The sequence below is a fragment of the Stegostoma tigrinum genome, chromosome 26, assembly GCF_030684315.1.
Source record: "Stegostoma tigrinum isolate sSteTig4 chromosome 26, sSteTig4.hap1, whole genome shotgun sequence".
Taxonomy (NCBI): Eukaryota; Metazoa; Chordata; class Chondrichthyes; order Orectolobiformes; family Stegostomatidae; genus Stegostoma; species Stegostoma tigrinum.
In genome coordinates, this window is record NC_081379.1 from 42,413,205 (window position 1) to 42,485,293 (window position 72,089).

Consider the following 72,089-nt stretch of genomic DNA (forward strand, 5'->3'; position numbering starts at 1 on the left):
CATCTGCAGTTCCCATTATCTCTAGAATTATTGCGAAATGTGCGAAGGTTAGCGCAGAACTATTAAAGGACCAACTGACAAGCTGCTTGGATGGTAGGAAAACGGCAGGAAAAATTCAATGCAAACTGTTTATGACTTATGCTAACTTAGATGAAGCGACTGAATGTATCATAGATAATGGGAACTGCAGATGCTGGAGAATCTGAGATAACAAAGCGTGGAGCTGGATGAACATGGCAGGCCAAGCAGCATCATAGGAGCACAAAAGCTGACGTTTCGGGCCTAGACCCTTCCAACTTTGCAGATGATTTAAGAATGAAAGCAAGCTGTAAAGACGTTATAAAGACACTGCAGAGTGATGTAGACAGATTAAATAAGTGGACAAAAAGATTGGTGGGTGGAATTAACATGAGAAACAATGAGCTTATCTACTTGGTAGGGGAAATAGAAAATGAAAATATTATTTTAATGGAGCAAGACAGCAGAATGCTGCAGAGTAGGGGGATTTGTGTGTCCTTGTGCATAAATCACAAAATGTTAGCATGCAAGTATTATGGAGGCAAAAGGAATGTTAGCTTTCGTTGCTGAAGAGATGAAATATAAAAATAAGACCATCTTTCTACATCTGAACAGGATATTGGTGAGGATTGTTAAAAGTTCTTACTGTCTTTCTTAGAGGGGGATGTACCTGCTTTAAATGCGGTGCGGAGAAGGTTCACTCAGGTGAATCTTGAGATGAAGGTGTTATCTTGTGAGTAAAGGTTTGAGCAGCATGGGACTATCCACATTTGAGTTCTGCAAAATGAGACGTCATTGAAACTTATAAGATTCTGAAGCACTGCGACAGGATAAATGCTGAGTGGATGCTTTCTCCTTGTAGGGTCATCCAAAACTAATGGCACGGTTTAAATGATAGTTGCGGAATATCTAATTTAAGAAAGGGGCAAAGTCTTCTTTCAGAGAGTTGTTAGTCTGTGGAATTCTCTTCCCCAGCTAGCAGTGGTGACTGGGCCATTGAATATATTCAAATTGAGTTGGACAGACTTTTGATTGATCGGAATGTCAAGGATTATTGGGGGAGCAAGCAAGCAAATGGCATTGAGACAACCGTCAGATTATCCCTGATCTTATTGAATGATGGAACAAATAGCTTACTCGTACTGCTATTTCTTATAATCATATGATCATAAAAGTGAAATGATTCATATTCATAGAAAGAGCATGGAGAAACAATATAAGACAAAATCCACAAATCTAAAGACAATGCAGGAGAAGAGGAACATGGATGCATATGTCCATACATTGACTAAGATGGCAGGACAGGCTGACACAACACAGTGTGGAGCGAGAGGAACACGTCAAGGCCAGGCAGGATCAGCGGAGCAGGAAAGTTGACCTTTTGAGTCGGGATCAATCTCCAGGCTGAGAGCCTGGTTATTAAAGCATACTGTAACCTTTGCTTTATTAATCGGGTCATAGAGTACAACAGCGATAGGTTATGTTAAACTTGAGTAGAAGCTTGTTTCAGTTTTGTATTTTAGGAAAGATCTGAAGGCATTAAGAAAACAGAGAGGATCCATGGGAATAATTTCAAGGATGAGAAACATCAGATATGTGGGTAGATTGAAGACATTAGGAATGTGTTCCATGGAGAGAAGGCTGAGAAGAGATTTGGTGGAAGTAATGTAGACACTCATGTAAAAGTTGAGTTTTAGAGACAAAATCTTTCAGCAAAATTTAATGAATTGACTTATGCCCAAGTGACACTGACAAGGTGTTGAAATTACTCTGTGACAGGGGCACACATGCCCTGATTGTCACCATTTGGAGCGGCCTCTGTCACTTCCAGAGATCCTGTCTCGCTCACTGATTCCTTACAGCCTCTATTGCTCACAACTTCCCTGCCTGTGTCACTTACTCACTCCTCCTTTTGCTTGCAGTCCCCCTCTCGGTGCCTGTCTCCTGCAAGGAGTTCTGAAGAAGGGTCACTGGATCTGAAGTATTAACTCTGATTTCTCTCCACAGATGCTCCCAGCCCTGCTGAGTTTCACCAGCAATTTCTGTTTCTGATTCTGCGTTCTGTCTCTGATTAATTCATATTCTGCTTTTCTATTCTTCTTGCTAAAGTCAATCGTCTCATATTTTTGCACGCTATGCGCCGCCTTCCGAATCTTTTCTGGCTCACATAACCTGTCCGCATTTGCTTGCAGAATTGTTGACTCCATCTCACACCTTGCTTTTCTGTGCACCTTTTTGTTCTGAGAAAATTTACCAATACTACACACAACCCCCTGAACCAAGTCACCAATGTAGATCGGAAATATCTGAGAATTGATATCAGTGATCTTGTCATCTTGAAAATTACTCATTCACCCTGACTCTCCATTCCCAGTTAATTAGCCAAGCCTCTATGTTACTCTTAATGTCATCAGCTCTTATACAATGTAGTAAACTGTTACATGGCACTTTATTGAATGCACTTTGGAAATTGATACATGTTACAACTACTGTTTTATCTTTGTCCACTGGCTTGTTAAATCCTCAGAGAACTTTAATACACTGATAGTACCCCTTGTTGCTACAGATACTGGGCTTTGATAGGTTTCCTTGTTCATCTTGTTGACTTTCAACATTGAGTCTTGTGGTTTCAGACACTAGATACATAGGAAGGATGTTACTAAACTGGAAAGGGAGCGGAAACAATTTACGAGGATGTCCCTGAGACTGGAAGGTGTGAGTTACAAAGAGAGGCTGGACAGGCTGGGAATTACTTCCTTGTAGGGAGCTGAGGGATGTCCTTGTAGAGGTTTATAAAGTCATGAGGGGTATAGAAAAGGTGAATAGCAAAGGTCTTTTCCCCGGGATAGGGGAGTCAAAAACTAGACAACACAGGTTTAAGGTGAGAAGGGAAAGATTTAAAAGGGACTTGAGGGTCATCTTCTTGACACAAAGGATGGAGTGTGTATTGAATGAGCTGCCAGAGGAAGTGATAGAGAATTATAACACTTAAAAAGCAGTTGGACAGGTACATGGATAGAAAAGGTTTAGAGGGATATGGGCCAAATACGAGCAAGTGGGCCCAGTTCAGTTTAGGAAACCTCTTCAGAATGGACAAGTAGGGCCGAAGGGCCATTTTTAAGTGGCGTATGACTCTATTTGTCATAAAAGAGTAATGTTGGCACTGTTTGATTGCATAACAAATTTTCTTAATGTTCTGCAATTCTTGATCAATGACGGCTTTTTCATTTTCATTTCCCACTGCTGGATGAAAAGTGAATTCACCTGAAGTTTCCTTTCATTATATTGATAAATTGGAGGAGCTATTTTTCTGTATTGCAAAGGGACTATTAAGAGGAAATTTGGCAGAAGTATTCAAAGCCATGAGAGACGTTGACAAGAGTTGGTAATGATCAGTCCATATATGTATCTTTAATGTTGTACTTTTGCAATAGAGAGACATGGGAACTTTAGGATTATGTGTGAGTAAAACATTACATGTAAAAGAAATTGGCTGACAATTGGGACATTTGATAGATTACATTGGGAGCATACGTTTGTATATGCTTTCCTTTCCATGACACTCTGCACATTTAGTATAACTGATATTCCACTTAAACACATGAAACCAAATTGTTCAGTGAATGTAAACAGGGACAGTATTTGAACTGGAGTTAATTCTCAATTTAAAAACAAGATTTAACTTCAATGCTAGTGAGTTTTGAGAAGAACTTCAATGCTGTTGTGGCACACTGGTAAAAGAAGAAGGGTCTCGGCCTGAAATGCCAGCTTTCCTGCTCCTCTGATGCTGCTTGGCCCGCTGTGTTCATCCAGCTCTACACTTTGTTATCTCTGCACCATTGATGTGTTCAATTAGAATTTCCTGAGAATTCTTCCAGGGAATGGGCTGAAGATCCAATTGAAGCTTTTCATCTGGGCTTTCTACACATCTTTCCTGTGGCAATTCTCCCCTATTATCTATGGACAGATGGTGGAAAAGCAAATTGGGCAGGATGTTCATTTTCACCTGTGTAGTCATGCTGCCGTGGACCAATTTCACATTTCGAAAGCAAAATACTGTGACTGTCGTAAATCTAAAAGATAAACAGAAGCTGCACTAAATAGTCAGTAGCTGGGGCAATGTCTTTTTGGGGAGGGATTTGTTGGTCCTGACTCTGTTTCAGAAAGCAGTAAAGAGGAAACAGATCCAGCTTCCTATAGGGTGTTGTATAAAAGGGAAAAATATCAATGTCACGAAATGTTCTTCAAATTTGTTAATATGGCATTTTTAAGAGTCACCAAAGTAAGATATTTTATGCCAGTCTACTCATTTAGTTAGTTAAAATCTGTTTAAATTTTAAAGCCACATTTATGTGACATCATTTCTAACATTCCTTATACATCTGCCCTTTCCTTGTTTTGCAGTGAAATGTTTTCATTTGAAAGACCTACTGTGATGTGAGCCAGTGCTCTTTGTTGGATGTGTTACAAGTGGAGGCAAAACTGACAAGTGGAGAGGGCTCACAGCAAAGAGTGTAGCTCCACCACATTGTGCTAAATCAACATGATTACAATTACACATTACAGTTGGCGAGAAAAGAAAATATGACATTTTGCTGGCTGCACCGAACACCAGTAATGCCGATATACGTTTTACGTGTGTAGAATCACCTTGAAGAAGCTAGTGGTGAGTCACCATTTCTTGGAGATAAAAGTAGTAACAGAAGCAGCTTAATGGAAACTCCCCTCTGATATACAATACTGAACATTGCAATTTCACTTTCATCATATCCTTTGATACGGGCATGAGAAAGGAAGCATGCGTGTTAGTATCCTGTGTAAGCAGTAAACCACTTTGCTTTATCAGCAAGCTGCACTTATTGCACTAAGGATTGTTCTTTTACATCAGTGGAGATGTTGGTCAGATGTTTTCCACTCATGTTTTATGTATGGCTTGACTGCATAACTGTTAATGGACCAATTATTTTATTCGCCCTCAAAAATTAGAGAGAGGCAGCATGGTGGCTCAGTGGTTAGCACTGCTGCCTCACAGTGCCAGGGATCCGAGTTCGATTCCACCCTTCGGTGACTGTCTGTGGAGTTTGCACGTTCTGCCCATGTCTGTGTGGGTTTCCTCTGGTAATCTGGTTTCCTCCTACAGTCCAAAGATATACATGTTAGGTGAATTGTCTGTCCCAAATTGCCATGTAGTGCCCAGGGGTGTGTAGGTTAGGTGGGTTAGCCATGGGAAGTGTGGGTTTATGGGGATAGGGTAGGAGTGGGTTGCTGTTTGGAGGGTTAGCATGGACTTGATGGGCGAAATGACTTGCTTCCACGCTATAGGGATTCTATTCCCTGAGCAAATGTAGTATGTCAAAGTTTGCGGATGATATTAAGATGAGTAGTACAGCAAGTGTGCAGCGGACACTGAAGTCTGCAGAGGGGTATAGATAGATTAAGTGATTGGGCAATGGTCTGGCAGATGGGGTACAATGTTGGTAAGAGTAACAGCAAATGGACTACTACTTAAATGATGAAAAATTGCAGCATGCTGCTGTGAAGAGGGACAGGGTATCCTTGTGCATGATTAACAAAAAGTTGGTTTGCAGGTGCAACAGGTAATTAAGAAGGCAAATGAATATTGTCCTTCATAGCTAGAGGAATGCAGTTTAAAAACAGGGAGTTGCTGTTTGAACATGTACAGGGTGCTGGTGAGGCTACACCTGGGGTGCTGCATACAGTTTTGGCCTCCTTACTTGAGAAAGGATGTACTGGCATGGGAAGGGGTGCAGAGGAAGTTCTTTAGGTTGATTCTGGAGTTGAGATGGTTGGCTTATGAGGGGAGATTGAGTGGACTGGGACTATACTCATTGGAATTTACAAGAATATGGGGGTGCATGTCATAGAAACATATTAAATTATGAAAGGAATAGACAAGATAGAAGCAGGGAGATTGTTTCCACTGGTGGGTGAATCTAGAATTGCGGGGGGGGGGGGGGGCGCGGGTGCAAAGTTTCAAAATTAAAGGGAGCAGAGTTAGGACTGAGTTGGGGAGGAACTCCTTCACCCAAAGGGTTGTGAATCTGTGGAATTCCCTGCCCAGTGAAGCAGTTGAGGTTTCCTCACTGAATGTTTTTAAGTCAAAGATAGAATTTTGAACAGTAAAGGAATTAAGAGTCATGGTGTGCTAGTGGGTAAGTGGAGCTGAGTCCACAAAAAGATTAGCCATGATTTTATTGAATGGTGGAGCAGGCTCGAGGGGCCAAATGGCCTACTGCTGCTGCTATGTCTTATGTTCTTATGCCCAGGACAGCTTACTACATTCTATTATCTTACAAACATGAAGAATGCCGGAGAAGCTCAGCAGATTAATGTTACAGGCCCAGTACGACTCTTCTTCAGAACTTCAGTCATATATTAACTCCATTAACTCCAAACATTAACTGTATTTCTCTCTTCACAGATGTCATCAGACCTGCTGAGTTTCTCCAGCTTTTTTTTTATTTGTTTCAGATTTCCACATCAGCTGAAATTTGCCCTTCTTTGATTGTGGTCTTGGATTTTTTCCCAATTTATAATGAAATCTTGATATTGGCCCTGTCCTGAGGTGACTGTGTTCTGGAGAATTCAGGTTTACATTTGTTACAGGAAATCAGAAGAATCATATAACTTCTTTGTTCTTTTGAGGTTAGCTTTTGACATATTTTAATAGAGTTTGATAATTAATGGTCATTACTCTCATTAAAGAATAATATTTCACAAATGTATATTAATCCAGTCATTGGCTTACTATTTGAGAGCATTAGTATGTTGCAATATGTTTCTGAGATTGAGCAACTACCCTCCCAAAAATATTCAAAAATACTATCACTTCTTCTACTCCTCTCAATATAATTCTTCTTATTCTTGATCTGTTTGTACTCCTCAAATGCATCATTTTACACTTCTCTGGATTGAATGTCATTTGTCAGTTTTTCACCCACTCAAACTAAATAATTGATAATATTCAGTCAAAAGCTGATCACACAATTATTTTTTGTGTTATCTGAAAACTTCCCAATTATGGCTTTCACATTTAAGTTCAGATCATTAATATGTCCAACACAGCAAGAGACAAAACACCAAGTCCTGTGGAACACCCGTCAAAACTGCTTCTGATTTGCAACAACGTTTATTGACCATTATCCTTGTTTTTCTGTCACTGAGCCTGTTTAAATCCAACTTGCCTGTCGCATTCCACTGTATCCCCTGGGCTTTTACCTTTTTGACCAGCCTGCCATGTGTGACTGTCCAATGCTTCCCTAAAATCTCTGTAAATAACATCCAATGCACTGCCCTCAACAATCGTCCTTGTACCTTTCTCAAAAAATTCAATTATGTTGGTGAGACATGACCTTCCTTTAACAAATCTGTGCCAACAATCCCTCACATGTCTATGCCTTTCTAAGATAACAAAGTGTGAAGCTGGATGAACACAGCAGGCCCAGCAGCATCTCAGGACCACAAAAGCTGACGTTTCGGGCCTAGACCCTTCATCAGAGAGCTCTCTGCACAATACTGCACAAATGTTTAAATTGCATTCTTTGACTTTCGAATTCTCAAATCTTCCTGATGAAATCACAGCTTACTTACTGAATCCCAGCCCTTTTAAATCTTTCATTTTTCCTGACATTTTTTGTTCTGCTAGACTTTTTCACTACATTCCTTCCCTTTGCAGCTTTCCTGATTCTGCAGCCCAGGTCTGAATTTCTCTTGTGAACCTTTCACAGTTCCTAATGATTTTTACACAAATATTCATTGGTAATGGGCATCACTGGCCAGGCCTGTATTTATTGGCCCTCCCCAATTGTTTGGGGAGCAGTTAAGAGTCAACCACATTGTTGTGGGTCTGGAGTGACGTGTAGGCCAGGCCAGGTAATCCTTCCCAAAATGAACCAGATGAGTTTTATGAGCAAACATCAGTGGATTCATGGTCATCATTAGAGTTTTAAATCCAGACTTTATTTTTAATTGAATTCACATTCTGCGATTGGCGAAGGTGGGACTTGAACCCAGATCTCAGAACATTAGCTGGATCTCTAGATTAACTGTCCAGCAATAGTATCACTGAGGCTGTCACTTCTCCTTGAAGGCTCTGCATTGTGGAGCCTAAAGCTGATGGTAGTGATACTCAGTGTGAGAGATGAGAACTCTCTTTTACGTTACCTTCCTGGTATCAGTGCCATTTTCCCTGAAGTTATTTTCTTTCCCCTTCGGAGTTCCTTCCTCAACACCCTGGCTCATTCCTCTACCACCCAACCAGCTCATCTTTGTTTCCACAGCATCTATCTACGCAAGTACAGACAGTGTATCACTTCTCTTTTTACATTCTCACTGTCCGAGGCCCAAACATTCCTTTATCGTGAAGTAGCGACTTACATTTACTTCTTGCTATTTGGTACACTGTATTCGCTGCTCACAAGATCCTACATGGTTTGGCTGACTGCTTTGCTGAACACTTCCTTTCCATCCGCAAGCACAACATAAGCTTACCATTTTAATTCATCAGCTTGCTCTCACACTCATCGCTGTGTCCTCAGCCTGCAGCAGTGTTCAAGTGTAAGTTTGGAGAACAACACTTCATCTTCATATTAGGATCTTACGGCCTTCTGGATTCAACACTGAACACAACAATTTCTAAGCGTGAAATCTATCCTCCGTTTCAATTATTTTTTGCCAAATCCCAGATTGTAGTGTTTTTTCACTATCATAGAGAACTGTATATTATTCTGCTGTTAATGTCCAGTCTTTGTTCCTCTACTATACCCTTTACCATCCTCTTTTCCTTTGATTCTATGACATCTTTTTTTTCACTATTTATTCATATCATGTGGGCATCATTGACTTGGCCAGCATTTATTGCCTATCCCTAATTGCCCTGGAACAGAATGATTTGCCTGACCATTCAGAGGACAGTTGAAAGCCCATCACATTGCTTGTCACATGTAGGCCAGGCCAGGTCAGGACTGCAGATTTTCCTCCTGATAGATATTGGTGAACCCGATGTTATTTCACCTTAGGGATAGATGATGGCCTAGTGGTATTATCTCTGGACTGTTAATCTAGAGACTCCTATAATGTTCTGGGGACCTGCGTTCGAATCCTGCCATGGCAGATGGTGAAATTTGAACTCAATAAAGATCTAGAATCTAATGATGACCATGAATCAATTGTCAGGAAAAACCCACCTGGTTCACTAACGCCATTCTTACCTGGTCTGGCCTACATCTGACTCCAGACTCACAGCAATGTTGTTGACCCTTAGCAATTAGGGATGGGCAATAAATGTTGCCTAGCCAGCGACACTATCGTCAACATGAATGAATAGCAAAAATTGACAGCTGACTGTTTTGACTTACAGGTTTATTGAATTCAAACTTCACTATCTGCCATAGTGGGAATTTAAAAATTTGATTTGATTGATTTGATTTGATCTATTATTGTCACATGTACCTAAGTACAGTGAAAACTTTGGTTTAGCGTGCACAACAGGCAGATCGTAACATACAACGTACATTGGGGTAGTACAGCAGAGTGAAAAGTATTATGTTACAGATGCAGAGAAGGTGCACAAACATTGAAATCAGCAATAAATTTGAAATTTGAGAGTCCCTTCAGAAGTCTCCTAACAGCGGGAAAAAAACTGCTCTTGGCACACGCATTTAAACTTTTGCCCAATGGAAGAGATTATAACCAGCCGTCTGAAGTATGGATGGAATCAACGGATGGAAAGTTACCTGGTGTGATGGACTGGCTGTATTGACAACTCTTTGTTGTTCTTACCCTCCTGGGCAGAGCAGTTGCCATACCAAGCCATGATTCACGCAGATAGAATGCTTTCTATGGTTCACCTATAAAGATTTGAACCCATGTCCGCAGAAAATTAACCTGGAGCTTCTGAAATACTACTCCACCGGCATAATTTTAATTCCTTTTTGCTCTGCCTCTGCATCCCTCGATTTGATTTTAAATGCATTACATTTCTACCTCCCTCCAGTTTCTGAAGAAAAGTTATAAACAGATTTAAACATTAACTATGTCTCCTTCACAAATATTGCCAGACCACCTGAGTTTTTCCAGTGCTTTCTGTTTATAATTTGGATTTCAAGCATTGCAGTAACATTTTTTTAAATTTTGGATCGTGGTGGTGTTGCCCTGGTAGCTTCTTGTTGTACTTGGACCTTCCACTAGGTGGTAGTGTACAGTTACAGTGACTTGTATAATTACTGACTGATCTTTAAATTTAGAAAATTAGGGGTTGAATATTTCTGGGACAGCTTGGATGAAACGTGACATGAATCAGAAGTGAGTTTAGCTTTTTGTAGTGCAGTTCAGGGAAAACCCACAGTCACCTCAGTAAAAGAAAAAAAATGTTTGTGAGGTTTATTTGCAATGAAAGTGTTTAAACTTGGTTAAAGTGTGCTTATTGCATACAATAAAATTAATGTTTGAGGCAGCTAAGAGTGCAAATACTCAAATGACATGTGTGATCTTCAGATTGTATCTCTGTAGTGTCTGATTTGCACTCTTTTGTATTGTACCTTTAGATAACTTACAAATAAAGCATATTTTGGAGAGAAAAATAATGTACACTTTAGAAAGACAAGAATAAGAAAACCTTCTAACTGATTAAAGATTTAGCAGCATAATATATCCTGATCAGTGGTGTGACCCTTTGATTTTTACTTATAAATCTGAGTCTGATATTACCTCTCTCACTAACACCTGTAGGAGAGAGACTCTGAAAGCCTGTGCTTTCAAATAAACCTACTGGGCTATAACCTGGTCTTGTGTGATTTCTGACCTTGTCCACCCCAGTCCAACAGTGGCACCTCCACATCAAGAAAATCCCAGTTTCAGGTTACACAGGAAAAATGTGTAGCTTATAAAAATTCACTTTTAAAAAATTTCAAAAACATACCTCATTCATTAAAATATCTTTGTGGGTATACACCTTGTCACAAGTGCAGATCGATTCTGTATGGTTGCATATCAAATAAACAAAACAAAAACATTAGACTTTGACTTTATCCAACTCTCTTATATATATAGTACCAATATTTACATAAATTTGAGACACTGGGAGAGTCCAATAACTGAAAAGGCCCCCATTTACCATTAGCAGGAAGACCTTGATCCTTCCCCATGGCTGCTCAAAAGGGGTTGACCTCAACTGAGTGTTGCAGAGTGGGCAGTTGAGCTGTTTAATTTCTTTTTGTCAGTAGAGACAAGGATGAGCGTGGTGCATTGCAACCATTTTTTCCTCATACCAGTCCGTGTGACTGGCAATGCCCTGAATAATTTTTCCGTTATTTTAAAATGTGGAGTAATTGTTAGGAGTTAGCAAATACGCAATTGAAGAATTAAGCTCACTTGAGGTGATTCATCAGCTGTATTTACTGAGTTTCTTCAAGGTGGAGTTGTTGGTAAACAGGATGGTGAAGAAGGCATTTGAAATGCTTGCCTTCATTGTTCAGTGAATTGTGTATAGAAGTTGGGAAGTTGCAGCTGTACAGAACATTGGTTAGGTCACATTTGGAATATTGCATTCAATTCTAGCCTCCCTGCTAGAGGAAAGATGGCATGAAACTTGAAAGAGTTCAGAAAAGATTTACAACATTGTTGCCAGGTATGGAGGGTTTGAGCTATAGGGAGAGGCTGAACCGGGGCTACTGAGGCTATTTTCCCTGGAATTTCGGAGGCTGAGGGGTGACTTCATAAAATCATGCAGGGCACGGATATGATGAATAGCCAAGATATTTTCGCCAGGTTAGGGAAGTCCCAAACTAGAAGACAAGGATTTAAGGTGAGAGGGGAAAGATTTAAAAGGGGCCTAAGGGGCAACTTTTTCACACAAAGGGCAGTGGGTGAATGGAATGAGCTTCCAGAGGAGGTTGTGGAGGCTGGTACAATTACAAGGCATCTGGATGAGTACATAAATAGGAAGGGTTTTGAGGGATATGGGCCAAATGCATAGATGAGTTGGATTGAAGGGTCTGTGACCATGCTGTACAGCTCCATGACTCTATCACGCATATTAATAAAGAGGTTTATGGGTGCCATTAACAGGTGTAAAGTGAACTTTGTGTTTGCAGGATTCGTGAGAATTTGATGAAGAGCGGCATACACATACATCTTGATTTTGTTGTTAGACAAGATAGTGCATGGGGAAATCTGTTCGAAACATCCAGTGTTATGAATTGTTCTGAGATTTGAAGAGGAATGAATGAAATTAATCAAATAACAAAGAAACCTGTCTCACCACAGACTGTCCACCATCAACAAGGCACAAGTCAGAATTGTGATAGAATGCTCCCCATTTGGCTGATTGAGCACAGGGCCAATAACGCACAAGAAGTTGATACCATCCACGACAAACACCCCACTTAATTGTCAACACATCCACTAGCATTTAAACTTTTCACCACGGTGCATTAGCTGCATGTGCCATCTACAAGATTCACTACAGCAGCTCGTCATGTTTCCTTCAACAGCACTTTCCAGACCCACAGCCTCTACCACTTTGAAGGACAAGCACAGGGAGTAGGGAGCACCAGCAGCATGTTCCCCTCCCCACCATCCCTCACTATACCTTGGCCAAAATTCCAGAATGTCCTGTCAATTTGGATCTAAACCAGTCAGTGAGACAGAAACCAACACTGCTTTCTTTCTAGATAGAGTTTAATAATAATTCATTTTCAACAGTAATAGAAGCAACTCCTTCTGCACATCAGCCTCATCTGTTTACCCTGTATAGCTACAGTTATGGATCAGGCCAAAACCCCTCAAAATGTGTTAAGAAGATAGCCTAGACCCTCACTATTTCTTATTTTAAAGATTAGTGTAAGTTGTTGCAATCCAGATGCAATTTGATTGGTCAATGTTTGATTTTACACTACAGTTAAAATACAGGCAAAATAAAAGTTAAAGAAAAAAATGACTTAAATGTACATCCGATAAACGGTTCCTTGGCAAAGGCAAATTGAGCAAAGTAGATTGTCTCACATGCAATTTTAGTAGCAGGAAGAGATCCCTAGCTTTTAGCTGTATCAGAGCGAGGAATAACATCAACTTGAAGGCCACAGCAACTGCAGAAAACTAAAACTAAAAATCCTGGTTCTGCGGGTGCTCGATCCTACCCATTCAGCCTGCCTCTATTGTTTCAACTTTTTAAAAAACCCAAGGTCTCACAAGCTGTTTACTTTATTGGCTTTGAGCTGACTGCTTGGGACCTCTGTTTTAACCTTTCCTCATTAAGAAAGGGCAAAATACATCTATTAAAGCCATGGTATAATCACAGCTCTCTGTTATAAAAAATGAACCATCAATATAGAAAGATGACTTCATTTTCAAAAACCTTTAGACCTACACTGTTGGTACACTATAATACATATACATTACATTGACCCTAAGCTTGCAAATGTTCACTATTGAGGTCCATTTCAGTCCAATTTTCCTGCCACTGAGCACTGCCATTTTCATTCATCAAAGTCGTGATAACACATCAGCAATTACATTCTCCCATCCTGCCACATGTATGATTTTGAAATGAATAGCTGCAATAATAAACTCCACATAAATGGTCCATATAAAATTTTATCCTTAGATTTTTCCAAAAACTTTAATGAGTTATGATCAGTATATACAATTGTCTCAGACACAGTAGTGGCAATAGAAATGTTAACATGTTGCAACACCAACACTAAACTCAAGGTCACTTCCTAATTATGGAATATTTCTATTGATAATTATTCAATTTTCTGGAAAAGTACGCAAGTTGGTATGAATTTCTGATAAGTTCCAGGAATCATAGTACTTCCCTCTTTGTTGATGGTATGGGAAACTCCCCAATAACCTTTGTTTTTTACATCCCATGGAGCCATTTGCCTTTATCCAATGACATGGTCCAGGAACATGAATTGGTCTTTTGTGAATTCACTCCTAGTGGGTTTATCACCAAGCCTACCTCCTGAAGTTGATCAAAGATTCTAATCGATGCCTCAAATGTTCCTTCCAAATTTGACAAAAGAGCAGGAGATTGTTGATGTACACTACATAATTGAGTAATCCCAAAATGACTTTATTGGTTAACCTTTGAAGTGTGGGTGGCGCATTTTTCATTTCAAATAGCATGACTTTAAACTGGTACAGTCCATTCAGTGTCACGAAAGCCAAAATTTCCTTTGCTGTTTTGGATAAAGGTACCTGATGGTACAGAGTTTCTGTTATAATGCAATAGATGTGTTCCTGTGAAACAATGAGTTACAGCAAATTATGCTATAGAAACAATGAGACCTGTGGGAAAAGATAGGTTAGGGACATACCAACAAAAAAAACTCAAAATAACTCAAAAATCACTCCAAAGCTTAACACAAAGGATAGCATGGTTTTAAAAACTTTTAATCCACATGTTGTAATGAAATAACAGCAAATTTATCATCTTAGCTTGAAAAATGGTCAAGATGATTTGATGGAAGAGGACATTTTGAGGTTGCTCTGTTGTTAATGCAGGGGCTGAGAGTTATTTTCATCATCATCATCACCTTCAGGTGTAGTTTTGTTTGCTAGGTTAGGGTGAACGCTTCATCCAAACCGCACACAAGCAGTTCTGACTGACATCACCCAGGCCTCCACGATAATGTCAATTGCTTTCTTGATGTTAAAGTTCTTCCAAAATTGAAGAACACTGTCCTTATCCCCTTCAGTGGCTGCAATCAGCACCTTAAATGTGAGCCTTAAATAATAAGCTTCAAAAGCTGCTATTACACCCTGGTCCGTTGGTTGAGGGAGAGCGGTTGTGTTTGGGGGTAGAAATAGCACTTCAAAGTTTTCAGAAATCTCACCTTGTAGCCTGAGGATGGCTTGGCACATTATCCAGAATGAGGAGAATCTTGAAATCCACATTTTTTTCCTGCAATAGTTTCTAAAACCTTCCAAAACATCAACAATGAGGTTAGAAAAGATTTGCCCTGTCATCCAACCTCTTTTGCTTGACCTAAAGTTGGTGTCTAGAGTAGACTTCAGGCAACCTTACAAGGCTCACGGGTTGGCAGAGTGGTACACCATCAAAGGGTTAAACTTTAAGTCTCCGCTGGCATTAGTGCCCAGCAACACAGTCATACAATCCTTTGCCACCTTAAAGCCTGGAGCATGTGTTTCATTCATAGAAATGCAGTTTTTGGCTGGCAGGTGTAAACCTGTCTCATGCAAATTGAAAATTTGATCTAAGTTGTAGCCATTTTTGTCCATTTTTTTTTTACTATGGTAGGAAATGCCATCACATACTCCTTGCCTGCAGTAGCAGTTTCATTACATAACTCTACTCTATGAAATGCACAGTGGTTCTTAAAACCAGCAAACCAGCCACTGCTAGCTCAAAAGACAGGCACATCTGCAGAACTTTTGCTTGCTTAGCTAGAAAGTGCCAGATCTCTTTAAAGAATTTACTTGCATGGGTAAGGTTTACTCATGAATACCAGGAGGATTAGGTAAAGGAATGAAGCCTTTAAGAGATATGGGAGCAAGTGAGTCTTTGATGGTGAGAGATGAGGAGATAATGTAATTCAGAAGGAGAATTGACAGAAAAAAGAGATACTATGTGGAATGCATGGTGAGAATAGCAGTATTCCATTATATACATTTTAAAAAAGTGAGGTTGGAGAGTCTGGTGAAACGTGTTGAAGTGGTGGTGGGAGTAACAGAGAAATTTTCAGTTCCAGGAATATGGATTATCTTTGGTAAGAATATAGCTGGAGTGATGCCTACTGTGGTTAAAAAGCCAATGGAAAATCAGGCAACTAGGGTTTTACAGGAAGTATATCCTGGGATTTTTCCTGACTGTATGGCAGCAAAGTCACAAAACCATAGATAGACACTGGAGGAGAAATTGAAGAAATTAAAGAAGGCGAAGTTCAGTAATCAGAAACTATGCTTCATGAAATGGTTGACAAAAAAAAACAACAGGTTGCAAAGTAGACATTTTCAGTTCAGAGAAATTATCTGAATTACAACAGATAGATGAAAAATTAAAACAATTATATCAAAAAGCATACACAGAAGAATCTAGGTGTATCCCAGAATGTTACTATTTTAAAACTGAAGTCTTGATGAAGAACAGGAGACCATCATATACTCAGGCAGGAGACAAATGGTCAGAAATCATTTGGGAGTAAGGAAAACACAAGCCAAAATACAAAAACATTTTCATCGGCCTGGACTGTGTAAGGATGTAGTTGACTTTTGCTGGACATTTCATACGTGTCGGGTTATTGGAAAATCTCAGGCGGTGATAAAACTAACACACTTGATAACCATTCGTGCATTTCAGGATCCTTCTACAAGAGTATTAAATGATTGTGCAGAATCCTTAAAACTAGAAGTCGGAGTAAATATCTGTTGACCAGAATGGATGCATCTACTAAATTTCCAGAGGTCATTCCATTATAAATATCACAACTAAAAGGTGTGTAGAACAATTACTCAATCTTTTTTTTTACTAGACACAGTCTGCCCACAGAAATACAATTGGATCAAGCATCAAATTTTACATCAAAATTATTCAAGGATTTTATGAATATCTTAGGCATAAAACAATTCAAATCTATTGAACATCATCCAGAATTGCAGGGAACATTAGAACAGTGACATTAAACTTCAAAGACCAAGCTGAGGACACATAGACAAAACTACCCAGAAGATTGGCATAAAAGAATTCCATTTGTACTTTTTCAAATTAAAGATGAACCTAATTAATCAACTGAGTTCAGTCCATTTTAATTAGTTTTTGGGCATGAGATGAAAGGACCTCAGAAATGAATTAAGGAGAAATTGGTGACCCAGAGTTCAGAGACCACATGTTTGGGCTATGTGTCAAATCTTAGGGAAAGATTAAGTAGAGCAGGTGAGTTGACAAAACAGCATTTGAAAGTAGTACAGCATGTGATAAAATTGAAAGCAGACAGCAATTTTTAAAAAAAATTTATCATTGGTGATAAGGTAGTGATATTACTACTGGCTATATGTGAACCTATAAAGGCAAAGTTTGGTGGGCCTTATCAAATCAAAAGGATATTGAGTGAGGTGAATTATTTGATAAGAACGCCAGATGGAAAGATGTATCACAGAGTGTGGCATTCTGAAATATTCAAAACGTATTTTGCTAGGAGTGGAAAGCGAAAGGAGAGTGGATCACTGGTTACAACACAGTGAAGAACCAAATTCAGAGGATTTTGCATTGGACATTCCTAAAATTAAATTGTTCAATGAGGGTGTTCTTAAAAATTAGAACAAATTATTGTTGCCTTCTAGAAGAAAATTGAAATGACCTGAAAGAGTTATTACAATCACTTTGGATGATATGTAGGAATAAACTGGGAAGTACTAATCTGATTATGCATGATGTAGGCATAGGAAAGGCTGCTCCAATTAAGCAACATCTTTACAGACTTAAAGATAGTAGGAACTGCAAATGCTGGAGAATCTGAGATAACAAGGTGTGGAGCTGGATGAACACAGCAGGCCAAGCAGCATCAGAGGAGCAGGAAGGCTGATGTTTTGGTCAGAAGTGGGGGAGGGAAAGGGGGTTCTGAAATAAATAGGGAGAGAGGGGGAGGCAGATGGAAGATGGGTAGAGAAGAAGATAGGTGGAGATGAGGCAAACGGGTCAAAGAGGCGGGATAGAGCCAGTAAAGGTTAGTGTAGGAGAGATAATGGGAACTGCAGATGCTGGAAAATCCAAGATAATAAAGTGTGAAGCTGGATGAACACAGCAGGCCAAGCAGCATCTCAGGAGCACAAAAGCTGATGTTTCGGGCCTAGACCCTTCATCAGAGCTGTTAGTGTAGGTAGGGATTTAGGGAGGGGCTAGGCCAGTCCAGGGAGGATGGACAGCTCAAGGGGACAGGATGAACCTGGTAGGTTGGAGATGGGGGTGGAGCTTGAGGTGAGAGGAGCAGCTAGGTGGGAGGAAGGACAGGTTAATGAGGCAGGTGCGAGCTGAACTAGATTTGGAATGCGGTAGGGGGAGGGGAGATTTTGAAGCTGGTGAAGTCCACATTGATACAATTGGGCTGCAGGGTTCCCAAGCGAAATATGAATTACTGCTCCTGCAACCTTCGGGTGGCATCATTGTGGCACTGCAGGCCCAGGATGGACATGTTGTCTAAGGAATGGGAGGGGGAGTTGAAATGGTTCGCCATTGGGAGGTGCAGTTGTTTAACGTGAACTGAGCGTAGGTGTTCTGCAAAGTGGTCCCAAGCCTCTGCTTGATTTCCCTGATGCACAGGAGGCTACAACGGGAACAGCGGTGCAGGTAAACATCTGCTTGATGTGGAAAGTCTTCTTGGGGCCTGGGATGGGGGTGAGGGAGGAGGTGTAGGGGCAAGTGTAGCACTTCCTGCAGTTGCAGGGGAAAGTGCCAGGTGTGGTGGGGCTGGAGGAGAGTGTGGAGAGGATAAGAGAGTCGCAGAGAGAGTGGTCCCTCCGGGAAGCAGAGAAGGGTGGGGAGGTAAAAATGTCTTTGGTGGTGGGGTCAGATTGTGTCGGAGGATCATGCGTTGAATCCCGAGGTTGGCGAGGTGGTACGTGAAGATGAGAGGGATTCTGTTTTGGTTGTTATTGCAATGAGGGGGTGTGAGGGATGAGTTGTGGGAGACATGGTCGAGGGCATTCTTGACCACTGAGGGAGGAATTTGCGGTCTTGAAAAACAAGAACATCTGAAATGTACGGGAATGGAATGCCTCATCCTAGGAGCAGATGTGGTGGATAGTCTAGATATTCTAGACACCTCCTCCCACCCACCTTCCTGCAAGAATGCCATCCCCTATTCCCAATTCCTTTGCCTCCACTGCATTTGCTCCCAGGATGAGGCATTCCACTCCCGAACAACTCAGATGTCCTCTTTTTTCAAGGACTGCAACCAAATGTGGTTGTTGGATATCTATCATCTCAGCTCCAGTCTATCACTACAGGAATTCCTCAGGGTAGTGTTTTGGCCTCTAGAAACTTCATCAGTAACCTTCTTTCCATCACAGGCTGGAAATTGGAACAATTGAAAAATTGTTCAGCACTGCTCATGACTGCCTATAACTGAAGCAGTCCAAGTCTACATGTGGTAAGACTTTGGGCAATATCTAGACTTAAGTGGCAAGTAACATTTGCACCATAGACATGCCAGGCAATGACCAATTTTTAACTAGAGAAAATCTAACCACTGCCCCTTCACATTTGATGGCATGGATATTGCTAAACCTTCTACTGTCATCAACCTAGTTTTTACTAGTGAATCATAAAGTGAATTGGACCAACCATATAAATGCTTTGGCTCCAGGAGCTGGATGGAGTAACTGAGTGCTGCAAGTAACTCCATTCTTTTACCCCCGATGCCTGTCTGCCATCGACAAGGCAGGACTGTGATGGACTACATTTACTTGTATTACAGCCCCAACAAAAATCAAGAAACATCTCGGACAAAGCAGCCAGCTAGATTGGCAGCCCAAACGCCACCTTCAAATTTCATCCCCTTCACCACTGATGCACATGGTAGCTCCTTTGACAGCACTTTTCAAACATACAAGCTCTACCACCTGGAAGGACAGGGGCAGCAGATACATAGGAAAACCAGTACCTGCCAGTTTGATTCCAAGACATGCACCATTTTGATGATATCGCCATTCCTTCACTGTCATTGTGTCAAAATACTGGAAATCCTTTCCTAGCAGCACTATGGGTTTACCTATATTCGAAGGATTGGAGCAGTGGAAAAAAAGTAGCTCGCTACCACCTTCTCCAGGGCAATAGGGATGGACAATAAATACTGGTCTAGCCAGTGACACATCCTATGAATGACTCAAAAAAATTTCAGATTAGAAATCCATCAATTTCAGCACCCTGAAAAAAATTATACTCAAAATCTACACCGAATATCTTATTTCCTAATTGAGATTGTCAAGGACACATTTTTTTCAATGCACTCATAAGATGTGTCCCAAACATAGACATTCAAAGATTGAATGATGAGTGAAAGATATAGTATTTCTTGGTTGGGTCTGTCTTGCTGCAACCTTCCTCTATTCAAATATGAGCAGACCCAGTAATGCTGCACTTCTATCATAAAGAGAAACTCCAAAGCACTTTCATGGCACATGTCGATGGCGTTTAATGGGAGGATTCTGTGGAATTTGAACAACTTGCTACAGGTAAGATCAAAAAGAAATTTAAAATGTGGAGTCGTGGTTTCAGAGTCTTTAATAATATAGGCCTTAGAAATTAAACAAAAAAAATGAATCTTGAATCAACAATCATATATCTAGAAAATGTTAGTCATTTCCTAATAGTTCAGGCTTGGATGTAACAAACTATTTGGGCTATGATTTTCATTCCTATCAACTCTGCACAGGTGGGAGAAAACAATTTTCAACCCTTGGGCAGTTCCAAGGAGGTTTATAAGATTAATTCCAGAGTTGAAAGGCTTGTCTTGTGAGGACAGTCTGAGCCGTTTAGGTTAGGCCTATATTCTTTAGTTTTTATGGGCATGAGCGATCAAATAATGATATGTAAAATGTTAAAAGGGTTTGACAAATTAGAAGTTTCCCCTGGTGAAGCACTTTGGAACAGAGGTCATAGTTTTAGGTTAAAGGGTAAGAAGATTTAAAACAGAGATGAGCAGGAGTAACTTCTGTCAAAGAATCGTGAATCTGCGAAATTCACTGCCCGAGCGCCTGGTGGATGCGGGATAGCGAGTAAGTTCAAGAAGGAAACAGATAGACAGATGTGTAATTAATAAGGATTGGAAGTGTTATGGGGAGCGGTCACGAAGGTGGATTTGAGGTCGAGGCGAGATCAGCCAAGATCGTATTAAATGACGGAGCAGGTCCTTGGGATTGAATTGCCCACTCCTGCTCCTAGTTCTATATCAATAGAAGAAAGGGACTCTTATGGTGCAGTGACAGTGTTCTTACCTCTGGGCTAGGAGGCCCAAATTCCAGGCGTGTGTGATAGCATCCCCGCCACAGGCTGGCTTGGGTTTTGTTTTTAATAACAAGAACCCAGGGCTAAACGTGAACAGCAAAGAGGTGGGAGGAGACGGTGTTTTTAGTTGTTTCCGCAGACTGAAGTCGCCGGTGCTATTTGCGGCGGCGACAGCTTGCCTGAGATCTCTGAGATGCTGTGAACTTTTTAACCCACGCGCAGCTGGCTACGCTCAGATTCCGCACGCCCTGCATCGGCGCCCAGCCCCGCTACCACGATGAGGAGGAGGGACCTAGTGCCTCTGCTGTCCCCAGTGAGCCTTCATACCATCGTCGTCCGGTAGCGCCTTGTTAACATGAACCTCCTGGCATTGTTAGGGATATGTATGTTCAATTACTACCCAGGTTGGGCTCTCGGGGCTGCTGAAGGGGTTCGGGTTGAACAGACTCCAAGAACTCTCCTGGTGACTGAAGGAGGGACGGCGATCCTGACCTGTTACTATTTCCCTGAAGGAATTGAGGACTATGCAATCAATTGGTTTAATCAACCAGACAACCGAAGTCATCAGGACGAAGCAATTGTTTATTTGGACAGGCTCAAGGCAAATGATTCAATCCGACTGGTCCATACATTAGATCGGGAACGAAATATATCCCAGTTATCAATTAGCGAGCTTCAGCTCGCAGACAGCGGCACGTATTATTGTGAATTGCTGCCTTTGAGTCAACCGTCTCTGAAAGAGTTGCGGGGGAATGGAAGCAGGTTGACAGTGACGGGTAAGTCCCATTGTTTGAAAGTGTAACAGCGTTAGCAGCATCGCACCCAATCACTGTCTCCATGGCCACGCGTCTATTTGCGCTGTGAGCCAGCGATGAGGGGATACTGTAAGTCACACACCCTCACGCACAGCGAGCGAATCGTCGGTATTGCTGCGATTTTTGTTGGGAAGTTGTAAACGGCAGGGAATTTCAGCAAATCGCCAATTCCTGACGGCACTTGTCACTCGGGCAAAGTGACGGTGGGAACTCGGTAGCGTTTGAAGCTTTGGTCCAAGCATGAGGCACGGCCATTGGGGGGAGGATTAAACCGGGAGTAGATGTCGGCAACATGCAACTGGTTTCAGTGCATCAGTGTGCCCAAACCAGAAAACGATTTCACTCCGGCGCAGTCAGTAACTGGCACCGGGGTGCGGTTAGCGTGTTAGCGGCATTTGAAGCGAAGATTATTTCCTGATCATAATTACGGCGCAGTTCAATATATCCAGGTCGAATTGTAAATAGTCAGAGAACCGGGTTTCTCAGCTATCATTCTGTCTTCCCCCATGAATTCACAACGAGGATTTGCACCATCTCCCGCTGCCCATTTGAGAACATAAAGACCGATGGTTGTGAATTGCATTCAATGCTCGGCGTGTGTTATTGAACGTTTATAATCGACATTAACATATCAGTATGCGTCAGGTGATGTCCTGACCTGCGAATATTGAAACATTCACTTGCAAATATATAGCGGGCAGCAAGCAGATGTGTAATTAATCCCGAAATCTGTTGCCTTTCCCCGAATGTTAGGTTTTACACGCGGGGTGGGGTTGGGGGGGGGGGCTGGTGACGACGCTCGCTGCTAGCTGCCGCATCTTCTTTTTGACACATGGGGGAAAGAAAATCGGAAAATAAAACCGAACACGATGAAAATTCTGACTAAATCATTCCGCAGAAATCCTGACTGTCTCCTTGATTTCCAGCGCTAGGGACGAACAGTCTGCAGAAGTCTCACGTTTTTAGATAAAAACAACATAACGCCCAATCAGGATGATCAATGGTAAAGTCTCTGGGAATTCATCCAGCGGCTGTGTTCGACGCAATTTTATCTTTTTTTTTCTTGTTTTTAATTTGAAATGAAAGAACACGTTTCCCAAAGCAAGCCAAAGGGGACCTTTTTCACTGCTGCGCTTAACAAATATAATTAAGGGTTGTTACTTGAGGGGAACGCACGAAACATAAATATACGTCCTGGGGTCAGCTCACAGACGGGCGGTACAATGACAATAATTACTTTTGTTTGGTTTTAATTAAAATCATTTTAGTTAAATTGTCCGGCACAGATTTTCACTTTACTTTTATGTAACTCTCTTTTAAGAACGCGATCAATACAAAAATCCGTTCCTTTACCAATTGCTGTGCATACCGCTGATTTTATGCGTTATCTTCCTCGCTGTAGTATTCAACAAGAAAATGAAACGTGAGTACTATACTTTATTTGGAAATGTTAGATGCTTATCACTTACTTTTCTCATTAATACAAAATATTGCCACGATTTAATATTCCAATGTGGCAGGTTAATATTGTGGTATGGCGTTACAAGCGCTTGTCCGAAAACAGAGGCAGTGTCGTTTCTCTGGTACGTCAAGTGGGATAGAATCATTAAAAAAAATACACTCGAAGGGTATTGAGAAAGCTCTGTTTATATACGGTAGCTAGAATGTAGCAGCGTTTGTGATTGTCGCACAGTTTTTAAAACATTAATCTCCAGGGAAAATGTTTTGTAACGTATGAAGGTCACATCTTCTACAAATCTTGAGATAATTTCAAATTTCTTACTAGACTGCCACCAAAATCGTTTTCCAATCAAGTTTCATCTTATCAATTCGTTGCCATATCCACTATTCAACTGTAGAGTTGAAGAGGTCTACTGCACGGAAACGGGCCCACCAGTATTCGAGACTGCCCCGGTCAAAAATAACAACCAAACAATTCCAATTCCATTTTCCAGTACTTGGCTCATGACCTTGTATATTTTAGCTAATGGTATTCTCCTGTCTACAAAAACGCATCATTATGAATAACATTGGTGAATAACATGAGGTGTCCTCATTCTAATGTAACAGTTCCCCATATCCTCAGTCGATGTTCGTCGCCTCTCTACAGCCGAATCCTTTCGTTTTGCTTTCTGGGAATTGTTTGGCTACTGTGCGGTATACACTGTACTTGTGTCTCGACTCACAATAGAAACCACTTTACATTAATTTTGTATTTGTCCATCGGCTGTTTAGATTTGGTTCGTTTTCTGAATTAAAAGCTGCTGCGCTCTCCAAAACTCACCACCCTGAGACAAGCCAAGCGTTCTCAACCGTCAGTCTAGCACAGAAAGGTATAGTGCACCGTCTGGCCACAACAGTACTGTAGATAGGCTTACTACAGATTCCTTTCCCTGATGATTAAATATCTCTGGATGTAACCTAATGCTCTTTGTCAGTCTGTTCAGTGCTGGAATACAATTCACGCTCAAGCACTTTTTACATTGAGTGTACCTGAATGCCCTTTAGTGTGATGCTTCCTCGTTTCATGCCTTTGCAATCGGGATATTTTAATCATGTTTAAAACCAAAGCTTGTATCTCCTGGGGCTGTACCTATCACGCTCCAGAATTCTCGCTAGGAGCAAATTGCTGTAGATGCTGGAATCGATACTGAAAACAACAAATGCTGGAATCCACAGCGGGTCAGGCAGCATCTGTGGCGAGAGAGAGCAGGCTAACGTTTCGAGACTCGAAGGCTCTTCATCAGAGCTTTGTTGATGAAGAGATACCTAGACTTGTAAAATTAGCTTGCTCTCCGCACGGGTGCTGCCCAACCCGATGTGATTTCCAGCATTTTTTGTTTCAGTCCAAAATTGTCGCTGATAAGATCAGGCCCAATAGTGAGCTACACTTCCCTGTTTTCAATTCCAGATTACATTCTTTTGACTTTGATAGTTCCACTAGTGCTAACGGTGAGAAATCTCAATTCACTTCATACACAAGTTATGTACATTACTGCGGCTCGGCAGTGTAAGGCGTTTCAACGTTGATTGCAGTGTAGAAGATTCAATGCTATTATTGCTTTGTCTCTGACGGGCCCTGTTGGGAATCTTGTTTAACATTTTGCATCGATAAGCCACTCTTTTCATAGGCTACAGAGTACTGTCGCTGGTCCAACTAGATTTATACCGCTACCAAAAAAAAGCTGACAGTCTGTTCAGTGGTTTTTCTTATAACTGGTTTGTTTCAACTTTTTTTCATGTTAATGTATCATAAATTGCATGGATGCACATACTACCAAAAGACAAATCTAATGTCATCCAGCGTGTGATGTCCTTCAATGAGCTGATGGACCCCAGCAGCTAATTTGCAGTTGAGTTAGGTTGTTGCGATTCAGATCTTAAAGCAAATATCGCTCCCCGATTCTAGAATAAAACGTGCTTCTGCGCTTTCGGTGTTTAAAAGAGTTTATTTTCGATTACGTTGACACTGGTAAATTCTCACGTTGCAGGCCGGTACAGATCTTGGCGGAATAAATGTAATTCAGTTTCAGGCTGTGCATAACACACGGGATTGGCTTCTAACTACGTTTGGTTGTTTGTCTCTCCAGAGAAGGAAGAAGCTGAACACAGCTCCCCGCCGACCGGGACTATCCCAGAGGTAATGCACCCGTCACAGGTTGTGTTTAGTGCAATTAGATCATGTCCCGGCACAATGTACACGTTAGGGTTTATTATGTTGTACAAGTGAAGTCTGCACGATGCATGAAAACGTTTTTGCTAACATTCTGAAATAATCGCCGATCATTTGTTCCATTCTCCGATATTTAACTTGTTTTTGGAGTTTGATTTGAAAGTTGATACATTTACTGTCAAAATCATCTTCAGATTCGATTCCCTACATCTTTTGACTGAAGATTTATCACCGACAAGCATTACCAAGGAGGAAGGTGTTAAATAGTGCTTAAGAATGAGAGAAAATGAGCAGTTTTGTCCGCCTTGTCTAAGAAAACACATTGTTTTGTAGCAGGTAGTACCTAGGAGATTCATGAGGATGGTCCCAGGTATGGAGAGATTGTCTTATGAGAAAGGTTGAAAAGGTTGGGCCTCTGCTCATTGAGGTTTAGAAGAATGAGAGGTGATCTCATTGAAACATTTGGGATTCTTAAGTAACTTGACAAAGTAAACGTCGAGAGAACGTTTCCCTTTACTGGAGAATCTAGGACTAGAGAGCATAGCCTCAGAGTGACGCGGCGCAATTTAAAACTGCGATGAAGAGAAATTTCTCCTCCCAGAAAGCCGTGGGAGCTGAATTCGCATTTTTAGGGCCGAGATAGATTCTTGATCAATCGAGGAATCGAGGCTTCTGGGGAAAGGGCAGGAAAGTGGACGTGAGGAGTTTTGGATCAGGTTTGACCCTGATGATTGGCGGAGCAGGCTCGAGGGGCCGAACAGCCTACTTATTTTCCTGCTGTGGTCTTATGGTCTGAAACAAATTGCTAGACGAGATAAAAACGGTAAATAGGGCGTTTGACCACATTTAGGATGAAAGCGATGGCTTTTGGCTTCAGAGATAGCTTATGGTCCTTTTCAGAACATCGAGACTTCGTGAAGCGCTTCATGCCCAGGTCGGCGGGAGCATGCTGGCACGGTCAGGTGGTCCCTGTCTTTGGGTAAAGAAACGTGTTGCCATTTGGAAAATAAATGGCTCTAAAAAGCTGAAGATTATTTCGGGAAGGGAAATTAGAGAGCTCTGAGGCAATGATGTCCCGCAGAGGCTCTGTGGATAGCCAGGCTCTAACCTCGTGTGGAGACCCGCTGACGGACAGTCCAGGACACTGGGCAGCAGAGAGAGTGAGCCTGTGGGTGGAGAGTCGGCCGTTGGGAAGATAGAGGTCAGGAAGCCTCGCGCGAGTTTTGACGCTGTCATTTGAATGAAATAGAAACAGAAAATAAAATTGCAGAAAATAAGAGGTGAGTCAGCAAGAGAAAGCGACGGAAATGAGGGCAGAACTTTATGTCTGAAACGGGCAGCGTAACGTTATTGTTGCTGAACTCGTAATCCATGGGCCCGGACCCAGTCTGGAGACGTGGCTTCACATTCAAACTCAAAATAGAAAAATGGAACTTAAAGGGTATCTCAGTGATGGCGACCATAATAACTATCATCTATAGTTGTCAAATGGGATCTGGTTGACGGAGGGAAATCTGCCGCCTTTATCCATTCTCGCGTACATGTGACTCCAGCAAAGTATTATTAGCACTTGAATGTCTTCTGAAACGGCCCAGCACGCCACTGTGTAATATTTAGGTCTCAACAACAAATGCTAGTCTTGCTAGCGAATTCCACATCCCCAGACAGGTTATGACCTGAGATGTGGAATTCGCTGGTAAGACTCGCATTTGTTGCTCGGTTATGATCTGACACACAAAAAAACAATAGTTATGCAATTTATTTAACTCGCTATTATTTCCATTGTACTATATTTAATTGTAAAATGTTTTCGGCAGTGTGGGCTGAACCCACGTGCCATTATGACTTAAATAACATATCTGCAAAGTTTTTGTGTTTACTGTGTGAAATAACATTACAAAATTCACTTCAGAGACACATCACCAAGAGGTCCGTACGAAAATAACCATTAATACAGCTGGTTCTCTCTAGGACACTTCAAGGCCAGGTACATCAATATATGCAACCTTGTTTTCTGCAAGAAGTGGAGAAGACCCGCAGGACCTGGAGGTCGGTAATTCTGATCTCCTTGTGGAAAGGAAAGCGACCAATGTCTCAACAGGTTTAAACAACGATCGTAGATTTCGAATTAAATAGAGAATGCTGCCACAATGCAGTTATTCAAAGGGTTTTAGAAAATAATACAACGACCAAGATGCGGCAATTAAAAGTAATGAAATATTTATCCAGTGAGCCTACTGAGAGGCATCTTTCGAATTAACATCGTGCGAATGAGCTTAGCGCGGTCAGTGTGAAGGATGAGTTGTTGCAATTTATCCACACTGATATAATCTCGAAAAGTATCTGGTTCTTTGCTCAAGTTATTCATGTAGCAAAATACGGAAATTTAATGCGTTGTCCTACACTCACAGGTGGAGTATTCAACGGTGAACAGACGCAAACCAGAAAGCAAGACAGAAAGCGGACTCGAAGAGCAAATGGTTTACACCCCGCTGCAGTTTAAACAGAGTGAAGCTCAGATGCGGTAGAGTGCAGCTTACAGTCCTTGAAAATGTTCTGACCAAACGTTAATGTTGGAAGAAAGCTACAGATCTAAAATCAGGAAACGCTGACAGCGTTCGGTAGATTACGCAGCTTTCGGGAAGAGAAGAACCTCGTGTGGCAGCATCATTCTTCCTGTCATTTGGGATATTTTCTAATCACCCTGTTGTCTCAGGTTCTCCAGCATCTGCTGTTCCTTACTATCTCTGAAACTATTTGCTCCTGCTGTGTTTTAGTCATTCTGCAAACTGATCTTGTAATCAGATGTTTCATGAATCAGATGTATGATGGAAGATGCCGATTCGGACGTATAGTGAGGAAGGAAATAATGGCGGAGGCACTTGTTTAAACTCATCTGACATAGGTGCTCATGTGCAGTTATAAACGTGAAAGATGCTGTCAGTGGTCCCATGTTGCTGCAGGACAAGCAGTAAAGTATTGAGGTTCACTGGAAAGCATTCCATTAGAAATCATTGAAATAATGACAGTTTACTGTTATTCTCTCAGTCCCGACTGAGGCTACCGTGAAGGACTCTTTTCAACCTCTCTCCTTGCCTGAGGCTTGTTGACACTCATGTTAAACCATCACTAATCGTCCCTCGACAGTAAGAGTGCAGCTCTATAGACTGGTAGCACTGTAGCTACCTTACCCTACTTTTCTCACTAGTAGAACTGGTAGTGTAGTAAAATATCAAATTTTTTTTTTGAATTAAGTGTAAGTGGATTTTAACAGCACAGTAGCTTGATAATTATCTAAAAAGAAAAGCCCACCGAAGCTGCAAAAGCAAGTTTATATATTTTGAATGCCAAACTTCTCCATTTTGTCATGGATCTCCAAATCTTTTTTTTAAAAAATACTTTTAACAGTTTGTGTGTACTAATTAGATTTTACCAAAGTCCCATGTATCTATCCCGATCATTTGTGTTCGTGTAAGAGCCTGCAAAAAATAAAAGTTAACGTATTTTCAAAGTCTTTAATTTCTGATTTGCTGTCTGTTGGAATGCTTCAATTTGATTAGCTGTTTAGCCTGTTTGGTGAGACCACTGCTGGAAACTTGAGAAGCCTTTAACTTGGCGCTAGATTGAAATCAATGGCAGGAAATGAAAATAAAAACAGAAATTATTCATTTCCACACTCCCCAACTCCCCCACCAAAAAGGCTTTTCCTTTCATCGTCAGTGAGAAACAGCGATTCTTCATAAACTAAACAGATTAATGCTGGATAATAATCTCGCGAAGAGTTTGAAGGCTTCTTTGTTACAGTTCAACCACATGAACACGTAAATTATATAAATTAGCCACCACTTTATCCTTCAGGAGACAAAATTGCTAAGAGCCGGTGAGAAAGCAAGACAGCTATAGACACCTGAGAATAGAATTAGTCCCCACTATGGTGTAATACTTGTAGGGATAAGCCTCCAATGAATACTTTAGGTCTTAAAGCAGAAATGAGATGATCAGAATGGGCTCTTTAGGTGAAAGGCTGGTTATGGCAATGTTTAACACAACACTCTACTTCGGTTAAGGAAATGCAAACTACAATGGCAGTGATGGTGTGGGAGCTCGTGAACCAGCAAATTGTCACTTTAAATACCTGTTGGCGCTTAATGAAGAGACTGTTCGACACTTTATGCCCAGCCTTTTAGGATTTCCTTTGCTAAGAGCAGCTCGCAGTTTGAACGTAAACGTGGGGATGAAAATACATTGGAGAATAGCGATTTCACTCTAGATCGTGGCTGCTGGAGTTGTGCAGAGAATCTATGAAACACCTCTGTAAACTTCCCGAGACAGTTTGTCAAAAAAGTCAGCCACTTTGCTCCGGAAAGCGTCTGAAGACTTTAAATTATACCCGAAAGTGCTGGGATGCTTCACCATGTAGGGGCCGCCACGGCAGAAAGCGTGATAACTGCAACACTTTTGCCTGGAAGAGGACAGGAAGCAAGGCAGAACAGCACCAGCCCCTGCAGGAGGGTTAGGCGGAACCCCTGCTCCCTGCGGATGGATTGCATTCCTCATGGTCTCCCCCTTTGGATTTGGTGTACTTTTGTTTTATTTCAAACGTACATTTTAGTCATATAGTATCTTTGCATACAGAGTAGTCGCCAAAACAGTTCTGTTCTGCACAGTAGCATCTGAAGAAATAAACAAACATTAGAGTTTGACTCTACGTAGCAAACAAACCAAAAGCATTTCTTACTTATACAAGACACAGAGGAGACCTGTACAGGCCACCCCTCAGTCCCAGAGCCATCCTGGAATATAGTACTGGCCAAAATAGCCCACACTTTCGGTGGGAGTATTTGCGAGAAACTCCGCAATACTTAGGACGTCCTAGTGTTTGAGTGCAAAACCTACAGAGGTCTGTTCAACACCACCAGGCAATTTCTAGTTATGATAATCGATAATTAGGACCTAATCTGTGCATTAAACTCAGATTTGCATGCACGTTGCAAACCCGTTTTCCCATCCTTAGAATGTCTCCTCCTGACTGCGAGTTACCGTACGAGCGAAAACATTCAAATCAAAACGCAGAGTTAGTGAGCCGCAGATGCTTACTGAGCGAAAAAAACTCGTGAGGTTAAATCAGTTTATGACGAATCGCCAACCCCGAGTTACACTGCTGTAACTCCAAACGCCTTCGTTTTATGCAATTGTTCACGCCGGGATTGCTACCTCCTCTTCGCTAGCTCTCAGAGGTTTCATATTCATCCCACATTTAGTTTCCCAAGTAACACGGCCCATTTTGGCCCACTTCCATTGCAAGAAGAACAGTCTGTAATAAAAATTAAACCTGCGAGAAAAGAAAGCTATTGTTCATTTTCTCACTAACCACGCTGTATAGTTGCGTGCAAACAGCGGCATGAGTCTGCGTAAATCACCCACATATATTCTCAAATGTAAAAGGAAACCAATAAAATTGCCCACGCTGTCTGTCAAAAACACCTACAGGTGGTTTCTCTGTCTACGTTGTAACAGCAACACTGACCACTGCTCACCACTAAATGTTCATACTGTACGAGGGGATTGAGCTGCTTTATGAAACGGGACCATCGAGATCTTTGTGAACACATGCATTCTAGATTTGAAATATATCCACCCAAGCACCATTCAAACAGACAAGGAAACGACAGTTTAAAAGTCTTTACTCCATAACTAATACAGGAAGGCTCCTATATTTGAAAGAATTGTGCCACTGGATAAAAAATTCGATTAGTTTATATTCAGACACAGGATGCACACAGCATTCATTTTCCCTCCCTAATTGCCCCAAAGAAGGTGGCAGTGAGCTGCCCAAAGCTGCCCCAAAGGATGAGCTGATTTCTTCAACCGTTAACAGGGGTAGCGACGCCTGAAGTGCAGTTAGTAAGGGAATTCCAGGATTTTAACCCGGTCTTGGAGAAGGAAAGTGGCTCCAGTTCCCTAGACGGTATGTAGCTTGTAGGGGAATACAAAGCTGCTGGTTTTCTCACGTGTGCGCTTCCTTTGCCCTCTGAGGTCTGCTGTCTGCACCCGAATTACATCTATTCATTGGTATGGACAAGAGTTCAAGCTTTGGCGATGATTAAGCGGAATCTTGACCCTGTCAGCCCAGAATTTCAACAGGTCTTCCCAATTCCCCCTGCATTACCTCATGTGTAAAAAGTCATTCAATCCATGTACCGTGGGAGACCATCGGGGAAAATTACAGACGAATTTTGCATTGGAAACATGGATATGAGAAAGAAAGATAGTAAGTGCCAAAACCGAAGGGCATCAAATATTGAATGCTATCACTGTCACACTCTCAGTACATATTACTATCTGGTTATGGTACAGTTGCATTCTACTGATTTCATACCCTGAAGTGACCATTTAAAGTGTGAAGTGATTCATTTTGGAAAGTCGAATTTGAATGGAGAATACAGGGTTAATGGCAGGATTCTCGATAGTGTGGAGGAACAGAGGGATCTTGAGGTCCACACCCATAGATCCCTCAAAGTTGCTATCCAAGTTGATCAGGTTGTTAAGAAGGCATATGGTGTGTTGGCTTTCATTGGCAGGGGTATTGAGGTTAAGAGCCGTGAGTTTATGCTGCAGCTCTATAAAACTCTGGTTAGACCATACATGGAATATGGTGTTCAGTTCTGGTCACCTCGTTATAAGAAAGATGTGAAAGTTCTAGAGAAGGTGCAGAGGAGATTTACCAGGATGCTGCCTGGACTGAAGGGCAGGTCAGATGAGGAAAGGTTGACTGAGCTAGGGCTTTTTTCATTGGAGCAAAGAAGGATGAGAGGTGACTAGATAGAGGTGTACAAGACGATGAGGAGCAGATAGAATGGATAGTCAAAGACTTTTCCCAGGGAGGAAATGACTATTACGAGGGGGCATAATTTTAAGGTGATCGGAGGAAGGTATTGGGCGATGTCAGAGATAGGTTCTTCACACAGAGAGTGGTGGGTGTGTGGAATGTTCTGCAGCAGTGGTAGTGGGGTCAGATACTTTAGAATCTTTTAAGTGATTCTTGGATTGGCACTTGTATCAGGTTCGTTTTTGGAGACCCTCACGGACTTGCTGCAATAACAAGACACTGGCCTGTTTAGAAAAACACAAATCCTTTTATTACAGAGCAAGTTCAAGCTGTGGAGAATCATTGTACTTAACCCGGCACAGAGTGCAGAGTCTTGTAAGTAATTCTCCCCGAGCAGTGGACAGTCCCCGCTTTTTATACTTTACAAAAGACATGATACATAAAACGATTTCACAATTTACAATGACATGATACATGAAACAATTACTACAACAGACAAAAACAGGATACCAAACAATTACTACATCAACAACATAAAAGACCAGCATATAGTATCAATTGCTAGTGAAGTAGCTGCTAATGGCATGAGGCGATTTCGAGTTGTTGTCCGGGACAGATTATGATTTCAAATTGCCAGTGTGTCTTGCTAGGACAAAGTCAGTGCCCTGGCCCCTTTGCCAGCGACTGAAGTTACATGCTTTAGAGGTTTCACACCTTTACAAATTTTCCCCACCTAACCCTATTTGAAACAGTTTGATTCTAATTTTAATTCAGTCAGGAAGCTTAAGACAGTGTCTGCATACCGATGGGTGAGAAGATAAGGAGTTACAAAAGCTTTACACTGAATTCCTAGCTGGGCAGGAAGCTTCAGGGCAGTGCCTGCATACCGATGTGTCGGTAGATAAAAGACTTTACTTCTAAAAATTAAAGTCTCTGCATAGGAATCAAATGCAGATAAAAGACTTTAATTTTTAGAAGTATAGAAATCAATGGGACGTTATCACATTAACATCTCACTTGGAGGATAGCAAAGTGTAGGGTATGCAGGGTAGATTGATCTTAGTAGAATAATAGGTCGGCACAACATCGTGGGCCAAAGGGCCTGTACTGTGCTGTACTGTTCTATGTTCTATGTTTGACAATGCTATTGGTAAAGTTACTTGTAATATGTTGATAAACAAGAAACACATTAATTTGCTTTTGCGTCCACATCCAATTCACTCATTTAAACAAAAAAACACATCTAAACGTATTTTATTAATATTCCCCAAAAGCTTAATTCCATCAAATCAAGATGGCTATCAGGATAATGAGATATGTTATGTTGTAAATGTCCAGCTCAATAATCGGGAACAAAAGCAACAAAATAAAAAACCAAAAGAACTGCGGATTCGTAAATCAGAAACAAAAAGCATAAGTTGCCGGAAAAGATCAGCAGGTTTGGCAGCATCTGTGCGGAGAAATCAGAGTTAACTTTTCGGGTCCAGTGACCCTTCAGGAAAGGGAATGATATGGGTGCTATAGAGAATTATAAACACCACATTTAAAAAGAAACTAATCTGAATAAAGGAGATGTATGATTTCATTGGTTTTGCAGGAGTGAAAAATAACTCTACATTACAGGGCAAGACTTTCATTTTTGCTCAAGGTGAGAATATATTGATACATATGCTTCTAAAGCTGAGAATTTAATAAAATATAACACCTTCTCACCGCAACATAGTTCTCATCATAGCACGGGACTTAGGTGTACTTGCGCCATCAATGCTAACTTAGTAATAGCAAGACAGATCTTAAAGGTCACATCTGCTAAACTGCATTTGTATGCCACATCCTCTGTTTGCAGAATAAAAACTGCAATGTGATATGCAGAATGTTTTCTGACCAGAACATTTTTTTAAAAACCCTATACATGATTAAAGTGTGAATTTAACGAAAATGAATGGAGGATATCAAGGTCTTGCATCAGGTAGGTGTAATATTTGCAATTGAGTGTATTCTCATGACTGTGCTGCAGTTTGAATTCTATATCAACTCCATCACAAAGTTCACTACTTAGATTTTTCATCTTCCTGCATCCTCCTGCCCATACTCTCAGCCCTGCTGTTGTTGCCTCCTGAACAGGCTGTACAATACCACTCTGGCAAAGTCTAACATATTCCATTCGCCATAAAATGTAGCTCACCCCTAAACTCTGCTACATATTATCCACCTGGCACCAAGTTCCAATTAACCCCTTTGCTTTCTGACTTACCATGTCTCCTGATCCATCAACACATTGAATTTAAATTTCTCCACTACCTGGTCAGAGCCTTGGAGTTTTTTTTCTTGTGTGAGTTCACAGGTAAATGTTTCTTCCCCTTCCATGAGAAGGTTGAGATAAATTTCTAGTTAGAACCTTGTGGAGAGGTGTAAGCAAACCTGCCTGACCCTTAACATTGCAATCATGGTCATTATAATTCCCTAGTGCTCTTATTTACAATGAAAATGTAAAGAAACAGAACTGCCAATCTTACCTACACATGCCCAGTTCCATTAGCACGCTTTATAATCAACTGGCCACTGATGTGTCCTGATAATTCATGGAGTTTTGATACGTGCGTCAATATGTGTGGAGTTAAAGTGGATAATCTCTTCAAAAATCTTTTGTGAATGTGGTATATTTTGTTTGGCTAGAGTTTATAGCCCATTTATAATTATTCTGGGAGGGTGGTGGTGAGCTGCCTTTTTGAAATGACTCAGTCCACCTTATATATGGGACTTGGTGTGTTACTGTAGTGCATCTAACAGATGGTTCAGACTGCTGCCAATTGAGTTGGTGGTGAAGGGAAGAAGAGCTGAAGGGTCTACATATGATGACAATGAAGTGGGATGCTTCGTTTTGAATGGCACTGAATTTTTTGAAGGTTGTAGTAACTGTACCTATCCAGGCAGGTGGACAATATTCCTTGACATTCCTGACTTGTACCTTATAGAGACTGGGGAGTCAGGAGATCAGTTATTGCAGTTTTTACTCTTTTGTTTTGCTCTTGTGGACACTGTCTAGCTTGCCCAAGCCCCTCAGGATGGTGATATTGGAGCATTCAGAGATGGTAATGACACTAGTGTTGAGGAAGAGATTTTTTTTCTTGTTGGTGAAGGCCATTGACGAGCATTTGTGTTACATGCTGTTGGACGTTTTCCAAGTCTTGCTACGTTTGAATTTTAACTGCTACATTGTCTGAGGAGTCATCAATGGCGGTGAAATATTGTGCAAGCATTCCTGATTTTGACCTCATGATGGAGGGAAGGTATAGATGAAGCAGCTGAAAATGGTCGGGCCACGCTGAAAACAGTTGCAGTAATGTCCTTAGGCTGAGATAATTCACCTCCAGCAACCACAACCATCATCCCTCATGCTAGGTGTGAATCCAACCGGTTGTGAGCTTTCCCCTGATTCTCAGAGATTCCAGTTTTACTCGGGCCATATTGTCAAATGTTGCCTTGATGTCCAGACAGTTACTCTCATCTTACTTCTGGTATTCAACTGTTATAGAGAATCATAGAAGCAGAGAATTGTATGGTACAGAAGGAGGCCATTCAGCCTAATGTGTCTGTACAGGCTCCCAAAAGAGCTCCTATTTTTCAACCTTACCTCCATAAACATCTCAATTCATCACTTTCAAATGTATATTGTCCGTGTTTGAACAATGATTTTAATTAGATCATAGGCTGACGGACTTATGTTGGAGCCCAAACAGAGCACCCATGACAGGTTATTCTTTTAATTTGTCTCGCTTTATGTGGACAGGAAATATATGAGCAATCTTCTACCTTGTCAGGTAAATGCCAATGTTTCCAATGCACTTTAACAGCCTGGTTTGGGCATGGCTAGTTCCACAGCACAAATCCTCAGGACCATTGCCCGAGATTTTCAGGGCCCATAACCTGTGAAATATCCATTGCCCTCAGCTACTTATTCGTATCATACAGAATGAATCAAATTGACCGAAGACTGGCGCCTGTAATGCTGGGAGCCTCAGAAAGAGGCCAGGGTGGCTGATCCATTTGGCACTTCTGGCTGAAGATGGATGCAAAGGTTTCCACCTTATATTCAGCACCGATGTGCTGGGCTCTCCTATTACTAAGGATGGGATTGTTTTTTCTCTGTCTCCTCCTCTCATTCATTGGCTAATTGTCCACCACCATTCATAACAGGATGTGGCAATATTGCAGATGTTTGGCCTAATCCAATGGGTTTGCTCAACCGGTTTATTGCCTACTACTTCAACTGTTTGACATGTAAGTATTTCTGTGTCATTGATGCATAATGTTACACCTCATTTTTAGATATGCCTGACACTGTTCAGGAATGTCCAATTTCATTGGTGGTCAATTAATTTCATCCTAAACAGTCTTCCATTTTTATTCACAAATTAACACCATTTGGATTGTTTACTTTAACTCTTTTTTAAACTGAAATTTAAAGATTTAAATTGATTTGTCCTTTAAACTTCACTTGAATTTCCCATTGCATGCTTAAACTAGCAACTTGTATCTACTAATGTTCTCGATCCTAATTTCAGATACAACATGCCCAGGCTTGAAGTAATGCTCTTATATTGGAGATCGAAGTGATTACAGTCAGCCTGATATTCACCTGTTTTCAAAAACTTGATCTTTGCAAGACTTCAAGCTCTCTTGTTGGTTTCTTGAAACTAGTTCAAAAACAAAATAAAAATCTGGAAAAAGCTCAGTGAGTTAATAACATCTATATGATACGTCTCACCACACAGACATTGTGTGAGAAGATATAAAACTGTTTGCAGAATGAGTTAACTCTCCAGGCCTCAGAAAGCGCAGGACCCAAGTCATCAAATGATATCATGTCATTCTTTCTTTTGATGTTTTGATGTCCTGAGCTGGAGAGAGACAGCACGCAAGAATAATAACTGTATGGCTGAATTGCCTTCATCAAGGATGTGGTTATGAGATGCTACCTATATTGGAACAGTTGATGATTAGTGGTGAAATAATACTTTATCTTGGTAATTATTTCAATGGAATAAAGTTATGCCAGCTCTTAGTTTTGTTACTTTTTAACTGTTTTGAAAGAGTAAAGTGTGTTTCGATTGAAGTTTAGGAGTGAACCAATCAAATGACATCTGGAAAAGTCCATACTGTAGACTGTGTTTGAAAAAATATAAAACCTTCATTAAGAACACGACAGAAGAAAGTTGGAATAGTGAGGGATGGAGACAGAGCAAAACGCTTGGTGGTTAGGTCAAAGAAAGGAACAGGCACAGAAAGGGTTAATCATCCTGGCAGCACTAAGCAAGTGCAGAGACAAGCTAAGAAGTGAGATGAGATCAAGGGAAACATTCCCCAAGAGGTGTCATGTTTTCAGTGCTGCCATCAATACCATCAAAGTCAGAACTGCCTGACAATTCTTGCCTGTATACATGAGCCGGGGTGGGGGGGGGCAGCAGTGACAATAGGTCTGACACTGAACAAGTGATATATGGGCGTGATGATGGGCATAGATTCAGGGACTGGTCACCCCCGCTTCTCAAAGCACCAGTTCATACTAAATACACCACAAACCCCCAAAATGAGCTGGTCGAGTTAAGAATGGAAATCCACCCCACTGACCCCAGGCACTACTAGATGCCACCCCCAAAGCTCAAAAGAAATGAAGCCAAGTCAGAGTTTTGGGAAAAAATAGATGAGTTCGCTGAGAGGCAAAGACCTGCAAGCTCTCACCAGAACCGAAATCCTTGGGGTTGTGTGGGAAAATGTAAGGGGAGCCTTTCATGACTGTGTTTAGGTTACACAGCAGGATGGACATCAGCCCAGAAATGGGAATTGTTTAGGAGAGCCTGCACCTGAGCGCTGAGCAAATCCGTCCCCAATTGGACAAGGGTGGCCTTGGTCACCCAGTGAAAAGGGGAACCAGTGGATGATTATGCCAAATGCAAGTTCACAGTGTACAAAGAATGTGGGGGTCTTAACAATCCTCTTCGGGGCAATGAGATCTTTATCCAGCAATTTCAAGATGGATTGGATCCATACTTGAAACCTATGATTGACCTAGGGTTGCCGATTCAAAATAACTTTAAGGAGATTGGGTTACACGAGCAGAAAGTAACCAAAGGAGTGTTAAGCAGTAGTACCAGTGAACTCACACCAGCAGGAAGCTGATGGGTCACAAAAAAAGGGAGCATGCTTTGTGCACAATAAGGGAGGGCATGTTTGCCAAAAATTGACCCAATAGGACCAGTAAATGTGAGAACTGTGGGAAATGAGGACACAAAAAAAAGATTTCTGGTGCCATGGGGTAAGTAAGCACAGGGAGGGACCAAAACAGACTCAGGGCAATCCCCAAATAGTTGCTAATGGCAACAGCAGGGGAGTTTCAGAAACTAATCATGGGCAAGCAATGGGTAGCGGTCCTCGGAAAAAATGAAGGGGATAACCCGATGTATGTAAACACACTATTGGGGGCCGGCAGTGTTAGTCGACACCAGATCATCTATCTTTATTATGGATCAGGATTCGCAATTAACAAATAAAACTTTGAAAATACAGGGTCTCGGTAGCAGTACTCAACTAGTCACCCTCAGCCAGCAGATTGAAATAAGAATTGCAGATTACATGATCAATGCCTGTATTTATGTGTGTAAATATACTGAAGATAACACATTAGGGATGGCCTTGTTGGAACAATTTGGAGCTGTAATTAACATACGAGAAGTAAAAATTGATTGGGATTGCTGGCTTAAATTTAGAAAGCCAAGGATTGCATGTTTCTTTCAGAGTATCTGTGCTGCCATAATTGAGTGGGAACGAGACCCTGAGAGTCCCTACAATAAATAAGCAATGATGTGCCCCAAATTTTGGGCAACCACCAAAACTGAGTGCAGGAGATTAGATATTAAACCAATTCAAATACCTGGAAATGTACAACCAACTAAAAGGCAGTACCCGATCAGGCCTGAAGCCTTTGAGGCAATTATAGAGATTGTGAAAGATTTAGAGAAGCATGGAATAACAAAAGAAAACGTTCCAAACTAATTCCCCAACTTGGCCAGTGGAAAAAAACACCTAAAAGATTCTACAGACATACAATTGACTATACCAGTTTAAACAAACATGCAGGTAAGACTGTGCACCTTGTGGGAGACCCCAATGCGATAATGAACAACATAGGGCCTGAAATCAAGATCTTTAAGGTTCTAGACATAGCAAACAGATTCTGAGCTGTGCCTATGGACCCTGAACACCAGTATAAATTTGCCTCTATCATAGATGACAGGCAGTTATATGTGTTATAGTTCTCCAGGCAATGTCAGCTGTAATAGCAAAAGTTCCCAAAATAGATTGTATGATATTACAATATGTTAACAACATCTTGCTGCTTCTACATGTAAGAAAAAAAATTATAGGATGGTACTGAAAGTGTTAAAAACAATCAAAGCATTTGGATTGAAAATAAACCTGAAGAAATCACAGCTAGGCAAACTGGAAGTTTCTTACCACAAAGGGTGATGCAAGACAACTGGAGCATTCCATCAGAAAGAAAGACCACATTATTGCAGATGAAAAGACCAGTGACTCTTAAAGGGGTAAGACTAGCATAAGGGCTATATAACAGCTGCAGGAGCAGCTTTGTAGAAAATTACATCAAATTAGCCACATCTCTCCGAGACCTTACCAAATGAGGGTGGGCTTGCTCAGAGAAGATCGAATGGGGGCCTGAGCAGGAGAAGGCCTTTGTCAAGATCAAACAGACACTGGCCTCCGTACCAGCATTCGGACTCCCTGACCTGAAAAAGCCCTTTGACCTCTTTTTGCAGTGAAAGCAATGGCAATCAATCTGCAGTAGTGTTACAGAGACACACAGACAAGCTCTGGCCTGTGAGACACTCCTCAGGAAAGATGGATCCAGTCATAATGGGACAACATTCATGTGCTCAAGCCATCCAATGCACTACCTGTATACTAATGATATCCTCTCCCTTGACGCAACAAGTGAAGGTGATATTATACTGTTCACTTAGTATAGTCCAGCTGCTGAAAGCTGGCAGACTGAGAGGTGTTACAGACAGTCAGTGAGCCAACTGGGAAGCCACACTCTTTCCAGGAGACGAGCATATGGAAGTGGTTAAAGATAACAGAGAGAACCCAGCGAGCTATGTGAATCAGGAAGGAGAGAAACATAATTGCATCCCGTTCATGAAACAGGAAGAAGGAAGACAGGTTTGTGTTAACAAAGAGCCATTAGTGGGTCCAGATGGGAAATGCATGTTTATAGATGGGACGTGGAGGTATTATGATAGGGAGGGCCAGATAGGGTGGCTGTGGTTATTTTGGAAGGGGAGATTTTGGCAGGAAAGGGGATAGAAGAATGTCACTCTGCCCAGGTAGCTGAACTAAAAGCACTTACTGTTGCCCTGAGGGTAGGAAGAGGGCAAAGGGTTAATATCTACAAAGATATTAGTGTAGTAGTGTAGTCCATGACTATGTGGTGACATGCGCAAGGTGAGATTATGCTACTTCCTGTGGTAGTTTAATTCAGCGTGAGAGCCTAATCAAGGACCTACCAACTGCAGCAATTGGACTACAGGAGGCATCAGTAATTAAAGTAAAAGCACACAGAAAGATTCAGACATGACTGCAGAGATGGAATGATTATGCACATAGTGCAGCAAAAGCCATGTTACAACAGGAAGTGATAACGATAGCAGCTGCGATAGACAAGAAGCCAAAGATGATGAATGAAACTCTTTAAATTTACAAGCGCCTGTGAGCTCAGAGGAAAATGTAAAATGGATTAAAGACGGGGCAACAATAAGAGCAGGCGATATTTAGAGAAAGGAAGGTAACATGGTAGTGCCCACATTATGCCAACAAACTCTATGGACTGTTTACCATGGATTGACACAGGTAGGGTGGGTTAAAATGATACAGCTAATAGAACATAGAACATAGAACATAGAACAGTACAGCACAGAACAGGCCCTTCAGCCCACAATGTTGTGCCGACCATTGATCCTCATGGATGCACCCTCAAATTTCTGTGACCATATGCATGTCCAGCAGTCTCTTAAATGACCCCAATGACCTTGCTTCCACAACTGCTGCTGGCAACGCATTCCATGCTCTCACAACTCTCTGCGTAAAGAACCTGCCTCTGACATCCCCTCTATACTTTCCACCAACCAGCTTAAAACTATGACCCCTCATGCTAGCCATTTCTGCCCTGGGAAATAGTCTCTGGCTATCGACTCTATCTATGCCTCTCATTATCTTGTATACCTCAATTAGGTCCCCTCTCCTCCTCCTTTTCTCCAATGAAAAGAGACCGAGCTCAGTCAACCTCTTTTCATAAGATAAGCCCTCCAGTCCAGGCAGCATCCTGGTAAACCTCCTCTGAACCCTCTCCAAAGCATCCACATCTTTCCTATAATAGGGCGCCCAGAACTGGACGCAGTATTCCAAGTGCTAATATTTAATCGTTGATGGCGAAAAGGAATGGGAAGCAACAATAGCTAAGTTTTACCAGAGGTGCACTATGTATGCACAGCCAGAATCAAGTCAAGGAATTAAAATGAAAATGAACCATCAGCCCTGCCCACAGGCACCATGGTAACACATTCAAATTGACTTTATAGGACCACTCGCAACAAAATCAGAATAAGAAATTCTGCCTGATCATAGTCGACCAGTTTAGTAGATGCCTATAAGCTTTTCTCACAAAGGACTGTACTGCAACTTCAGTGGTAAAAATATTGGCAACTGAAATAATACCTAGGTTGGCGGGGAGTGGGGTAGGGAGCTGTTCCCCAGCAGCTAGACTCAGACCAATGAACCCACTTCACAGGCAAGTGCCTGAAGGAAGCATGTAAACTGTTGGGAATAACACAAAGGTAAAGCTACCATATCCCCTGCCACCCACAGAGCTCAGGGATGATAGAAACAATAAATAGAACACTGAAAAATGATCTGATCAAGGCAATGATAGGAGCACGGGTTAAATGGACCCTTTGCCTACTGGCCATTCTCATAGCCCATAGGGCAACACCCTCGAAGATCACTGGACTAACACCCTCTGAGCTCATGAAAGAACGAGCAACGACATTCCCCAGGACCGAATCACAGTGGGGACAGAACTGACTAACAGCAAGGGACAAGTCTGGGATTACATGAAATCCCTCTGTAAACATATACACACACTTCACTGATGGGCATAAGGCCAGCAGCTTGTTAAGGACTGGGAGTTTGAGGGACAGAAATGCCAGTGCCAGGATCAAGGGTCCTGTTGAAAATAATCCCATGCAAGGCAGCCTTGTCCCCTCGATGGGATGGACCTCACGAGCTAATATTAACAGGTAACAGAAACACACTTATTAATGAAAACTGAATTGGTAAATGGAGACGTCCTACACAACTTAGGGTATGTAAGGGTTAACAATATAACAGTCCAGTCTATTAGTTTGGTATCAGTGATAAGGGGAACTGCAAATGCTGGAGAATCCAAGATAATAAAATGTGAGGCTGGATGAACACAACAGGCCAAGCAGCATCTCAGGAGCACAAAAGCTGACGTTTCGGGCCTAGACCATTCATCAGAGAGGGGGAAGGGGGGAGGGAACTGGAATAAATAGGGAGAGAGGGGGAGGTGGACCGAAGATGGAGAGTAAAGAAGATAGGTGGAGAGGAGAGTATAGGTGGGGAGGTAGGGGGGGGATAGGTCAGTCCAGGGAAGACGGGCAGGTCAAGGAGGTGGGATGAGGTTAGTAGGTAGGAGATGGAGGTGCGGCTTGGGGTGGGAGGAAGGGATGGGTGAGAGGAAGAACAAGTTAGGGAGGCAGAGACAGGCTGGGCTGGTTTTGGGATGCAGTGGGTGGAGGGGAAGAGCTGGGCTGGTTGTGTGGTGCAGTGGGGGGAGGGGACGAACTGGGCTGGTTTTGGGATGCGGTGGGGGAAGGGGAGATTTTGAAGTTGGTGAAGTCCACATTGATACCATTAGGCCGCAGGGTTCCCAAGCGGAATATGAGTTGCTGTTCCTGCAACCTTCGGGTGGCATCATTGTGGCACTGCAGGAGGCCCATGATGGACATGTGTTTGGTATGCTTTCTCTCGCTCTCTTGCACATTCAAAAGGGCCCCCGTCTGGGCACAGCAACAAAGAGCAGTAACAGGATCCTCAACTTCAGGACAGTAACCAGAATAGTTTGAGGTTGCATGTGAACATATGTGATGCTGGGGAAGCTATAATTAAGAATATGGCTGAAATTAGCATGAATATGAAAATGCTAATCCTGTGTGGGCTTCTCTTGATTCTGATCCCATCAAAGGCTGATAGGTGAGTGGAGAAGAGAGAATTGAATGTGAACACCTTTTTACACTTATCCTAAGTGTATGCAAGAAAGCATTATCCGTCCACTTGCTGAGACTGTACACATATTCCCATACATTCTAAGGGAGGAATACAATTGTGACCCATTCCCTTTAACACCTTAGAACTAACTGAATGGGAATTGAGACAGAATATCTTGAAACGGGGAAATAGAGACGGGCACTCTACCAATGGTGTGAAGTGCTTGGTGAACACTGGCCGAGATCGGGTACAATGGAAATCAACAGGTTATAACCTGACCACCTTTGCGGGATGGGTACCACCCCAAGCACAATATCTCCTGGCTGTCCCCCACTTTGTTACTTTGACTAAGATGTCAGGGATAGGGAGGCCTGACGGCTTGCTCTGCCTGACAAGGGTGGAAAGCCAGGGAAAGGGAATGCTCATGCGATTTAGTAACTGTACGTAGAGCTAGAACGTATCATCTCCAGGACCCATCAGTGCATTCATCCTAACCAAGAGTTTGTAAACGCATCTTTTCTCAGACAGGATGAACCTAGACTACTGACCTTCAAGAACCACACGAATAAGGGAATATTCTAACAATGCTGGTACCCCAAGATTATCACTTGACTCATCACAAATAATGGCACCTACCTTGTGTGCAGATACGGAACATATGCCTGGCTTTTCCCAACCTGGAGAGGGTCATGTTACTTGAGTTGTATGCTACCAGTCTGTTTTTAAAATGCATTATAGACACAATAATGAAGAAGATATCTTTAGGAGAGCCATGGATCAAGGGAGTGGCCCCACCAGGTACCACCAAGCCATCGGATTACTAGTGGAATGGCGAAAGAAAATGACCAGTTCATCGAACGATAAAAGGAAGATCATGGATGCAACATTGCGGTGAGAAGACTATCTTGGATTTTGATCTGGACTCTTGAATTCTGCCTTGGATTCATAGACTCTGATTTGGACTGTTTACTAATAATGGCCCTATGGCCATATTGTAGTCTAGGGCCAAAGCAGGAATCTGTGGGTGTGACCTGTACCTGTTTACACCAAAATGGCTGATGTTTGAAAGACACTAAAGGGCCAACAAGGACAAAAACAAAATAGGACAGCCTGCCCTAACATTTAAGTGAAATATAATGGTACCTTTGAACAAGACTACTCCAAGGTCAGCAAAAGCGCCTTACCACCAACCATCTGAGACTGTTTTGATAAGAGAATGAGAGCAGACAACTGATTAATTGCAGCCTAATTAATGAAACGATTTCCCCAGTAAATGGGTAATGCCAGGTGCAGGTCTTGACCAGTCTGCCATGAGCAAGATAGATTGCCCACAATGCATTAATTACAAAATGCTAACAGTAGAAGTAGCTGTATAACTTTATATTTTATAATTAACTATATAGTAGAAGTTAAACTAATAGCAAATAGCGAAAGCTAACGTATGTATTTTTACATATGTAGTTAGGACAGTGGGAAATTTCAGAGGAGTGACTGAATTTTATAAAGGCAACACACACAATACAATGAATAACAGAATTCACACTACCTTTACAGATAAGCAAGCCTGAGACAGATTTGAAGGAGTATAACTAGTAACTTTGAAATGCAAATGAATAGGATGCATAAAAAGATCCCAAGGCCTAGAGATTAAAATGCCTGGTGAATGCCATATTCATGGGAACATGGGGCTGTCCATAGGAATTCCCAAAATTGATTATGTCTCCTACAGATTGGGTGCATGTATTCAGGGGGAAGGACAGTGACTACACTGTATTTGATTATTGTAGTTCACTATATTTCACTGCAAAATTCAGAGTAGGTCATTGATTTCTCTTCCTCCCAAAGATTAGGGGAAAAATTTCTTTCTCCTGTTGAGGCCAGGTCATTTGGCCCTCTCCCTGCATTAATCAATTTCTTCTTGAATAAAAGTCTTTCACTTGTCTGAATCCTGCCTGCCTCCTGAGTCTTTGTCCCCAGTCAAAGGCTATGCTGCTATTATCACATTTCTCTGTAATGCATGCAGATGTAAAGCACTCGTTTAAAACCTCGCCGATGTCTTCCAGCTCCACACACTGCTTGCAACATTGCAGCCTAATTGTGTGAAATTGGGCAGAATATTTAATGTTTGTGAAATGATGGAGGTGGGGGGATGGCGAATTGGGTGAGTCCTTCATCACTTCAAAGATGATGTGTTATTTTACCAGGCTTGGACATCAAAAAATGTGCAGGTGCACAGCGAACTCCTGAAATCGAAACATCCTATCAAAATGCTGTGTGGTTAATAACACAGGCTGGAGTTTGTTTTGTTATTAAGGCAACCAGTTTGAAATATCAGCCAACTAATTTAAACCAGGCACTTAGAAACTAAAACCAATTAAATTTTAATCTGATGGTTTTGACTATCTAGAACCGACCAATCCTATTGCAAGAAATTAATAAGACATCAAAGGGTATAAAAGAAGAGGGCATTTCCAAATCAGTATGAGAGCAGCTGTTATCTAATACAGTTAGTGGCCAATCAGTTCTCAGGATTAAAACAAAACACCACTGGTTGTCACAATTCTCTCAGCTTTCAGAAAGCCGTCATCAAATGAAAGATACAGTGACATTCCTAGCTAATGCTCTTGACACTGGGGAGGGTGTAAAACATTCTGGAAGATGTATCCTTTTGAGAGATTAAGCTTTAATTTATTTGATTATTATTTTGGTTTATATAAGTGGGGCTTCCATTTATTAGAACAGCATACCATTAGAATTTTGGCTTATTTGGGATGAGTTCATTATTAGGGTGGATTGTTTGGTTTGTTAATTTGCTTGCTTAGAGTTAGATAAATTGTTACTAGTTGATTAGTGAGTGAAAGGATTTCATTTTGTTTAGCTATTCCTTTGTAACAGTTTGAGGGTGGGAGGTATGTTACGCTATTTTTCATATGTCTTTGAGGCAAAGCAAGCACCTCCTGGATATTTTAGTTTTAGTTATCAGAGGGGTGTCTATCTCTGCTTCATTAACAGATTGGTGGCTCAGGTTTGGGATCTGAACCAAGTTAGACAGACTTGGGATATGAAAGCTCCCAGTAAATTTCAACAGATCTTGGGGATTAGTGTCATAGATCTTTTAAATAAAACCTAGGGGATAATGGGGAAAATATATTAATTTTTTTGGTACTTATGGTTGGTCAAATCAAAAGTGGAGGGAATGGCTTTTAACATTGCTAAGGAGGTTCTAGAGTTTGAAGATGCTTTTGCTAACTTGCCAAGACAGTTTAGAAAGAAAAAGGAGACTCTTTTAGAATGTGCAGACATGCTAAATTTGTGTTTTAACAAGGGATTAGAGGAAAGCTGAGGTGTTAGCAAATCATTTAGGTATACTGGAGAAACAGTAAAGTGCAGTTGAGTTGGGGGAAAAATAAATTGTAAAGGTAACAGCTGGAGTTAGAGAATGGGAGAAAGGAGAGAGAGTTTGAACTTTGGTTAAAAGTAGAAGAGAAAGCAAGGGGAAATGATTCTTAGCTGAGAGAGAATAAAGGGGGAAAATGTTTGAGTTGGAAAAACAAGACTTCAAATGATAAAAGTAAAACTACAAGATAGAAGTGTTGATGCTGAATTTGCTCATAGTTAACAGCCTGGTTGGGATATATACAAATATGCACAATCGGTACCCAAAACTCAATGAAATGGATGTAAGAGATGTTTTCACTTCATTTGAGAAATTGGCTAAACAGATGACCAGAGACTCTGATGTTACTTCAGACCAAGTCGAAAGGCAGGGCTAGTGAGATGTGTGCAGTGCTGTCAGATGAGTTGTTTTACTACTTCAAATTCTCTTAACATGTTATTTTGTGTGCCTATGAACTGGTACTAGGAGCACACAGGCCACAGTTCAGAAATGAAAGGAAGGAACCAGGTCAGACCTGTGCTGAGTTTGAAAGAGTTAAACAGCAACTTTCTCAGTTGGGTGAGAGATTTAAAGAAAAGGGGGAAAAAAAAACACGAGGATCATCGAGAGAATGCTCTGCTGGAGGAGTTGAAAAAAATCACTTCCAGAATGATCACTCCTGTTGAGGAACAGAAAATTAAAACAAGATGCAGAGATGGCAGATGAATGCACAGTAGGGCATTAAATCAAAATCTAGCTTCTGATAGCAATTTTGTTCTGTGAGGGATAGAAATTGAGGAAAAGAAGGATCCTTCAATGAAAAACAAAGTAGATCATCCTGGAACAGTTTACCATGTGTGACGAAAGAAAGCCAGGAGGGTGGGAAAAGGGGAATGGCTTTAAGTGTATCCACTGAATTCAACAGGGGCACTCAAAGTCAGTGCTGGTGGATTGAGAGGCACTGGTGAAAAAGGATCTGGTAAAACCCACCAAACAAGTGGGTAATGAAGGAAATCTCAAAAGAAGTTGAGGACCTACAGGAAAGTCCACAGTCTAGCCACTGGCTGGATAGTAAGATAGTGCCCAACCTCTTCAAAGACTCCACCTCTGTGGGCAAGGTTTTACTCAGGAAGAATGGGGCAGAAGGTAAAGAAATTAAAGTATTGAGGCATGGGAGCTGGACAGTCTCTAATAGTAAGAGAAAAAAGAATTTGCACTCCTTCTGAAAATTTAACTGAGAGCGATTTAATCTGTGGAATAAATGGACAGATTTAGTGTTCCCTCGTGTAAGATAAGGCTAAAGAGTCCAATCAAGACTGGGAAAGTGATGGTAGGAGTGATTGACTGTCTATCCCAGGAACACCGCTTGTTCTTGAAAGTGACCTAGCCAGCTCAAAGGTGAGAGTGATGCCTCTTGTGGTGAAGCCCAAAGAAAACCATGGAAGTGAGGAGTTGAAACAATATACTATGGAATTTTTTTTCCACACTGTTGACAATAACCCACAGTGATAAGTTGAAGCATGAATGGAAAACCAAAGGGAAAGAGGGAGTTGAAGTCCAGCTAGCTGATACCCTGTTTGATGAAATTGCAAAATAGAAAACGATGCAGGCAGCGGATCAGGCAGAGATAATTAGTTCCAAAAGTCTAATGGAATTACAACAAAAAGCTGAGACAATGAAAGGTTTATACCATAAAGCCTAGTCGGAAAAGGAATCAGTATTCCAGAATATTGTTTTTCCCCCTGAGGATCAAGTCTTAATGCAGAAGTGGAGTCCTTGACAGGTTAGTGCAGAGGAGAAATGGGGAAGTTTGCCAGACTTTTAGGTAGCATATAGATAGGAAGTATTGCGAGTAGCACACTAATTACCTGTAGGAGGACACCTCAGTGAGGAACACTCAGGCTAAGGAAAAAAAACATTTCTATTGGCCTGGATTGCATAAAGATGTGGTTGAGTTTTGCTGTACTTGTCATTATGGTAGGAAAGCCACAGGCAATAATAAAACTAGTGCCTTTCGTGCTGATTCCCACATTTGAACAAACCTTTGTGCAGGTTTTGATTGCATAAATTCCTCCCTAAAGCCAAAAGTGGGAACCATTATTTATTAAACATAATGGATGTCTACCAGATTTCTGGAGGCAATTCTATTGTGGAATGTTGAGGCAAAAAAGATTGTGGAGGAGTTGTTTGCTTTCATTACACATTACAGACTACCCAGGGAGATTCAGTCAGACCAAGGCTCCAAACTTCTAAACTATTTAAGGAGGTCATGGACAGATTAGGCATCCCATACATTCAATCAAGCTTGTATCATCCTGAATACCAGGAAGCATTGGAAAGGCGGCATCAGACTCTGAAAAATATAGAGGGCTTATTGCACAGATTTGTCAAATGATTGGGATAAAATGTATCCCTTTTATATTGTTTGCTAGTAGACCTTCTCAAAATGAATCAACTCAGTTTACTCCATTCAAATTGATATTTGGACACAGTGAGTGTCCTTAAAACTAAAGAAAAATTGATTGATAGGTCTGAAGTCAAATCTCACAGGTGGATTATGAAACTGAGGAGAGAAATGTTAAACACTAGGCAAATTAGCTAGACAACATTTGAAGGTGGTACAGTAGCTAATGAAGCAGGTAGTAGATAAGAAATCTAAAATTAGCATGTTTGTCCATGGGGATAAATTATTGGTGTTGTTACCAGTAGTTGGAGATACCTTCAAAGCAAAGTGTATTGGTCCCTACCAGGTTGAGAAGTCAAGTCAGGTGGATTATCTAGTAAAAATGATATGGGACGGTGGTGGGGGGGGGGGGGGGGGGTGGAATAACTGAGTATGTCATGTGAACATGCTGAAACCTTACTCTGAGGAAAGGGAACTGGAGAAACTGGCATTAGTTACTGCCACTGAGTGAGGAATAAAATTGAGATGATTCAGATTTTGATGTGCCCCAATAAATTAAATCTGAGGAAGTCCTTAAAGTATCGTACAAGGTAGTAAGCTATCTGCCTCAGGAACAGACCACTGAATGTAAAGACGTGTTGCAGCACTGAGTACATATGTTGAAATAGAATGGGGAGGACTAATACCATAGTAGATGAAGTGGATGTAGGAAGTGCTGTTCCAATATATCAACATCCCGACATGCTTAATCCTCTCAAAGCAGCATGTCTACAAAAGAAAGTGGAAGTGACACTTCAAGAAAACCTCAGAGCTGAGATAAAGCAAGTGGAGTTTGGTTATGTTGGTTCCTGAACCTGATGTTACTCAATGATTCTGCGCAGATTATTGGAAGGTCAATGCTGTGACTAAATCAGACTCTCACCAGTCCTCCAACCTTGGAAGTGGGTAGAAAAACTTGTCCAAGCCACCAGCATAAAAGTTGGACTTACTTCACTGTTGCTGGCAAGTATCTTTGTTGGGCAGACCAAATGGGCTGTATCAATTTAAAGTTATGCCCTTTGGAATGAAATGTGCACCAGCCACATTCCAAACACTTACGAACAGAGTTGCAGCTGGATTGACGATTTGTGTCATCTATCTGGATGACTTAATGATTTCAGCTGCTGTGGGCAAATCACATGGCATATTTGGCAGAGGTCTTCAAGAGAATACAGAGGGCAAAGTTGGTCATAAATCTGGCAAAGTCAGAATTCTCAAAGGAGAAGGGACATTCTTTGGACACATCCGACATGGATGGATGACACCAAGGAATGTGAAGATGAAGGCTGTAGAGAAATTTCTAAGAACATCCTCCAAGAAGGAGGAGTTGCAATTTTTGGGACTGAGCAGATTCTACAGGAAGTTTTTACCAAATTTTATCGTGTGGTGGCACCACTGATGGATTTGTTAAAGAAGAACATGAAATTTCAGTTGGCACGAAGGCATTTGAAAACTTAAAAGCAGTGGTAACCACTGCACTAGTTTTAGCCATGCCAAATTTCTGAACACTTTAAAGCTGCTATCGACACAAGTGATGAAGGGGTTGGAGCTGTGTTGTTACAGGAGGATGATTGTGGAATTGAAAGGCCAATCGGTTATTTTTCAAAAACTCAATATCAACTAGTGACAATATTCACTTGTTGAAAAGGGAATTATTGTAACAAATTAATAGGTCACCAAGAGTATGAAAGAGGGCATTTGAAAATTGGTGTGCAGGCAACTGCCATCTAATAGTTAATAGCCTATCAGCTCTGAAGAGAAAAATCACTGGCTGTCACAGAATTCTCTAAGCTCTCAGAAAACCCTCCACTTCATAACATAATGGAACATCTCTCTCTCCCTGGTTGTTCTCATGACTGCAATACATTTATACAATACCTTTTTGTACGTACTTTTATTTTACTCCGTGTTCTTCTATGCTCCCTCTGTTTTCCTAACTTTTTTGTGCAAACCCTGCACTTTCAATATGTATCTGGAGATTCCAGCGTTTTGAAACCTTGCAGTTTACCATGAACTTCCCTTTTTTCCCCTTATCTGACAATATACATTCCTTGATATCCAGAGTTCCCTGGACTACTTGTACCCATTCTCCTCTTGGCCAGATGCTGCTCACACATAAAGACAGTAACTGAACTAAATTACCTGAGCCCTAGCTGTTGGGCTAGGTAATGAGGTAATCCTAAAGCTGTCCTTGGAGTGACTCCATAGTGGAGGGCCTCTGCTCTCAGATGAGCGGAGAAACCCACAAGAGCAAGACACCATGATTTGGGAAGATAAGGAAAATGGATAAAAATGAAGGATTTCAGTGTGCCGTCAGCAATCCCTGAACAGTAACGTTTGCAAAGTGAACCCTACACTTGGGCGTGGAGAAGACTCCCACGATCTGAGAGGGATATCCAGCCCGTGTCAGCTTTATTCTTCAGTATTAACTTTTTTTACTTTGATTGTTCTGGGCATGTTAAACTTAGTGTGTGTTGATGAATTGCATGCTTGCTGTTAACCTTTTTCAAACCAATTGGTGTAAATTGCATGATAATACAGTGTGAAGCTGGATGAACACAGCAGGCCCAGCAGCATCTCAGGAGCACAAAAGCTGACGTTTCGGACCTAGACCCTTCATCAGAGAGGGGGATGGGGTGAGGCGGGTTCTGGAATAAACAGGGAAAGAGGGGGAGGCGGACCGAAGATGGAGAGAAAGGAAGATAGGTGGAGAGGAGAGTATAGGTGGGGAGGGGATAGGTCAGTCCACGGAAGACGGACAGGTCAAGGAGGTGGGATGAGGTTAGTAGGTAGGAGATGGAGGTGTGGCTTGGGGTGGGATGTCTGCTTTAAATAAACTAATAAAGGTAAGTGGTCAGTTGATATAGATTTGACTCTTTGTGCTGAAGAAAGACCTAGGGATGTAAATTCATCGTTTCTTGAAAGTAGAGTTATGGTTTGATAGGATAATGAAGAAAGTGTTTGGTACGCTTGCCTTTATTGGTCAGGGTATTGACAACAGGAGTTGGGTGGTCACGTTGCAGCTGCACAGGACATTAGTTAGGCCACTTTTGGAATACTGCATGCAATCTGGTCTCCCTACTATAGAAAGGATATTGTGAAACTTTTCCCTAGAGTGTTGCAGGCTAAGGAGTGACCTTTATAGAAGTTTCTATAATCATGAGGGTTATGGATAGGATGAATTGAAGTGGTCTTTCCCCAGGGTGAGGGAGTCTAAAGCAAGAGGACATAGGTTTAAGGTGAGAGGAGAAAGATTTAAAAGGGACCTAAATATATATGACAAAGGCAATTCTATCTCTGTTTGTTTTAAAAACAAATCTACTGACTTAATCAACTTGTGTTTATAAACAGTTTATTGCTAACATTAGCCCTGCATTTGGAGAGAAATATATATTTTTCAAAATTACTGGAGCTGAAATGCATTTACCAGCAGTAACTATTCAACAAACAGTCAACTCCTGCCTCATCAACTTAGAGCCCCTAATCATAACCTTGCAATCTGTGATTGTCATTACATTTCAAAAATATTAAACTTCATATTTTTGTAAATTCAAAATGATTTTCAAATGTATTACAGCTGTCTTGGTGGGGGTGGGGGGGAATCTTGCCACATGTTAACAGTGCTCATATTGCTCTTTCATAGGATGTGGATGTAATTGACAAGTCCAGTCTTTGTTATCCCTCCGTCACTTCCCATGAAGCTGAGTGGCTGTTTAGGCCTGTTCAAGGGGCATTTAACAGTCAACCACATTGCGGTGGGCCTGGAGTCACAGGTTAGTCAGAACAAGTAAGGACAGCAGACCTCCAACCTGAGGGATATTGTGCCACCTTTAAAAGAAAAGCTGTAAAAAAATTAATGCTAATCACCTGTTTGGACAGGCTATGAACCTATCTTCTGTAGTTGGTTTTTTTGGTAGTGACTCAGTTTGCGGGACCAGTGGTGAGACTTAAAAAGAGCTTAGGTGTCCTCTAGTGGTCCGAAGCCAAATTGTATACAGTTCCACCGTCGCATCACCCATCAGAAAATTAATTTTGGGTTAGCTGAAACTTATTAAAATGTTTATCCAGCTTGCTGATTACTCTTTATGATATTACAATAACTCATCTCTTAATATAACCAAACTAAAAAGGCGAAGCATGAATTTTCTGCAATGACTATATCACAGTAAAGGTCCCAGTAAAAGCAGATACTGAGAACCAAATGGCTCTCAAATTCATGACGAGGTGCTCAAAAGACAGGCTTTTGTCGAGTGGACAAGTCACCATGTCAAAGCAAGGATGTAAATGCCAACACTCTCAATGCTGCTTGGAAATCTAGTTGAAAACCTTGAGCCTGTGCTGCCACCAGCTTGAGATAAATCATAATGTGCAGCAAATATTTGGGAAGAAACACAATTGGTCTGAACCCTGGAAGTAAATTTCTTTACACTTCCTTCCAATTTCCCATGTAGATACAAGTGCCATCTTGGAGAAAGGACAGCAGAAGCCTGGTCTCTGGGTACCTGGAGAATGCTACAGTTTCTCCATCGGATACAATGAGTCAAAGCTCACCCTCCTCCTGTAATGCATCAGTCCATGTTGCAGAAATAGCAACATGGCATTTTTGACTTCTTGGTCGTGGATAATTTGGGTCAGGGGCTTTATAGCCTGAATTCCCCTGGCCCCCATGGAGGTGACTTTTTGGAGAAGAGGGCACTGAAGGAAGAAGGTGGGGTGAAAAAATGCTGAAAGAGTTATGAGAGCCAACCCCTGCAATTGTCACCTCCAATTCTATTTCTCCCCATGGCTATGCTGTGTGTCCAAATGTCAATCTTCCTGGCAGTGGTAGGACACTGAGTCATTGAGGAGCTAATTAACAAGCATTTTCCTGGCAGCAGGGAGACGTAAGTGCCATTATCTGAGCTTATACAGTCACTTTGTAAAGGACGAACAGGTCTGAAATAGCACAAGAGAAGCAAATACAGTCATGGAGGTGTTGCCCCTGCAGATTGATCCTGTTACTTCTTGTTATGTTTTCATGCCTATACCTAGGTGTAGCTGACACGGCCAATAGATGTTGTCCATCTCTAATGGTCCATGAAATGAATGGCTTTCTGGGTCACTTCAGAGAACAGTAAGAGTCAATCATATGCTTTGGTCTGGACTCATGTGTAGGCCAACCCAGGAAAAGGATCCTGCATTTTCTTCTCTAAGGGCTACTAATAAACCAGAAGGATTTGAAAACATTTGTTTGCACTTGTGGTCACCATTACTGAGAACCAGCTCCATATTCTAGATGTTCTAATTTAATTTGTCAAACTGCCACCTGCACTTCCCCATAACATAACACTGGCCCTTTGTTAGACTAGTCCAGCAAAATTTCCAATTGGCTGTTGTCTTTTGGTACATGTTGTTGGCCTCAATGGCTCATCCTTTACTTTGCATTGTTTTGCTTTACACTTCTCTTTTAACCAGACAGCCCGGCCAAACTTCCTTGCTGCCTAGTCCAGGTTTGAAATTTACAGACTGCAGAGTCCTGACCTGAATGTTCACTAAGGGGCTTCCATCAGACATTACTGCTGGGTGAGCACTAGTGAGCTGAAAATGTATTATTCATCCCCTTAATTGGAATAGCTTGAGGCCATTTCAGAGACAGGTGCAAATCAATCATATTTCTATGGGTCTGCAGTCACATGTAGACCAGATTGGGTAAGGTTTAGAAATTCTCTTCCCTCAAGACCATTAGTGAGTCTGAGATGTAATTACCAAAAAATGACACTATCCACTATCAGCAACGTTGAGACTAGTATTCAGACTCCTATTTATTAATTGAGTTTCAAGTTCCACGAGCTACTATTTGATGCCATATCTACAGAATGTTAGCCTAGGCCTTGGGATTATTATTTCAGTGACCTTATCACTATATTGCCATCTTCAAAAGCTTTCAGTGTGCTATTTCCACCATTTGGTCAATGTTGGCCAGCCTTCCTTTTGGCCCCTCTGACTCAGCATTATAGACTCGTGGGATCATAAGCCATGGCAGCAAACCTCTTTGTCCAAAGCATCCATGCCAACCAAGTTTCAGAAACAAACTAGTCTCAGGTGAAATGCATTTGGCCCATATCATCTTTGCTCTCTTGTATCTGAATGCTACCCACTGGCAAACACAGGCTACAAGATATCTCAGTACTGACAAAACTGGGAAGGTGATAGCCTAACGATGTTGTTAATCCAGAGTCCCAGATAATGTGCTGGGTTAACATGTTCTGATTGTGGTAGATGGTGGAGTCTAGTTCACTGTTGTCTTTTAGGGAAGTAAGCTGCTGTTCTTAGCAGGAATAGCCTACATGTGACTTCAGAGCCACAGCGATGTGGTTGATTCTTAGCTAGCCTCTGGCTAATTAGGGATGGGTAATAAACGCTGGCCTAACTTATGATACCCACATCCAATCACTAATAAAAATGTTCCTGATATGCTGGAGGCCTTCCAGGGTTGATAGATACTTCAGCATGCTCACAGCTGGAAATGCAACTTCAATTTGGCAGTTTCCCTTTAAAGTCCTGTTCTGAGGAAGGGTCATCAGACAGAAATGTCAACTGTTTTTTTTTCCTTCACAGATGCTACCAGATCTGTTGAGCTTTTTCCAGCAACTTCTTTTTGTCCCTTTAAAAGTTTTTATTTTTCGTACGACAACATAAGATGGCTCTCAAATGAGCTGTTTAACTGACAACTTCTGTTGCACTTTTCCTGCTCTTTTCATTTATTCTTTTCAACATGCAGATCACAAACGTTGACAGTTGTCATGTAGTCTAAACGAGGCGGAACAGAACCTCCTTGTAGTTGAATGTCATCCGTCTCAGCCTGTTTACGGGCCCTGCATTGGGTTAAAATGTTAGTTTATGAGTTGACCAATATTGGGTTTCATCAAGAGGCAACGTTATTCCATTGAGCCTGATAATGACTACTTGCGGTTAACACTCCAAAAAGTGGCGAAAAATCAACACTTTGAAAACTCGTTTGGTCTCTAGCTAGAAACTACAGTATTTTTAAGAGATTGTTTTTCCACTCAGTCATTCTGATTAAATAAAAAACAGATTTCCAATGTCAAAATGGCAGGTGTAAGGAAATGACCTACATTCATAAACCGCAGTTCACAGATTTGGAAAGTGTCCAGGTTTCACTGCCAATAAAATACTTTCCAACGGTGGCCTCAACCCCCATGTTGCCATCTATTCCCGATAACCATTCATTCCCCTTAATCTATCTGCCTCCGCCTTGAAAATATTTAGTGATCCAGCCTCACAGTGCTGTCTCGCGAAGAGAATTCCAAAGACTGCGAGAAAAATAAGTCCTCATTTTCATCTTAAGTGGATGACCCCCTTATTTAAATACCGTCTTCTACTTCAAGTCCCTACCAAACTAACATTTCACCTCCTCTGCCAACTCTTCTGAATGTGTTGCCTGAATTCCTCTGAGGACTTTTTTTTAAAAAGCTAGAAGGCACTATTTAAATGTTTGATAATTTCTCCGTATTTTTCACAAATATCAAATAAACGTGTTCCTCCTAGGAAGTGGAATGGACGCGCAGGATAATACTACCTTTTAACAAACTCTTGCAAATCCCTGAGCTCAAAAGAAAGTAGCACGTGCAGGAGAGGTACATGCGGGAGTCAGTCAGTATGTGTGAATCGCTAATTGCGAATTTTGCCTTTGCATTGTGAGCTACACAGCATTTTGCATACTCGTGGCATTTTATTATTTAATCCAGGCTAAAAATAATACATTAATACAGCACACGCAAATGCAACGGCGTTACTTTGCTTAAAGATAAGACGGTCACGCACCCTTGCTTTACAAAAAGAGACCAACATTGTAAAAGTTGGATGAGATTCAAATTAAGACACGTTATTTTTCAACAGGAGTCCAGAAAAGCCAACATATTTTAACAATATATTTCTTCTTTTATCACATGCAGTTTGATCGCCTGATGCTTTGCTCAAGCGTGGAGCTGAGGGTCTGGTGTTTTACTCCGCAGGAGTAAAGCTCGTGTGAGCTCCACTCGGAAGCTGGCACGGTGAGGTAACTGCTTAAACTGTATGTCTGGTCAGAGTCCTGGAGGGTTGAGCTTGTCTGAACGCCGTTCTGCCTGACTTTGCCGTCCACACTCCACACCAGTGTCACCGACTCCGGGTAAAAATGAGTGACCACACACAATAGCGTCGCCTCGTTGGCTCCTGCAATCTGCTCTGCGCTGGGGGGGAGGAGCGACACTTTGGGCTTGGCTGGCTGACGACCTAGAAAGGTTAAGCATTGTTTTGAGTTCACTAAGGCACAGTGGTGCATCGAGTTATAAACTGTCAAACCAACATATTTAAACAATTAATGTGTCTGATTCTGAACAGCAGAGAGACCTTTACCTTCCATGGGTTTATATTTCTATGAAATTTCACTTGGATGCAAATATACCCGTCAGCACATGCAAGAAAACGTACAAAGCAGAATTTTTTTAAACTGCAAACGGAATGCAAAGAACCAAGAAAATTACAGCACAGGAATAGGCCCCACGGCCGTCCAAGCTTGTGCCGATCGAGATCCTCTGTCTAACCTGTCATCTATTTTCTAAGGGTCTGTATCCCTTTGCTCCCTGCCCATCCATGTACCTGTCCAGGTATATCTTAAAAGACGCTAACGTGTCTGCATCTACCACCTCCGCTGGCAACACGTTCCAGGCACCCACCACCCTCTGTGTAAAGAACTTTCCACGCATATCTCCCTTAAACTTTCCTCCTCTCACTTTGAACTCATGACCCCTAGTAATTGAGTCCCCCACTCTGGGAAAAAGCTTCTTGATATCCATCTTATCTATACCCCTCATGATTTTGTAGACGTCGATCAGGTTTCCCCCTCAAACTCCGTCTTTCTGATGAAAATAATCCTAATCTAGTCAACCTCTCTTCATAGCTAACGCCCTCCATACCAGGCAACATCCTGGTGAACCTCCTCTGCACCCTCTCCAAAGCATCCACATCCTTTTGGTAATGTGGTGACCAGAACTACACACAGTACTCCAAATGTGGTCGAACGAAAGTCCTATACAACTGTAACACGACCTGCCAACTCTTGTACTCACTACCCTGTTGGATGAAGGAAAACATGCCGTATGCCTTCTTAAATAACAAAGTGTGGGGCTGGATGAACACAGCAGGCCAAGCAGTATCTCAGGAGCACAAAAGCTGACGTTTCGGGCCGAGACCCTTCATCAGACCCTCTCTGATGAAGGGTCTCGGCCCGAAACGTCAGCTTTTGTGCTCCTGAGATGCTGCTTGGCCTGCTGTGTTCATCCAGCTTCACACTTCGTTACCTTGGATTCTCCAGCATCTGCAGTTCCCATTATCAACAAGCCTTCTTGACCACCCCATTGACCTGCGTTGTCACCTTCAGGGAACAATGGACCTGAACACCCAGATCTCTCTGTTCATCAATTTTCCCGAGGACTTTTCCATTTACTGAATAGTTCACTCTTGAATTAGATCTTCCAAAATGCATCACCTCACATTTGCCCGGATTGAACTCCAACTGCCATTTATCTGCCCAACTCTCCAGTCTATCTATATTCTGCTGTAATCTCTGACAGTCCCCTTCACTATCTGCTACTCCACCAATCTTAGTTGGTGGAGTATTCTGTCACTTGAAATCTTGCAGGAGAAGGCCGCAGAGTCTGCAAATTGCTCCCGTGGCGCAGATACATTGACTTGGGTTAATAAAGGTTTCTGATCATTTCGGAGAACTAGTTTTCAAAATCCATATATCGGCAAGGAGGAGAGGCCTGTGGCGCAATCGAACAGTGTCGAACTCTGGGAGGCTGCGTGTTCAAATCACGGTAACTTCACACTCTATGTTCCAGTAATGTTGTCGTTACGGTATTTGCATAACAGGCGAAAGGAGCCCGGTTCGAAATCGGGTCAAAAACATCAAATCCGTTCTAAGTTGCGGCTGTTGTGATGCAGTATTACTATCCCTATTCCTCGAAGCTAAGGCCCAGGGGTTTAAGTCTCAATTACTCGGGTAGTGTGTATTTACATCTGTGAACGTGCTGATTAGAAGATATCCAGTTTGGCAAGCAGCAAAAGCGACCACTCGGCATGCTGATAATAAGAGAATACGACATGGCGCAATGTATTTTCTTAATCACAAACGAAAACGTGAATTGCTGGGAAAACTCAGCAGGTCTGGCAGAACCGAACAAGAGTCACTGGACACGAAACTTTAGCTCTGCATTCTTTCCAAACATGATCCACATTCGGAGCGCGAATACTCACCCATCGGACTATTTCCCGTCGAGCATTCCCTATGTATTTCTGCGGACAACTTCAAGCAAAATTCCTCTACACATCAGGGATGTTATTTCAAATCTGACTACCCGTGACAGAGACTAGCTTCTGTTTCAAACTGCTTAGTGCTAGCAATGTGTACAGACTCCCACTGACATCCAGCAAAGACAACTACCCCCAAACATTGTACATTTGACACACCCTTAGTCCGGTCAGCCTGACTTGATATGAAGCTAAATATTAGTATATGGCAGTGATATTTATTTCGATTGTAATTCACTTCATAGACCTACTTTCTGTTGGTGTGCTGCTGTCTGAAATCAATTGATTAGTTTTGAGGATAATTGAACAATAACGCTTCAGGACTTGGTGTAACCACAAGTCAACTCCGAATTACAGGAGACTTGGCTTCTGGATATTCACAAGTGTCGGCAAATTGCATTAGAGCTCCGTGCAGCAGTGATAGTGTCCCAACCTCTGAGCGTGCGTTCAAATCCTACCTGCTCCAGGGGTCTATAAACACGCCAATACAAAGGAATCTGCGACAGATTGCACCAATTCGGTTTTTGATCAAATACCACCAAATATTACCAACGTTGAATAGTCCTTCACGAGGACTTTTAAATGGTTTTAGTTATATTTATAGATTGGGTGTCCGAGGCATCGCTCAGTTGAATTTTATTTACATCGATGTAGGCTTCTGACTACATGTCTGAACAAAGTTGGGCAGAACTATCTTACGGGGACAATCAGTTTTATCTGGTTAACGTTTCCGCTAGGAGGCTCACCGGAAAATTTCCGAACACCTTTACATTCCTTCCCCTGCAACTGTAGCGTTTTCATATTATTTAGATTAACTGTAAAAAAAGTGCGGCTTTTCTGTTGTTAGCATTCTCCAGCATAACGTCGTCGACGCAGTAAATTCCAAACTACGCTGACCATATATCTTTTATCAGGATCGCCGTATCCGTTCCAATCAGCCTTTAATGCCAAATTCTGCTGAAAGACCCGATTTTCCGGATATTAGCCAAATCAAAGCTCTACATTTAGACCCAAATAAGAGAGGGAGATCGGGCAAGTCCCTGGGAGAGTTATTTGGAAGTCAAAATTGAATCTGCCATCCCCACAGTCTTAGGAAGTACATTCCAGACCTTGAAAACACCACATCTAAAATATTTCTCCTCCTGACACCTTTGGGTCGTTTACTTTTCACCTTAAATCCGAGTCCTATGATTTGCCATCATGCCAGCAATGGGAACGATTTCTCCCCAGGAACTCTGCCTAGACACCCCATGATTATGGACGTCCTATCGGCTCCTCAACTTCTTGGGAGAGAACACTCCCTGCTTCTTGAATGAAACCTCCTCACTGAACTGTAGAGCCATTTTCATGTACGTTACCATTTCAAATCAACCACTAAAACCCTTGTAATCCCTGCCAAAGTTGGGTCGAAAGCACCTGATACAGCCAATTCAGTGTTTTCTGAAGGTTCACGCAAAATTCGTTGCTTTTGTAATCCGTTCGTCTATTTTCAGTCCAGGATTCCGAAATCCTTTTTTTTAATGTGAAAAAGATGCTCAGTCTGGCCTGTGTTTAAAGGTCTCATCTTGAGCCCTCAAATCCCCGTGCCTCCATCTGTTCCTATGCTCTGTACAATCACGTTCGTTGTTTCATATTACTTTGCCTTACTCTCCCTCGCACCATGGAACAATTCACACCTCCCTCCATTCAATGTCATCAGACGGGTCACCCTTGAAATTCGTCATCATCTTCCTCACAGCTCGCAGTATTCCCAAGATTTTTTCATCCCTAACGTTGCAAATGTACCCACTATATCGAAGTCCAATTTATTCGTACAGAGCGGTAAGCAGTAATCACAGGGCGATTGCACTGTATACGTTCCTGCAGCCAAGATAGTAACCATTTTCCGCGACTCAGTATTCTATCATTCAGTCCACGCCCTCGTCACGGTGTTCCTTTTAGTCCATGGGTTTCGCCTTGACCAGCCCTTCTTATCGCTGCCTGATTACTTGGTGTGAGTTAAAAGCCCGCACGTTTTGCCTGATAACAGAAACAGTTTCACCCTGTTCCAATTCAGACAATAGGTGGGATAATATTTTGTTGAAATTGGGACGAGATTGGTCTTGGCGCTGTTCCTGGGACACGTTCCCTCTGGGATTTGTCTGGGGCTCTGTCGGTAATCTAATTCTATCTGCCGACGTGAAACATTGCCACGAAATCACCCCGATTTACAGCGCTGTTGTGGGAAAAGATACAACATTGACCCTGTTTCTACATGGTTTCCCTTCGTGTTCCGCAAGGTTCGAGCAGAGATCAGCCAAAGGTCTGTTCTTTACTCACCCGTGGATGTAGTGTTGGAGTCGGAGGGGTGACGCGGAGAATTTTGGAATATAACGTGTGGGTTGGTTCTCCCGATTGATTCCCATCAACGGGGGCTTTTCCCGGACGGAACCCCGGTGTTATTGGCGACCCGCTCAGGCAGGAGGGGAGATCTGGGGGAGGGGGGGGCATTAATCCCCATTCGGCACTACGGTGCTATTTCTTTACCAGAGGCAAGCACACCCGTCTCTCCTATGTGCTCGAAACAGCATGAAGCTTTGTGGCGAAATGCTTCAAGATATAGCTCTCCACCTGCCTCACAGCTCTCACCTCTCCCCTCTGAGGCTGCCACCATCCGTCCCCAGACGGACCCCAAATGGTCGGTAAGTCTATGGGGCTGGAGCGGGGCTAACTAAACGTCCGCTTCCCGCAACGTTAAGCCAGCAAGTGCGAGGTGGTCTTGGGACCCCGGAACGGTTCCCGACTTCCGCCTGCAAAACTATCCCAATCTGCGACCTTTGGGCCTCGGAATGAGCCGGGCGGTTAATCGGGACACGCGAGGATTGGAAGAGGCTTGAAACTCGACTGAAAAATTAGTTTACGCTTAGCTACGAGCCATTGCTTGACTTGTATATGAGGGTGTCGGTTAGTTCGGTTGGCTGGATAGCTGCTCAACGCGGGTTCAAAGTTTAGATCGGTTGAAAGTCCCAGCTTTTAACTTATCCCCTCAGGCCTAAACTGCCCCACTTGTTTCTCTCGAACGTGTGAACCGTCCACTGGCACTGTTACTCTTTTAATGTAGAATTATGACTATCTTTGGAATGACCTGAAAGCATAGTTTGTTTTAATAGCGGGAGAAACAGATTGATTCAGGGCAAAACAAAAACTTGTTGGAAATCGACAAAGCGAACATTGCATTTAAATTAGGCATCTTAACAAGAAATTTTACTTAGAGGCGTTAAGAATAAGTCACTTACCCGGCACAATCAGCTTGGTTCCGCTACCGAAGTAGCCCACGTTGCTTTCATCAGTTGAAAAACAGTAATAGTCACCAGCATCCTCCGATTGCACGTTAGTGATAGTCAAATATCCCACGTTGGTTGATTCATCTTCCAGGCCGGTAAATCTGTCCGAGATGCCTTCACCTCTTTTATCGGTCCCCTTCAGAATAAATCTTGGGGCGCTGTCTCGCTTCTGCAGGTACCAGTGAACATACCTTTTTGAAAGGCTGATTCCGTGGACTGTACAGGTCAGGCGAACAGTTTCTCCAGGTGTAGTGGACTCGGAGGCTGGTTGGACCAAGCGGACGTCCGCGCTTGTGTCTGTAAAACAGATAAAACATTTCATGATTAATAACCAACTAATGAAAATGCACACCGAACGACGACATTGCGTTCAGATCAAGACACTCTCAGGATTAGATGCTTGCTTGATTTTATTTTAAAACAATTGTTCATAATGCTAAAGAAATCACACGTTTCGATGACACTTACAGGTCAGACCAAACATGAGCAAGACCAGAGCAAGAGCGGCGGCCATTGTGATCGCACTGTTGTAGCAGGAATACACAATCTTTCAGATCAGTGAATGCAACCTTTTATATCAAAGGCCGGGGTAACTTAAATGTCGCCGTCTTATTAGGTAGGCAAATATATTGTCCTCCCGAAAGTGTCGATTGGCCAACTGAGCAGTATCCAGGTTCTTGTAACCAATTGCATCAGTCACAGTGTTTCCAAACAGGAAATTCAAACGATAGAATGCAACCTGTCCACTCTCCCTCCTCCCCGCTGAGATGTTTCTCTTCACATTATCGCCGCGACTTAAAGAAAATCAAAAGACTAACATATTTCAATGCTCATATCCAGCAAAACCTCAAATTTGAACAATGGTTATATTTTTAACCAATTGTCCCTTATGATTAGCAACTGCAGTCGCGTCATGCATTTAGTTTGTCTTTTAAATCGTTGAAGCTGATTGCTAATTCAAAAATAAATTAATATATAAGCGGACTGCTTATTTTGTTAGGACTGCTTATTTTGCACTTAGAAATTGCAGTGAGGCAAGGAGGGTTTCTTTCTATTGTAGAAAGTGCAAAATCCTTTATTGGTATATTTATATATTTCTAACTGTTTCGATTTTGGTTAATCAGTCAGTGCAACTAGCCCCAAGCCTCGTCTGCAGAATGGCCGATGGATTCAATTCGCTCATCTGAAGTCCCCAGGGAAGGCGTTGCTCCAGTGCTGGACTATTAACCCAGAGAGCCAGATGACTTTCTGGCGACCCGCTTCAAATCCTCCTTCAGCAGATGGAGGAATTTGACTTTAATTAAAGCAAAGTCGGGAGTTCCGCGTGTAATGATGACCATGAATTCTTCAGCGATTGTCCGTTAGGGAAGGAAATTGCTATCCTTGCCTGGCCTGGCCTGCATGCGACTCCAGACCCACAGCAACGTGGTTGACTTTTAACTGTCCTCTGGCCAATTAGGGATGGACAATAAATGCTGACCTACCCACCGATGCCCTTATCCCACAAATGAACAGTGAATTCATTAACATTATTTTTCCCTTGCTGCTACACTGTTGAAATGGTCCTTCAATTCATATATTTCCAGCAAAAGTGAATTGTAAAACTTCCGAGCTTCCAGGAATTGATATTGATACAAAGGGTAATCCTTTCACTAAATGACCTCGTTTGTAGGTGTCATGAGATAACATTCGCAAGATTTTGCTCATGACTATAGATGTTGCACTGATGGAATGGGAGGATATCGGTTGCGGGGACACCATCGCGGAATTGGAGTCACTGCAAATTGCGTTTATGACGAATTTCCAAGTGTTGTAAATCGAATAATGACAAAAGATCCATTGTTTGAATTGAACAAATTGTTGTTTGAGGGATTCTCTAGTAAAACATCTTTAAGTTGTAGTTCTCGGTCTTGCGATTTCTCCTGTGCATTCGCATTAGAATTAAACAAAGCTGACTATTTGGAATTTATTAGGGCTAGCAGTAATATCACCGTGATCCGTTGGCTTTGTGAGAGGTTTATGCTTCGCTTGCAGTCCTGTAGCTTTCGCAACCATTTTTAGAACGTGGAGTACCCGGACAGAAGTTGTTCAGAGATAAACAAAGCAGTCAGTCTTTCGTAAAGTTCAGAACAAGCAAACATCGAAGATATTTTTAGTGCTTCTATAAATGCATGTTGTTACATTGTAGTCGAAGTTATCGTGTGTAATGCATGATAACTTACTTTTCTAACATTGCTTCGTGAAACTTTTATCGTGTAATAAAATTACGCTCAGTCATTGTCTTTTTTGGCCATTTATGGTTGAAATCAAAATTGCTTTCCTTCGCACGTGTGTTGGCCCTCAGCCTTCCTTGCTATCCTGTTTTGACACCATCACATTGAAACGTGTTATTATCTCTCCACCCTAATTAATTTGTACAGTTTTGGATTATTTGTTGCTTCGGTTAGGCCCTCGATAAGTGACTCTTATACCTAGTATGTTATTCCAGCGGTTTGGTTTGTCTCCAGCACCACATTAGTTTTGTTTTGTAATTGTCTCTCTGCCTCAATTAATGGTATTATAGTCACTCCTCCACTTGTTATTCAGCTGTTGACACTCGCACCGCCTGACCCTCTTAATCACCAGCAGAGCCCTATTATTCGACCGGTGGACACCCCGCTCAGACCATTCGTATGATCTTTTGATCTCTCCGATTGTAAAGCTTGTGCCTAGGTTCTGTCTTCGCTTCACTTTACCAAGGGACAGCTATTTGAAAGCTTGTGATTTCAAATAAACCTGTTGGACTGTAATATGCCCTGTGGCTTTTAACCTTGTCCACAAAATACGGGATAACAAAGTGTGGAGCTGGATGAACACGTCAGGCCAAGCAGCATCTTAGGAGCACAAAAGTTGACGTTTCGGGCCTGACACTTCATCAGAAATAGGGGCTACGTTTTAGTGGGATGTGTCACTGTTTTGGCTTTATTCACTCACCCCCAACCCCATCCAAATTCTGTTGTGCTATTAATCTTTGCTGCACTCAGAACTCAGCATACAAATGAACTGACCAAATGAAAGAAAATAGTCTACCCATATTTCCACTCAGCTTGCATTCTAAACAGGTCTGATCGCGGGCAAATTAGCTTTATGATGATGCGGCTGGCCACGCGGTGTTAAACAATGTGACAAAAGCAACCCACCGTCGATGTTGGAGATCCGAAACACAAACGGAAACTGCTGGAGAAACTTAACAGGTCTGGCGGCATCAGCGGAGGGAAAAAAAACAGTCAAAGTTTCGATTTCAAGACGCTCCTTCCTCAAAAGATTGTTCTTCTGAGTTCTGGAGAGTCTCATTGGGCTGGAGCCATTAACAGTGTTTCTGCATACAAATGCTGCCCAGACCTTCCGAGCTTCTCCAGCATTTTCTGTTCTTATTTCTGCCAGCTCAGGTATTTACAAAGAATACACGTAAACCTCTCGCATCAGCAAATGTCTCGATGTCCATTTCAGCCATACTTTGCATTCAGCAACGTTGCTCTAACGATGTGATAAAAGTCATGACAATTAGCAGTTAGAACATACACTCTAGACCCTTCATATTATTCTGACAAGTTGTTTCTCTTATGTTGTGCTGCTACTTGAGAATTCACAAGTTTAGTTTTTATTTGTGTATCTCCAGCTCTATCTCTCTCCACTACTTCATTTCAAAAATTGTGGATCTCAAACTGCCTGAGTTCCCGGGCATGGAGAGTGCAGTTATCCGATTATCAAGGTGCTTATTGACTAGTTTGTCCTGCTTGGATTTTGTACAACTGGAATGTCGAAAAGGGACTCTTGTAGAACTGTTTATTCATTGCTAAAGAAATCCAAACCTGACCGCCAAGCTGTGAATGTCAAATCCAGAAGGAGCGGGGCCTCTAGGCAAGCTCCTTCACCAAAGATAATGGGAACTGCAGATGCTGGAGATTCCAACATAATAAAATGTGAGGCTGGATGAACACAGCAGGCCAAGCAGCATCTCAGGAGCACAAAAGCTGACGTTTCGGGCCTGGACCCTTCATCAGAGAGGGGGATGGGGTGAGGGTTCTGGAATAAATAGGGAGAGAGGGGGAGGCGGACCGAAGATAGAGAAAAAAGAAGATAGGTGGAGAGAGTATAGGTGGGGAGGTTGGGAGGGGATAGGTCAGTCCAGGGAAGACAGACAAGTCAAGGAGGTGGGATGAGGTTAGTAGGTAGGAGATGGGGGTGCTGCTTGGGGTGGGAGGAAGGGATAGGTGAGAGGAAGAACAGGTTAGGGAGGCAGAGACAGGTTGGACTGGTTTTGGGATGCAGTGGGTGGAGGGGAAGAGCTGGACTGGTTGTGTGGTGCAGTGGGGGGAGGGGACGAACTGGGCTGGTTTAGGGATGCGGTGGGGGAAGGGGAGATTTTGAAGCTGGTGAAGTCCACATTGATACCATTAGGCTGCAGGGTTCCCAAGCGGAATATGAGTTGCTGTTCCGGCAACCTTCGGGTGGCATCATTGTGGCACTTCAGGAGGCCCATGATGGATATGTCATCTAAAGAATGGGAGGGGGAGTGGAAATGGTTTGCGACTGGGAGGTGCAGTTGTTTGTTGCGAACTGAGCGGAGGTGTTCTGCAAAGCAGTCCCCAAGCCTCCGCTTGGTTTCCCCACTGTAGAGGAAGCCACACCGGGTACAGTGGATGCAGTATACCACATTGGCAGAGGTGCAGGTGAACCTCTGCTTAATGTGGAAAGTCATCTTGGGGCCTGGGATAGGGGTGAGGGAGGAGGTGTGGGGGCAAGTGTAGCATTTCCTGTGGTTGCAGGGGAAGGTGCCGGGTGTGGTGGGGTTGGAGGGCAGTGTGGACATTAACTTTGGTTATGTCCCAGAACTGTGACATTATACTAACACCTCATGTTAGGGACCTCTTAAGGCATCTGTCAAAAAATGACACCTGAGTAAAGGCAGAAAGTACTGGAGAAATTCACGATTCTCCTTCACCAAACCTGCTCTCAGCCTTCGCCTCTCTGAGGGGAATAAACCCGCCTTCTCCAATCTATCCCGGAACTGAAGTCTCCTATCGCTACACCAATTCTCAAAACTCTTTTCTCAATCAGGTCCAGCGATTCCACAACCACGCTACAACGTGTGACTCAGAACTGAGCGCAATAAACAGTTCAGGTCAGACCGGTGTTTTGTGAAGTTACACTATTAACTCCTCGGTTTTATACTTTCGGACTATTTGTAAATAAACTGTATCGAGTTCTCAGCCTGCTCTACCGCCTTCAACTACTTGAGCACGTCTGGCCCCAGGACCCTATCATTCTGTAGAAATATATTTTACACGCTTTTTTCAATACTTTCACGCCTCGTTTTCCAACCAAAATCTACAACTGCATTACTTTCTGAATTAAATTGGATCTGCCACGTGCCAGCTCCTTCCATCAAGTTGTCGCTGTTCACAATACTTATAAAATTTGCATCGTCGACATGAACATAAATCTCCTTCACCCAAGACTAGGATATCGATGTGTTTTTTCTTAAAATGAAATCGTTATTTCGATCACATCTTGTCCTCAAGTAGCGTGGCTTGCTCTGGCCATTTCAGAGCCAGTCCTGTTGCTATGGCACTGGAGTCACATGCAGTCCAGATTGGATATACACAGGGAATCTTATTCCCAAACAGTTCTCACAACACTTTCATAGTTTCTTGAGCATTGCTTACAATGTCAGTTTCACACTGAAAATCTAAACTCCATATCGCTAAAATGAGATTTGAACCCATAATCCCACAGCATTTCGCTCTGAAGAAGCATCAATGGGTCTTAAATATTGCTCGCGTTTTCTCACCACAGATGCTGCCAGACCTGCTGAGTTTCTCAGCAATTTTTGTTTCTAGATGATTGCATTAGTGAGGGCCTCTGAATTGCTCAGCAAGTGACGTTACCTTGCTAACCGTCTCCACCAAACAAAAATCAATAAATATCCATTATACTAACCTTTATTTCTAATTATTTCCTGATATACACATTTGCATCTTTTTTCTCCATTTTCTCATTTATCTCTCCTTCCACAACATATTCCCTGTCTTTGATTTCCAGAGAAGATATCCAAGCAGTCTTAATTTTTTTTCTACTTCAACCTATTCTTCGAAATTAAGCATAACCACTTTCTCTTCTAACTCAAATCCATCTTCATGTTGCAGTTCAACTGTCCCACCATCACAGCCTCCAACTAGCTTTTGATTAATCCCAGAGATGTGATTCCCATTAGTCAAAGCTTTGTTTCTTGCCCCTTGCCAGGAAAATAAGTTTCTTGAAGTCTTATAGACATTCGTTTTCCCTTTGATGAATAATTATGGTTTAACTAAAGTGCAGCTATTTTTGATTTCTTCGTACTAGCTTCTTGCATGAATATATTTACTGTGCATTACTGGGAAAAAAAATACGCACTGGTAGAGAAGCTGCCAGAGAAAATGCACCAGATAATGATGATTGGCAGTTAACGGTCAGAGCATTTTTAAATGTTATATGAAGTGGTTGGTTCTGCTTGTTTAAGGAATCACCCTGAAAAATCAACTGGTGAGTCACAATCAACTGTTCTGTTCAGATGAAACAGGAGCAGTGCATGTAAATGTTCCCTGAGCCTGCAAGCAACAGGGGACTGTTTATTAAGATATGTAAACTCTGGTACAAGTAAGTACCAGGCCCGGTCAATAATTCAAAATTAGTTGCTCTGAAATTCTTCACACACTTGGGATTATTCAGCAAATATTGTCCAGTTGCATCATCACATCTAACATTAGACTTGCAATGTGGGATTTGTCAGCATGGATTTATTGGATATTTTCAATACCTTACTTGTTGCAAATAGTTGAGAGGCTCTGTCATTTTATACTGTCCACCATTCATTGGTATGACCAATATACCTGGCATCATGTGTGCTTGCAAATTGCCATGATAAATGCAAGATGTAAAGCTTTTATAAAGTCTTGTTTCAAAACTCCTCAAGTTCTGATTTATCACATGATTTATAATTTCCATCATCACTTTAGCATTGAAGAGTTTGAGTTTTAACTTAGGAACAGTTTGGTTTTCAGAAAAATGAAATGATATTTTAACCTTCTATACACTATATCTGGAGATTTGCTCACGAGTTACTGATGGAAGTTATGAAGGGGCTTGGCAAGGTAAAAGTTGAGATGATATTTACATTCACAGGACAGTTTTCAATTGGGTTCTAGTCTTGGAAGAAATGAGCACTAATTTAAAACTGAAATGAGAAATTTCATATCTCAGAAGTTTGTAAGTCTTTTGAACTCCTCGCTACAGAGAACTGGGGTAGTAGAGTTCATCTGTATAGTTAAAGCTGAGATAGATAAATTCTTGATCAGTAGGGGAATCGAGTGTTATCAAAAAATGTAGATGATGGAGCAACCTTGAGGGGCTGAATGGTCTCCACCTATTTCTTCTGAGCTGATCCTCATTTTGAACAGTTTTAATTCTTTCATTCATCAGTACTCCAGAATCACTTTCTTGTCCTAATTCAATTGACTTTGAATGATTCCAGAACTATCATAGCTGTATCTTGCTGTTTTTTCCAACTATTAAGCACATTTCTTTTCTGAAGGAAATTGCCTTGATTTCAGTCCTGGATTTCCCATGCGTCATTTTCAGTCTGCATCTTTATTTCTTCTTCACGTTTCAACTAAAGACATTTCTTCTGCCTTTTTGTAGAAGTTGACAGCATCATTGGTTCTTTGCTAGAATGTTTGCTGAGCTGATCCCGAGACAATTTCCTTCCACATCAATGATATCTCCTTTTTAATCCAATATTAGTTCCATTTTCACTGCATGATGCAATAATTTCTCCTTGAAATATAGTGGTGACGAAGCAGTCCATATTCCAATTATTATCTGTATAAATTAATGAATCCTAAACTCTATCTTTGTCTCCTTAGTGACAAATTGAAAAGGAAACCTCTTGTTACTGCCACCTGAATGAGAGAGATAGTTTCTCTCAATTTATGCTATCAGAATATAAATCAAACTTTAGTAAAGCTCCATGTTGCTGCAGTACTTAGGCTGCATACGTCCACAGTATTAAGAATGATCTGGCTTCAAACAAGAAAGTAAAACCAAGATTTCTGTAGATTTCTATCATTGGGGATAGCATCAGGAGTAGGCTGTTCTATCCCTGAGTGTGTTCTGCCAGTCAATCAGATCATGGCTGATTTGACAATCATCACGTCCATGTTCCTGCATTTCCCCAGAACTCTTGATTCACCTGCTCATCAAGAAGCTATCTATCTCAATCTTATAGACAAGGACTTTCTCCTACAGCATTCCATGGGAAGCAGTTCCAAAGACTCACAACCCTCTGAGAGAAGAAATTCCTCATCATGTTATCTTAAATTGACTCCCCTCTTTCCTGAGATTATGTCCTCTGGCCCTAGTTTCTTCCCTAAAGGCAAGTGTCTGCGCAGCTTGTACCTTTTCAAAGAACAAATAAAGAACAAAAGGTCCTCAAGAATCTTTTCAGGGATTTGCTCATAAGACAACCCCTCCATACTGGTGAATCTTCCTTGTTAGAAGAACAGAAATTGCTGATAACAACTTTGGAGAGAAGGCAGAATTAACATTTTAGGTCCAGTGACTTTCCTTATGCTGGTAAATCTTGTCTAAACTGTCTCCAATGAAATGGTATATTTCCATATATAAGGGAACCAAAACTGTTCATAGTACTCCAGGTGTGATTTCACCATCATCTTGCACATTTGCAGTAACATTCTCTGATTCTTCTCTTCCAAACCCCCTGACGTCCTGAATACTTGCTGCATGCGTGTGCAAGTCTTTTCTGATATGTGCATAAGTACCCCAATCCCTTGTGTTGCAGTTTACTGCAGTTCTCTATTTAAGTAATTCTTTGT

General features: G+C 41.8%; 2 protein-coding genes across 2 annotated transcripts; one reads left to right on the forward strand and one right to left on the reverse strand.

The window, feature by feature from the left end:
- Positions 1 to 21,333: 21,333 nt before the first annotated feature.
- On the forward strand, positions 21,334 to 28,730 carry LOC125464343 (uncharacterized). Its single transcript, XM_048556662.2, has 5 exons — positions 21,334 to 21,780; positions 23,141 to 23,242; positions 25,410 to 25,459; positions 27,464 to 27,541; positions 27,904 to 28,730. Exons 1-5 carry the CDS (start codon positions 21,360 to 21,362, stop codon positions 28,018 to 28,020), a joined length of 768 nt encoding a protein of 255 aa, XP_048412619.1. The 5' UTR covers positions 21,334 to 21,359; the 3' UTR covers positions 28,021 to 28,730.
- A 28,483-nt stretch (positions 28,731 to 57,213) lies between these two features.
- LOC125464220 (immunoglobulin lambda-1 light chain-like) lies at positions 57,214 to 63,759 on the reverse strand. The gene is made up of 3 exons (XM_048556449.2): positions 63,646 to 63,759; positions 63,130 to 63,474; positions 57,214 to 57,775 (listed from the first exon to the last, which is right to left on the reverse strand). The coding sequence occupies exons 1-3, from the start codon at positions 63,689 to 63,691 to the stop codon at positions 57,447 to 57,449; spliced, it is 720 nt and encodes a 239-aa protein (XP_048412406.1). The 5' UTR covers positions 63,692 to 63,759; the 3' UTR covers positions 57,214 to 57,446.
- Positions 63,760 to 72,089: the final 8,330 nt, after the last annotated feature.

Coding starts and splice junctions, on each gene's coding strand:
- LOC125464220 (XM_048556449.2), bottom strand. CDS start 63,691: ATGGCCGCCGCTCTTGCTCTGGTCTTGCTCATGTTTGGTCTGACCT. Junction 63,475..63,645: donor GCTCATGTTTGGTCTGACCT/GTAAGTGTCATC, acceptor TCTGTTTTACAG/ACACAAGCGCGGACGTCCGC. Junction 57,776..63,129: donor AACCAAGCTGATTGTGCCGG/GTAAGTGACTTA, acceptor TAACCTTTCTAG/GTCGTCAGCCAGCCAAGCCC.
- LOC125464343 (XM_048556662.2), top strand. CDS start 21,360: ATGAACCTCCTGGCATTGTTAGGGATATGTATGTTCAATTACTACCCA. Junction 21,781..23,140: donor AAGCAGGTTGACAGTGACGG/GTAAGTCCCATT, acceptor CTCTCTTTTAAG/AACGCGATCAATACAAAAAT. Junction 23,243..25,409: donor ATTCAACAAGAAAATGAAAC/GTGAGTACTATA, acceptor TTGTCTCTCCAG/AGAAGGAAGAAGCTGAACAC.